The sequence below is a fragment of the Podarcis melisellensis genome, assembly GCF_964234715.1.
Source record: "Podarcis melisellensis genome assembly, chromosome: 3".
NCBI lineage: Eukaryota > Metazoa > Chordata > Lepidosauria > Squamata > Lacertidae > Podarcis > Podarcis melisellensis.
In genome coordinates, this window is record NC_138530.1 from 84,809,479 (window position 1) to 84,881,567 (window position 72,089).

Here is a 72,089-nt window from a genome sequence, read left to right on the forward strand (position 1 = left end):
GATGGAAGGGATGGCAATGAGATAAAAACGTCCTAGGAAAATAACTGCAAGGAGTGGCTCTCTCTCTCTTGAGTGAATGGCACCAAAGAGAAAGTAGACTAAATGGCAGTTATTACGGTGCCAGTACATCATTTGAATGGCTACAGCCATAAAAGAATGAAACACAAGCCTTTTAAGTGAAATGAGAAGCCAGAAAACTCTTAAGCAATGAACTTATTATTTCCTGCTGGCCTTGGTCCAGTTCTAGCTATACATAGTTGCATAATACCACGTGGAAAGGAAATAGCGGGGCTGCAAACCTCTAGTGGAAGAATTGCAGAACAAGCTATAACACTGGGGCTAGATAAGGTACAGATGGAACAATTAAACGCGCACAGAAATTAATTGTGACCACAAGGCAACTATGTGATAGTGATCCTTATTGTCAAGTAAATCTACCCTTCTCTGCAGATGCATTAGTAGTATCTTTTGTACTCTTAAATGAACTGAAAAAGGAAACAGGAGCCTAAAGCAGACTTAACAGTATCAGTAAACAAGTATTCTTGTATCAGTAAACAACTTTGCTATCAGTAGCAAAATGGTGATGGAGATAGCTTATTTATTATTTACTGCTTTTAGCAAGAAAAAAAGACAAAATTTTACAAGCATGGTTTTCTTATAGGAGAAAATCTCAGCTTGCGCATCCTAGAAAGCAATATTGTTAAAACTCAGCAAAGGTATTAAAATGGGATCGTGTTACTCTGTCTTCTGTAATAAAAGCAGCTGCCTCAAGCCAGTGGGAAATATCCAGGCAAAGGACTAATGTATACTTGGATCACAATGTTATCAAGCCCCCACTAAACTGCCGATTGTATCTGTTTACAATGATGTACAATTAGAGTTTGATCAGGGCCAATCTGAACAAATGTTGGGGCTTGTATCTTCTACCACAGCCCAAGGCCTGCTGTTGAATCTCTGCCTTAGTCGTCCATATACAGAATGAGAATAAGAGTGAACTACAGAGTTGTGAAGGTAAGTAAAAAGAGTATATATGTGGATGCAAACGTTTGAAGTAGTACCACCATATTACTTTCAAATACAGTGGTACCTCGGGTTAAGTACTTAATTCGTTCCGGAGGTCCGTTCTTAACCTGAAGCACCACTTTAGCTAATGGGGCCTCCTGCTGCCGCCGCGCTGCCAGAGCCCGATTTCTGTTCTTATCCTGAAGCACTATTTCTGGGTTAGCGGAGTCTGTAACCTGAAGTGTATGTAACCTGAGGTACCACTGTACATTAAATTATGGCTGTATGCCTGCTAATACTCCAAACCACAGAGATCACAAAGAGACTGAAAAGATCAAACATGCAATGAATCCTATCTTCCACTACAGTTGCACACACTGCACTAGTAAATGTACTATTTGCAATCACAGACCAGGAGCAGGACCAATGCAGACCCAGGCTCTCAGCAGCAGCATTTCTGCCACATACTGGGACAGTGATGAGGTTCACCAGCAGAGTCAATCTGGCATTCCCACAGGTACACCTACACTGCACTGCCCTTGCTACCATCCTGCTCTGGCATACAGCCACAATGCTGCTGCTGGGAGGCCAGGTTCCCTGTCAGCAGCTGCTGCTACAAACAATGTTCACAGTGCAGTACTAAGTTGTTGAGCATCAGCCAATAATGGGTTGTATCTATCTAGGTCATACTCAGAGCTGACCCACTGAAATAAATGAACTTAATAGTTAGCTGTGACTAACCGGAGTCCAATGATGTCTACTTCTGATTATGTCTTAGTTGAACACAACCTTAGAGTTACAGATAGGTAGCCGTGTTGGTCTGCCATAGTCAAAACAAAACAAAAATTCCTTCCAGTAGCACCTTAAAGACCAACTAAGTTAGTTCTTGGTATGAGCTTTCGTGTGCATGCACACTTCTTCAGATACACAGTCTCATGCATATTTATATGTGTATCTGAAGAAGTGTGCATGCACACGAAAGCTCATACCAAGAACTAACTTACCGTATTTTTCGCACCATAGGGCGCACCGGACCATAGGGCGCACCCATTTTTTTGGGGGGAAATAAAGGGGGAAAAATTATTTTCCCCCCCCAGGCGCGGGGCTGGGGCGGGGGAAGCTCGAGCTTCCCCCGACCCCAGCCCGCAAACAGGCAGCTCTCTGCAAGCCGTGGGAGCACTCCCGCTGCTTGTGGAGAGGTCCGTGAAGCCTGGGCGCGCTGAGCTCAGCGCGCGCAGGCTTCGCCATGCTGGCAACTGTCCGCAAGGAGCCGGAGCGCTCCGGCTCCTTGCGGAGAGGTCCGCGAAGCCTGGGCGCGCTGAGCTCAGCGCGCGCAGGCTTCGCCATGCTGGCAACTGTCCGCAAGGAGCCGGAGCGCTCCGGCTCCTTGCGGAGAGGTCCGCGAAGCCTGGGCGCGCTGAGCTCAGCGCGCGCAGGCTTCGGCATGCTGGCAACTCTCCGCAAGGAGCCGGAGTGGTCCCGCTCCTTGCGAAGAGGTCCGCGAAGCCTGGAGAGCGTGAGGGGTCGGTGCGCACCGACCCCTCTCACTCTCCAGGCTTCAGCGAAAGCCTGCATTCGCACCATAGGACGCACACACATTTCCCCTTCATTTTTGGAGGGGAAAAAGTGCGTCCTATGGTGCGAAAAATACGGTAGTTGGTCTTTAAGGTGCTACTGGAAGGAATTTTTTTTTTGTTTTGACAACCTCAGAGGTTAGAGATTTCTCGTGTGCAGAACACAGCAGTATGAAAAAATTAAGTCCCAGAAATTAAACCTAAAAGTGGAAGAGGGGAATGGAGAATCCACAAGCACGTTCATGTACAGCCTGCTGCTTCTAGCAGACATCCCCCACCCTTAAGTATCATCTTAGGCTTAAGTCTAAGTTGCCTACACTTAGCATGAGAATTGTGGTGCATTACTTCCCAAGAAGCCAACAATGGAAAAAATGCACTCTTAGAACCATTCATTTAATGCACATACAAGGAGCCATATATTTTTGTGAATCAATATGCATAAGTACGCATAGCCATCATAACTGGTAATAGATAATGGTGCATTCCTATGCACACTAATTCAAGAGTAACTCCTTCTGAACTCAGTGGGATTTACTTCTGAGGAAATATGCATGAGATTGGGTTATTAGTGCAACAGGTAAAATGAACAAGCAGCAATGTCTATTAAAAAGACATCTCTTGTAAAAATAAAAAATAAAATAAAAAGTGCAGCTAACAATTGTAGATTAGTCCACAAAATTAGAAACAAATACCACATATAGAACAATTCACTGCTGGACATTTTGCAAATGTTTGAACGACACAGAAAAACAAAAGTTTCAACAGAGCCATTCAAAAACAACAGAGTTGAAGGTATATAAAAGCTGAGTGGAGTGTTTGCAATGTTAAGTATAAGCAACAAACTGTGACCTTGCTTACTAGAAACTATATATATTCCTCAGCACTTTGAAAAAAGCAAAACATTGCTTTCTCTCTGCATCTATTAGAAGTTTGCTCAATTTATTAACACCAGATGCAATACCACAATGCTAAAAAATAAACATGCACTAGATATACAACAAATTTATAATTTCAGAAAATCTGTTCCTTACAGTTAGTGAATACATGAGACCTTGGGTAAAATCCAGTGCTGCCATTTTACTCATAAAATCACTTTTGATCCACAGGAGGCATCTGCCGATGTAAGAAGGGGCGGGGATTCCCTTTCCTGCTGCACCCTCCTGTATGCTCCTTCCCCCAAGAAAAATGTTTCAGAGGGTTGAGACGCTGTACAGAACAGCATGGAAGGTGGTGGTGGGCTGCAACAGGGAGGGGGGTTATCCCTCCTCCTATTGCATCAGTGGATGCTTCCACTGGATCTATGTGAGCAGCACAGCACTACTGAATTTCACCCCTTTTCTTCACCTTTAAGTGCATTACCATGTGAAACAGGTAAAAAAGAATGAAGAATATTGATCTCAATGCTGTTCAGCACCAATAAAAATTCAATAGACCTTTAACATTCCTGTATATTAAAAACATTTATCAGTATCACTAAAGTTTATCATTTTGTTCTGTTTCAAGATGCAACTGATTTCTATTTACAGCAGTTTGTTATCAATAAAACTTAATATTTAAAAATCTATATTCATAAAAGTATTGCAGAAATTTATAACCTTTGCTTTTTAAAAATGTACATACAAGGAAGTCCCGTGTAAAAGGTTCACTGAAGAACTGAACCGACAGAAGAACAATTTTATTAAACTTTGCAAAACTCCATTTGAAGGCAGCTCACATTTCAACATTCAAAAATCCTTAATTGCTGCTTGCTTATGAAAACTAAAGTTCCAGTAGTAAAGGTGAAAATGTAAACCATCATGCTATTGAGATCAGTAGAAAATGTAGTTTCTACAGGCATAGCATGTTCAGTAATGATTCTGTAGAAAACAGTTAGAATGTAGTGATATAACAAACAGGCGACTCAAGAGTGGTCTTGAACAGACCTACAGTTATTGTAGCTATTTTAGCAGCCAACAGTTGCTTTTTCCAGTTCAGCTTTCTCCAATCCCAAACAGGACAACCAAATTTAATACCTTCTTAGACTTGTTCAAATTTGGACTTGGTTTGGCATCCAAAGACTCATAAAAACATTGACCCTTTGCAGTCTAAGAACCTGTAAATCCACCAACTTTACATACTGTGCTTAAATCTCAGTTCTGAAATAATTAGGTACCCAAAATAAGAAAAATAGAAAAAAGTAGAAATGAACATTAAAAAAAAATATTGCACAGCCACATTACCTAGAAAGAAAAGTTGATGTTAAAAAAGCTCCTCACATGGACGATATAAATTACCTTCCATATAAAAAAGTATAAATATCTCTTAGAATGCAGCAGCAGCTACAGTTTAATATCACACATTATTTGATTCATCTGTTAATGAGGTAATAGCCAAGTCTGTGACAATGTGTTTATTCCTACTGGAAATATTTTAGGGCAGCAACAAGAAAAAACTTTTCTAAAAATATGTCCGAGTCCAGAACAGCAATGTGTGCAGCTCTTCCAATGAGGGAATCGGCTGTGTTTGGCAATGCACAATGCACATTATAACGAACCAAATTGCATTCCTTGTTTTGAAGAACAGGCAGAAGCAGATTCTGGATCATTTCAGCATATATTGGTCCTGTATATTTAAAAATAAAAAGTTGCATTATTGATTTATTCTGCTGAAACCTTCATATTCCTGCTTCCTATCAAACCCTAAGAATTAAAAAACTTCAGCGTAAAACAATCCATGAACACAAAACCTTAGCCACCCAGAGCAAACCCTCCTCCCAGCAAATCAATATTTCAAAATTGTAAACCACCTTGTCAAAGCCAGTATATGCATGCAACAAATGAACAAAAAAAAATCCAGTGAGTTTAGCCCAAAGGCCTGCTTAAAAAGCCAGGTTTTGGCTATCTTACACAATTGTAAGCAACAGATGGGCCAACTGGCCCTTTAGGGAGGGCATTCCACAGAGCAGCCTTTACTCGAATCCAGTGTCCTCCAGATGTTTTTGGACTTCCCATCATCCCTGGACACTGGTCAAGCTGGCTGATGATGATGGGACTTGAAGTCCAAAACATTTGGCGGGGACCAGCTGGGAAAGGATGCCACAGTTAAAAAAACATAATGTGCCTACACCTGACATACTTCAGTATTACATTTCTATACCACTTTTATCTTCCAAAGATCTCAAGGTGGTATACATGGTTCTCGCCCCCCCCCCATTTCATCCGCACAACAATCCTGTGAGGAGGGTAGACTAAGAGATGGTGACTGGCCCGAGGTCACCCAATGAATTTCATGGCTGAATGGGGATCCAAACCCTGCTCTCCCAGGTCCTACCTAGTCAAACACTCTAACCATTACACCACAATGGCTTATACAGTAGTACCTCGGGTTACAGACGCTTCAGGTTACAGACGCTTCAGGTTACAGACTCCGCTAATGCAGAAATAGTACCTCGGGTTAAGAACTTTGCTTCAGGATGAGAACAGAAATCATGCAGCAATGGCGCGGCAGCAGCAGGAGGCCCCATTAGCTAAAGTGGTGCTTCAGGTTAAGAACAGTTTCAGGTTAAGAACAGACCTCCAGAACAAATTAAGTTCTTAACCCGAGGTACCACTGTATAATGGAAAGACAAGCAGCAGGGCTTTTAAGCTAAATAAACCACACAAATTGAGTCATGTAGGAATATTCTCTTCAATGTTGTCTAAGGAATAAACGCCAAATTGCTTCACAGATGTCTATGTACTGGCCATTACCTGTCTGTTTATCCTTCAAAGCTGTTTTACACATCTCAATACGAGCAGAATGATAAGGGACATAACGATCTTGTAGAGATCCTACTAATACTATGTTTTTGAAATACTGCAGACCTGGGGGAAGACACAAAAAAAAAAAGGTAAATCTAAAGCAATATACAGTATAACTAACACATACAGTTTTCATTCCAAAATGTATGTAAGTAGCACTGAGCTTCCTGGGGGGTACAACATAAAACAGGTGTTGTATGTAAACCAACTTTCTTCTACTTGAGATTCCAAGCTTTCTATCAGTGCCATAAATTACTGCATTAAAAGACTGGTATCACACCTCATTATTAGAAGACATAGGCAAACTTTAGAACACCTGCTTTAATTGAAAATCAGTGACTGCATAGGTACAAGAAAAAGGAATTTTATGGTCATGACTATCCAAGTTGTTTCAAGTTATCACACGAATGTATAATTCAAAGTACATTACTAATTAAAAGCAACAAAATATTCTTAAAGATTTCGATATTGCTTACCTGCCTTTTTACTAAGTTTGTACAAGAAAGTTTGCCGGGGGTCTGAATGATCTCGACAGGTCAACTGCAATAAAGACCCTGACTTTTTCCACTTCTGCATAAACCAGAGACCTGTATATTTATGTACAGTACATGTGAGGATATACAGCAGAATCATAACAATATTTACTCAAATACTTAATGTGATATGTTACTAGTAGCCTAGCCCCCAATTTATGTTCATTCCACACATCATCACAAGGATGTTTCATGCATTTCACAATTCACATCCTTTTAATGTTATCAGTGTCTACAGCAGCCCACTGGAAGAATTAGCTGAAAGGTGCTAAAGGAATTTCATAAACAGAAACATACATACATACAAAAATTCCTGCATTGGACCTGCAGGATTATTTTGGTTCCCTTATATATCTCAAAATATTCAATTTGTTGACCTTAGAGTTGTTTATTGTTCAACACTTCTAAAAATATTTTAGAATATTTATAAAGTGAGGCATATCTATAAGAGAATTTACTATGCAGGGTTTAAAATGGAAAATGCAAATATTCACACTTCTGATCATTTGGAGGAGAAAGTGTGTGTATATATATATATGTGTGTGTGTGTGTGTGTGTGTGTGTGTGTACACACCCACACACACACCCACACCCCTTCTCATATTCATGAGAAGACCTGTTTTAAGAAAAGAAAGCAAGGAGCCTTATATCTACCCTTTCCATCAATATACAGAAGGGAAGACCATCTATCATTGTTTAATCCTGGCTGCTCTATCTAGATACAGATTCTCTACCCATATATGCTGAACAGTCTTGCTTATGTAGAGTTGGCGTTTCAATTACAGAAAGGAAATTTTGATTGGCATGTCAGAACACTAATTTATTAACATTTCATTTTTGGAATGAAATAGTTCTCTGGGCTAAAGAACTCCATTTAAGAACTTTAATTTCTGAAATTAACAATGCCTGCTTATCTAGTAAGATTCTTGGTCTTATACCTTGTAGATCACTATTGAACGCCAACCACTAAATTTATACCAAGAGCTTAAATTTAAAACTTCTTTGAAAATTATCTGCCAAGCTCTTTTTAAAAATCCCAAACATCCAGGTGTTTGTAGAAGATGCATTTCACCCTGTCTTCCCCATTCATTTCCATGAGAGAGAGAGGCAAGCATAACATATGTATTCACACACAAACATCCATTGAACTTTCAACATGAAACAAATTTACTATTTTACCTGTATTAACAAGAGCACTGCTGTTGTAGAGTGTACCAAGATGTGGTCCAGACAGAGACAGGAAGGTGTAAAGTTTGCTGAGGTAAAATCTAAACCTAGGTCTTGTGAGCACTGAACGGATTATTAGGTTACCCAACGAATGCCCAATAAAACTGTAGAAGACAGGAAGTTGGGGGGGGGAGAGGGTGATTTATTTATGTTTTAAGTTTGCAAATGAAAACTGGTGCAAACAATGACCTATAAACAGCAACAAATAATACACATTTCCTGCAGATGCCTCTAAATCGGTGGTAAGGAGAATCCAGCCTGCAGGCCTTATTAAGCCCATCTCCCCTTTGGGTTCTCAAGGCCATTTTGGCTAAGCCATGGCCCCTGCCAATCATCCGACATCATGTGAAGGCAGGTAAAATTACAGATGCAAACAGCATTGAAATCTGGCCGCATTCCTTTGTAGCTGCAATACAGATGAATCTTAAGATGAACAGTTAAGATGGGTCGCCATAAACTTTATTATATCTCATGAATATATGAATACATACACACACACTAATAACATAAGACAGCAAAAACACATACATATAATAAATACTTGCATTATAATTGCTATACTTAATAGTTTACCACATAGAAAAACTATTATATTCATCCACATTTATGCTATACTTATTTGTCATAAATTCAGTAAGAGGATTCAATTTATCCTGATTTTATCTTTCTTGTCTTCCTTCTCTCAATCTGATCAATTCCACTAGCTTGTTCATTGTGGCTACCTTCCCAGTTTTTGTAAACCATTTTTTCACTGCTGGTAGTGTCACCTATTTTTCAATTTCTGTGCAACAACCATTCGAGCAGGCTACTATTACTATCTTAACTCTTTGTGGTTTATTTGCGGATCTAAATACCTTAACAAAATTATTAGGGGGTCCAATGACAAAGCGTAAAATGTTATTAATGATACTATCTTTATAACCTCTCTCCAGAAGATTTTAATTATTCAGCAGGTCCACCAGATATGTTCCGTATCTGCCTTTAAGCGTTTGTGTCTCAAACACTTTTGGTCACTGAAATTTTTACTCGTTTCGTGTGGAGTCATATACCATTGATATAGCAGTTTGTAATGATTTCCTTGGATGTTAACACAAACAGACTGTGTTGGTTCCTAAGCAAAATGTTTTCCTTATTCTTGTTCAGAATTTCATCTATTATTGTTACCCATTCCCCCATAAATTTGTACCCAGATTTCAAAGTACTCAGAACCCTTTTTCAGCTTTCCCTTGTTGTGATTTCTCCCCTGAAAACTTGAGAGTTAATACAGTGAGGTTAGGAAATAATGTAATTTGCCTCTATCGATCTAAGAAGTAAACGCCTGTACTGTACTATTATTAGCTATCAGGACTAATAGCCACTTGCAGATGGGACATAAAACAATGATTTTGACATGTACCCTCACATTTTAAGCAAGGGTGCTCTTGTTTAAGGTCCCAGCCATACCTTTGCTCATGATTTCCATTCCATGCCCAGACCTCAGTTTTTGGTTTATTTTCTGATACTTAATATTACATGATGATGGCTGAGTGTGTTCTCATTTTGTTGTTGTTTTTCCTCCTCTTAATTTTTTTAAAAAATATTTTGCACTTCTGCAAACCTCTTGATTCCCTCAAGCATGTTGATACCTCTCTTTTATTTCTCAGTGGCCCCATTTTGGCTCCATTTCTGTCAGGACTCACCACTTGAATGTGATATTAAAGAGAGTGAGAGACCTATTTTCAATGAATTTCTCTCAATTCTTTTTTTTTAAAAAAAGATTAGACGCCTATTTCATGCGATAGTGAATTTCAGTATTTTGAGGTGCAATCCTGTCTCCTGAACCCACTATCAAAAAACTTCATTAAGTGACTCCATTGGTCGAAGGACCAGGACATTTCCCTCAAATTTCCATCACCTCTTGTAACAATAGAACTCTACTACATATCTCACTTAATCCTAAACCGCTTGACAAAGATTGAAGTACAAGAAGCTTTTTCTTTGAAGGATAGGTGCTCCAATACTTCTAATTAATTTAGTTGCCTCTTTTTCAGCAGTATTATCCTTTTTGACATGTGACTAGAACTCTCTCAGTATGGCATCACCATAAATTTATATAATGGCATTATGGTATTATATGGCCCGGGTTTCACTGACTCACTTCAGTACTTATTTAAGGACGTTGCCATTTAAATCTCCCAGAGCTGCTGCAGCTAGTTTCCTGCTTTTGGTGCATTTTAAAACAATGGCTCAGATCCTGAGTTGCCTTTCTGCACTGGAGCAGATTTTTTCAGTTAGAGTTCTGCTCATGGAAACGAGCAATCACAGCTTTCCAATTTATAAGAGAGAGATGTGCATGAATGTAACAGTATATGTTCTGATTCTTAAATTTATGTACAAAAAACTGTAATACGTGAATCAAGTGTGAGGAGATACAGCTTAGTAGTTTCTTCAAAATGTGTGCTTTACTTAAAACCCAAGACCATGGCTACAAGTTGCAGCTGTCTTTTCCGGAAAAACTAATAAAACACAAAATGGATCAATTACCTGATCTTTGAAATTGTTAGGCTGTAAATTTGAATGTATTGTATTATTTCATCCAGAAGGCGATCTGTCATTGAATCAAAATCAGCAAATGTATCATTCTGTGGGGGAAAAGTTCAGTGATCTAAATGAAGTCATTTTGCGATAAAACAAATTCTTAGTCATTTGCTCTGACATCACAGATAAGAACTATCAAAGATAATAAATAGTAATCCCATGAAAGAATTTTTTTTTTTGGAGGGGGAGCTACTTTTTGTACAGAGGATAGTTTTCTCACAGAGGATAGTTTGCTTTAAATGTCTCAAAACAGCCACGTTTCATATACAAAGGTAAAACTATACTATACTATTTCCTTAAGAGGCTCTGTTTCCAAGACTAAGGCAAAATATCTTAGAAGTATGACTATGTGCAACAGCAAAGTAAGGTTTATAAAATAAAATTCCAAATTCTACAGCAGGCTTCCTCAACCTCGGCCCTCCAGATGTTCTTGGCCTACTACTCCCATGATCCCTAGCTAGCAGGACCAGTGGTCAGGGATGATGAGAACTGTAGTCTCAAAACATCTGGAGGGCCGAGGTTGAGGAAGCCTGTTCTACAGCTTTTAACAGGAAAACCACTCAAGCACAATGAAATTTTCACTTATTAGCATACAGTGAGAGAACTCTAGCAGAACACCACAGAATGTTCTGTGAAGAGTAAAAACAGAGTTATTTCTATGGTACAATCTTATGCATGCCTACTCATAAGTAAGTCCCACTGAGTTAATTGAGATGGACTCAAAGGTACAGGATTGTAGTGGCAGCTGCAAGATTAACTTTGCAACCTACGAAGAGATTAGTAATTAGATATAAATCAGTTTATATGAACTAACCATAGGGTGTTGCATTAGAAATAATAACAATAAATCATTTCAGCACTTGCAAATACCTGATTTCTCTCAGACATCAGAAAATCTATACGGCTTCCAGGAAGGCCAAGTTCAATGTAAGTCTTTACTAGTCTTAAGTCTGCACTATTACCTAAAATAAAGAAGTGAAGATCAGGTGTTTGAAATGCTTACTTTCAAAAAATGTTAAGTTAAAATGCTTATGCGTAACATTGTACATGTGCCAATTGTATTCTTTTGGTTTGAGACTTGCACTAAAATCAAAGATCTGCTAACTGCAATATAAACATTGTTTTTGCTTCCAAATATAGAATATAGTGGGAAGCAGGTTTCATGGGTTATATTAGAATAATGGCTCAACTGATTACTTTCAATCTTGGCAGTGTGAGGATGGTCTGTGCCAAATTTGGGTTAAAAAGGGTAAGAAATGGCTTGTTTTGAATGTTAAAAGTGGAGATATTCCACCATGTTAACAAGTTCTGTGCATTTTTCTTCCATTGACTGTACTGGGTTGTTTTTCCAGAAAGATTCTGCCATTTGTGCTGAATGTTTCAGGAAATCTGCTGCTTGTTTTAGGTTAATGGGAATGTCTAGTACAGTGGCACCTTGGGTTTATGAACTTAATCTGTTCCGGAAGTCCCTTCTTAAACCAAAGCATTCTTAAACCAAGGCGTGCTTTCCCATAGCAGCGGGGGACTCAATTTACACTCAAAAGGAAGTGCAACATGTTCCGCTTCCAAGGCAAAGTGCACAAACCAAAACACCTACTTCTAGGTTTGCAGCGTTCTTAATCCAAGTTGTTCATAAACTAAGCTGTTCTTAAACCAAGGTACCACTGTATAAGCTTTTACCCTTGAGTTGTGCAATATACTTTTAGTTTATATATTAAAAAGTCAACAGTTTCTGACTAGTCTTAGCCCCTGGGAGTTTAGAACCTTTTTGTTACTAGACAAGATCCTCACAGACCAGAGTTTACATTTCAAATACGTCACGACGTTAGAAGTTAGGTGTAAATGAGATGGAAAAAGGAATGACAGGAGAGAAGTCAAAACTGTTTGAAAAGCATTTTGGGGGCATGGTGATATCTTTAAGGTGCACAGCAGCTGGATTTCTGATGGGCAGCTTTTGAAGGCACAGGACAGCTTTCAGGAAAAAGGAGGGACATTTAGGAGCAACTGTGAGACTATGCTTTATTTGCTAAATTTCCTCCCCCCCCCCATTGTAATTTTTAAAGGTTAAGCTTGACAAATGACTTAAAACCATTACCTTTAACAATCATACCATTTGCAGAAATCTGATGGTGTGATTGTGGGGCCTGAGAAACAAGATGACCCCTGCTTATGTTACTTAACTAACCATTTGTTGAGAAGCAGCAAAAGCCAGTAAAAGTTGACAACTCCATTAGTCACCAGAGCCTGGTTCTAAACTTATTCCATTTAAAATATTAAGTCACTTAATAGGCATATTAAATTGCATGTGAAATCATTCTTGTGTGATTTCTTATTAATAAGTGCATTCCTTCCTTTTTCCCATTGCATTTCTCATTTTCAATTATGCCTGATCAGAGAGTTGTAGGAAAAGCCTTCTCAAAATGTTATCAAATTCAATTAAGAAAAAATCTTTTAGTTTTAACATGCTGTGCTAAAGGCTTTCCATGTGGTCGCACTGAGTGCAGGGGGAGCTACAATAATGTTGTAGAATGGTGTTTGAGAGATGTGGGAAAGCAAATTTTAGCATTACATTGGGCACCACTGAAATGTGAGAGCCCAAAGACTGCCACTGATAGCCTGTGGCATAAAGGGGATTTTTAAAAAATAAATTTTAAAAGCATGTTTTCATTATTCCTAAATGTACAAATCACCTAGGTTTCTTGCAACAGTGGCCTTCACAAAGATTTGTTAAGAACATAGTTCTCTTGACACCGGGTCTACAAAGCTATAAATGCTACCTGCTGAGGCCGGGATATACAGGTAGCATACCTATGCTTAAATAAACCTGTTTTTCTTCAGTAATATTTAAAGCAGGGGTAGCCAGTGTGGTACCTCTCCAGATGTGATGGACTACAACTCCCATCATCCATGACCATTGGTTATATGGGATGATGCGAGCTGTAGCCCAAAACAGCTGGCATCACATTGGCTACTTCTGGTTTAGTGCAAATTCTCAATCTAAACCAAAACTTTATCGGAAGCCTAAAGTATTTTCTAATCCATTATCAGCTGCTAGAACATACCATCTAGGCCATGAACACAAACTATGAGATGAATGCCATCATCTGAACTTTCCTCCTCTTCTGTGCTGAAATAAGGTACTGAAGATGCCAGTCTGGGAACATCACTATACATAAATCCAGGGAGCTGAAGTAGTTTCAGTTCCTCTTTAGCATGAAGGAATCTAAAACAAGCAGAATTTATTTAACTCAGTTTGGTAAATGCAAGTACGTTACATTCATTTGATTTGTTTAACTTGCTGTTCATCTATATTTAAAATAATAGCCCACTGCAAATCCAGTATCTCTGATCAGAAAGCCTTGAGAGTATGTGCTCATTACCAAATTACTTAAGGCCAACACATTCCCCACCCAAAATACGGCTTTTGCAATATAGCTACAGCCTAGCCCTTTGCAAGGTACTGCAATCCCATTTGCTATGCTGAAAAATCAATTAGTTACAACACCATACCACTCGCAGCAGTTCACAGCATTAGTGACAGATAATTCCTCATGGCAAAAATGCTTTAAAAAGGCGATAATCTCCATACCACCTTCAATTTGAATCCTCTAGCTGCCGTTTCTATTCCAGAAGCAGCACAGGCAATATCTCTGTCACATTCAGCAACAAGGCTGCAGACCTTTGCACAACCATCTTGGTTTGCAGCGTTTCATGTGACCATGTTGTATTGGTATTGTGCTATGCTGTGACAACTATTTCACTTGCAGAATAACCCAGGAGACTGAGACTTTAATAAGCTACTTAGAATTTAAAAGTAATTCCTGATGCTCCAATTCATGTCTTATTTAGCAATCAGGATGCAATTCACGACCAAAAGCAACACCCAGCAAACCATCTCGGCAGAAATGGACCCCATACTGAAAATGCTGAAGCTGGGGGCCAAACTAGTTGTGAAGGTTGTAACATGGTTTGGCACTGCACAGTTGGGTTTTAGAAAACAAAAAAAAATAGCCAGCACCAGGGAAGCTGGATTGCTCATGGCAAGATGGGGGCTTTAACCTTTTGCCCCTACCATGGTCCCAACCAGAATTGGACCATCCCCTGCACTTGCTATTGGTATTAGTGGGAATCTTCCTCCCATATGGAATTGCAAGCTGCAGTGTGTATGTATAGTGTGCTGCTAGAGCTTTTAAAAAAATTTCGTGGTGAAACAAAAGTCAAAAACATATCTATGGTGGATTATACTTTCATTCTAGCAGCAAGTCCGCTCAATTCAACTCTGTTCAAAATAATCTTCCTCACCCTTCCCAGGTGGATCACAGTCCTGGTCATTATGCACGTACCTCAAAACTTTCATATATTTTAATGTGGAAATAACCTGGAATTCTAGGTGTAGCAAAATGAAGAAAACAGTAGCAAACAACAACCAAACCCAAAAAATAAAATGCAAATGAAGTTTGTATATTTTCCTTTTAAACTGGGTTTTAAAAACAATTGTTTTAAACCATAGCACTTACGCTAGCTTTTGTGGCTTGGGAGAATACTCATACCAGGAGACAGAAGAAGCTGTACTGCAGGACATGCTGCAGGGCTGCTTGAGAACTGCATTCGATTTGTCTTTCGAAGACCATAACACACCACACGGATAGCCTTTCAATGCAGTGGGAGCAGCCAAACTACCTGGAGCACACAGTGGAGCCACGTCTGTAGCCTCCTCAAAAAAATCACTATTCAATATTTCTGTTATAAAAGGTCCCACAAATGATAGGTCAAGATCCTCCTCAGCATCATTTGTGGCTCCATACAAATTACTATCATCTGCTTCCTCGAAATAACCATTTTCAACCATGTCTTGATCTTGCTCCTCCTCTTCCTCCTCCTCTTCTGTTGAAATGGAACAGATTGTTCCCCTCTGCGGGCTAACTGTACTGCTATTGTCAGCAGAATGTATTTTGGAAATATCTGTACTGCTTTGATTGCCAAAGTAGTTTTCTACAAGTCCTTGCTTCAGCATATCATTACCTCCTTCCAAGGATACGATGTTCGTGCTTGTGAGATTTTCATCTTTTGCAGCTGACAACTGATCAGATAGTTGTTTTTGCTCTAAAGAATCACTACATTTTCTTTCACTTGGTTGCTTCACACTGCCCTCTGGATAACTAGACACTGAACCTGAAACAACACAGGACTTGCCCAGATAAACAACTCCTGAAGGAATTTCACTTGTTTTTTCCACACTGTGCAAGTTTTTATCAAGTCTTTGAGAATCATTACAAATTGCACCAATATTCAGTTGCAGGTTGTGAGAGTTCACATCCTCAGATGTACTTTCATCAAGTTGTAGTGGACATTTTTTATCTGAGGATGAGGAAGGCAGAAATGTCGCTTCGTTGCCTGAATACCCTACATACTGCTGTGGCAAAACCTTTGTTTCTTCACTGTCATCACATGTTGTCAACTCAATTGCTCCCAGGTCCAAAACAGTTTTGCTATCACTTAATTGGCATTCAGGTACATCGGATATCTTTGAGTTTTCATCAGGGGACAGATCATCATCAGAAGGCAGAGAGTTTATTGATGTCAGGGAGGACTGTATTTCACTAACAGCACTCGTACTTTCAGTGCAATGACTCTCTACTGGGTTTTTAATATTATTATCTGGTTTAAGCAATAGTTGAGGAAATATTCTTTCATTGTTGCATGCACTTTGCCCTTGAGGAGTTTCAAGAGCCGCATCTGTACTTGGGTGCATTGCAAAAGAACTAGGTTCACTTTCTACACCAGAATCAGAGAACCTAGATGATGCATAGGTAATACTAACATCAGGCAACTTAAGTACGTCTCCACCTAAAACTGCAACAGAAGTTTCTTTTGTAGATTGAATGGGCAGGTTGGTGCCAGCCCTTGTGAAGGAATCCTCAGTATGCTGGAAGTTTGTTTCTTGTACAACTTCCTTTTCAAGCTGCGGTTCTTCTGATTTAGGTTTTCTTTCGCATTCTGAACTTTCAAAGGTGGGCTCCTGCAAATTCTCTCTTCGTGAGTCTTCTGTCCGTAATCCAATACGAACAAAAACTTTATCTCCTCCACAAATATTTCTACAATATGGTTTTACTTCTATTTTTGTAACCCCCGGTGAACCAAAAGAGTCTTCAACAGTACTTCTGGGGGTCAAGCTGCTGCCCCCATGAGTACCCCCAATGCCTGCTTGGAGGGTATCATTTTTACCCAAAAGGACTGAATTTGCACAATGAGAGATGATAGAACTGGGATGGCTTTCCTCATTCCCTTCCAGTTTGGCAGTTCTTTGTTCAGTTCTACATGGTAAACTTCTAAACTCTTTCTGGCTGATTTGCCTCATTAAGTTCTTTGCATCGGAAGCATGGCCACCAACTGGAGAATCCAGCCCTTCTTTCTGGTCCAATGAAGGCATACCTTCAAAGCACTTTGAGATGTCCTCAGGTACTGCACTTTTCAAGCATTTGTAGCCTACAAGGACTACAGAGTCCTTAGAGTTTTGTTTTACTAATTTTTTGGGATTTTCAGGTTTCATTGTTTTCATCAATTTAGTAACCTTAACTTTGGATTTGTTTGCCTCTTGACATTGCGCTTTTGCAGACTTTGTGAATTGTTTTTCACTTTCTGAGTGCCAAGCATGGGAGGCAACTGAAGGTCTGTTTTTCAAATCCGGGCTAGCCATAAAACTTTCTTCAGAATCTGGTTTATCTGGCTTCTTGGAGTCAGACTTCTGATGAGCTGTCAGCCAGGGTACATCCATCTCTTATTTAAAACAAAAAGGCAAGACAATGTAACTTATTACACACCTGAAACTTTTACTAAATTGCATAGATTTAAAATATGAGTAAGTGAATAATGTGAAAAATATGAGTAAGTGAATAATGTGTTTCAAGAGCATTCATTTATCTCTAGATAAATAGGAAACCGCATTATATTGAATCAGAACATTATTGTCTACACTGACTGGTAGCACAGGGATTTCCCAGCTCTACCTGCAGGTACCAGGGACTGAACCTGGGAACTTTTGCATATAAAACATGTGCACTTGGCCATTCTCCAGACTCTCATCAACCAATAAATAAAGCAGACAATTTATGCATTTTTAAATATTAATTAGTATTTAAATATGCTGAGTTCTAGGGGAAGGTGGTGAACTTTTCACATTTGCAATAGGTTTTTTGAGACTTCCCTTGTAACTGTCGTACCATGTAGTATCATATACAACCTGAGAAGATTCTCTCAAAAATCAGGTTATGCCCCCAATGCAGCAAAAGGACTGGCAGCGAGAAATGGAAGCCACAAAAGCTTCAGTGCACACCCCCTTAAGATTCTGGCTATAGTATGTTTCAATGTGTAAAAGCAAGGGTAGCCAACATGATGCCATCAATATGTTGTAGGACTATCATCCTTGTCCATTGGCCATGCCGGCTGGCTGATGGGAGCTGGAATTACACAACATCTGGAGGGCACCATGCTCATATTTTTTTCAGGACAGAAAATTTCTAAACTTTTATTTCAAACCCCCCCCCCCAAGACAAAACCCAATGATTTACCTTCAGTAACAGAATCTAGATACCGATCTTCAAAGATTATAGGCAAGGAGTTCAGATCACCATCTAATTCACTGCATTCAGTAGGGAGAGGTGGCAGAGAACTACAGAAGGAGGTGCTTTTTATGGCAGTACACATCTGAAGATAACTTTGCGCACTGAAAGATACAATCTTATGTTAAAATATTTGTAAAAAAAGTTAACATCGACAATAAGCTGTAACTGAAAATACAACTGCATTTTAATAAGGTACAATTAAAACATGAACACTAATGGAAGTTCAAGTCTTAATAATGCAAATTACATTCAGTACACCTAAATTAGATTTGATTAAAGAAAAACCTTTATGTATTTACCAGCAGAAGTGATAGCACTTTGGACCAGTGCCATCCAGGCACTGTTCTAATTGCAAAGCAGGGCTATAAATGTGTAGTAAAAATGAAGGATATATTGGATCTATAGGAAGTTACATGACAGTAGGTAAAAAGGGCTAAAGAACAGGCTAGGATCCATGGAATAATAAAAAGAGAACATTTGTGGATAAAAGTGTTTTACATTGGTCAATGAAAACTGTTCATGTCTGAAGAACGACCACTCTTACGTCTGGAAACACTTCAGCTTCTTAAGCTTTTTTTGTGCTAGAGGCTGAATCAATAAAATCCTCTCAGCCATTCAGTGCTACAGTCTGAATATAGTTCCACTGGTAGAACTGGCCAACATTAAGAGTCAACTGGCCAATATCAATGAAGAACCTGTCCCACTCCAAAAAGTGTTTGGACTCCAATTCCCATTAGTGCCAGTATGGTCAACAGTTAGAGATAATGGGAGCTTCAATCCGGCAACATCTTGACGGTGACTGATTCCCCATGCTAATGTATATGAAAGGCCATCTCACACCTCACATGTTTGGGGAAAGTGTCAGATGCAAGTTTTTTTTATACATACAACCATAAGAATGTATTTATTTAAAATATAAATAGCTTAATGCTTTTTTAAAAATCCACATGATGTACAACATAAAAACAAACAAAAATAGAACATCTCCTGAAGATCTCTGCACCCTGCATTTCATGCAAGACTGCTGGTGCTTGAAACATCATTTTTCAGAAGCCAGAATGGCAGCAAGATTCATGCATGGGGAGGGAAAAGCAGGAAGATTCCCAGCTTTTCTCCTCCCCAGGTCTAGGGTTTGAATAGAGGGCTGAGCTGCTATCAACATTCTCAAATAGTTTCCCACCATTGGTTTGGATTCTTGCAAAACACATTGGATTATTAACCCCTTTCTTCTCTACCCTTGTTTTTAGCTTCTGCTTCTAGTGGGCTTCTTAACACCAACTCATGCTTACTAAGAGATAATAAAAAATCCAGTAGCAAAACTCTGAATGGAAAAGCCTGACGATCCCTGATGGGGAAGGGGATGAGCAAAAAGGAGGCAACCTGTGGCAAGCAATCCTATGTCCCATATTCACCAGACTTGTCTTTGCCAGATTCATCTTTGCGATGGCCCAGTTGATGGGATCTCTCCCACTAAACTCAGGGCCTTGCCCAGAAGCTGGGCCAAGTGCTGACAAAGAGACAGAGCCACTGCCACAGGCTCCACTAACCAAGCCCAGGTTAAGGTCTTCCTCCTGCTGAAGTCACTCCAACGTGTCTCCAATGAATTCTCCAGTGAGTCAATGACGAGTGCAAGGCTGGACTCTCTGTTGCTGCTGGGAAACATTGCAGGAGCAACCTTCTAGATGCTTCTGATCTCACTCTCTTCCTACCATTTTTTTTCTTTTTTCTTAAAAAAAAAATCCATTCCAGCCAGAGACAGACAAAAAGGAAACAGAGCAGAGGTTGCCAGATCCTAAAATTGGTACAGCTCTGCCAATGCCCTGTCAATAGGATCTGGGTAGGATTGGAACTAGGGAAGGGAGACTCTGTCTCACCAGCAGGCATGCGATTTCTGTTATGTATATCCATGGCCTGGGACGCTGATAAGAGGCTCAAGAAACCTAAGGATCTCTTCTTCCAGGTTAATAGTTATTTGCTTTTCTCCCAATCTAAATGCTATCCTTCCATTTATAGAGGCTTCTCTGATCCAGCAAAGATTTCTCTCAATGAAAGGGGGGGGGGCTAAGAAGATTTTTGTCAATTTCTCCTTTCACCTGCAGCCCAGCATACTACCTGCTACACTATTCTGGAGGTCCCACAATCTTTTGGAATTGGATTTTTGGGGAGAGTAGGGGGGCTACAGGAGAAAGAATGAACTGGTAAAAAACTGCCTGCTCTGTTCACAGAAATCTCAACTGAAACAAACTTAATGTAGGATATTGTAGGTTGTAGTCAACTAGCTTTTACTCAACAGCACATGCACTGACATTAATGGTCAACTTAGTTGCATTAATTTCAGTGGGTCTACTCTGGGTGAAAGCTAGTTGACTACAACCCACAATATCCTACATTAAGTTTTAATTAATTTTGTAACAAAATAAGCTTAGTGAGCTACGGCTTAATATTTTCAATTTAAAGGTACTTACTGTAGCTCTTGGTATGCAAGCGCTGCTTCCCTTGGATGTTCAAGACAAAAAAAAGCTTCAGAAAACCTGCGTACCTAAAATGTTTCAAAGTAATAAAACAAAAGGTTCACACTGAAATAAAACTTTCATCACTCTCTTTTCTTATAAAAAAACCACACACATAACACATCTATACTATTAAGTCACAGTAAAAGTGTACGTTCATTAATCTTTAAAACACACACATTCACAAAAAACATTGGCATGAAATAGCAAATTAAGCTGGGTCAAGTATTGCAGCAAACCTTTCAAAATAATAACTCATTTTTTAATCCATTTAAGTGGTTGTATATTTTAATGAGAAATATGTTGCAATCTGGTGGGTAGGTTTTTTTATAGAAAACATTTAGTAAGATAAGCAGAATTACATTGTGGTTGCATACACACCATACATTTAAAGCACTTTACTTCCTCCAAAGAATCCTAGGAATTGTAGTTTCTCTCTCAGAGAGCTACAATTCTCAACACCCTTAAGATACAGTCTCCAGGATTATTGGGGGGAAATAATGTGTTTAAATGTATGCTGCGCACGCAGACTGTGTTTCAGGTTATGTCTCCTTTTTTCAGATGCCCGTGTAGAAACAAGTAAAAAGGGAACATTCAAAGTGTTTCAACAACTCAAAAGGTTCTCAGACTTGTCCAACTGAATGACACACTCTTTCCACCTACTAATATGAATTTGGCTTCCATGAATGCTCAACTACGTTTTCTCGTGTCATTGGTGTATACTATGCCCATTCTAACAGCCCATTTAGAGGACTAATATTGAGGAATAAGGTTGCAGACATGTCACACCTATCACAAACTCATGTATCTAGGTCTCTAATGCTCAGATGGCCCTTCCACACACTTAATGGATATCCCATTTGTTACCCAAGTCTTTTCCAAGGGATTGCTTCCTACTTCCTCAATAGGATGTCCTCCAAGCCAAGGAATCAGTTTTCCACAGCAATTAGTGAGACATCCCTATAATACCCTTGAAAGTGTTGTCTGGGTACTACAAATCTGAGCCAATTCACGTTTACTGGAAGCAGCATGCAAGTGCCTCCCTGCGCTTTCTTCCCATGTCACTCTGGTAATACAAATATGAAGGGTTTACCTATTATCTACGAATATTCTCAGGACCAGTGGTGTTGCTCCTTCCTACGTGAATGTTGCCTTCCCAGGAATTACTTATTGCTTCACTAAACTCAGTGGGACTTACTTCAGAGTAGTCATGTACTGAGCTGCACTGTTATAACCTTCAGGGTTGTTTGGTGCATGAGGTGGGGCACCACTGCTGCACCACCCTCCCAGTACTGGTGGCACAGCTGGTTGCCATGAAAGGCCACAGTAAGGAAGTGCTGAGGCGGGCATTGCCCCAGCAAGCAGCAGCAGCACAGCTGGGAGGGTAGCACAGCAGCCCTCCATCTCACACACTATAGCTGTTTTTTGGACAGAAAGACCCCTAGTTTTAAGAGCTAAACCAGCCACATTGTTTTAGAAATTAGTTTCGTGGATGGCACACTCCTGTGCTTAAAAGTTGTATCACGACAGAATGAATACATACACGCATTGTATGATGCTCTCGTGCTAGCAATGCAGTGATATCCTCTTGGAAGTTAACAGCCTCGAGAAATTGTCCCCATAAAGCCATCAGAAGTGAACAGAGCTGTGCAAGATGCATGTTTATAAGTTCTGCCAGTTCATCAGGATTCTCCATTTTCTGCACCAACAGAGAAAACAAACAAGCTTGTATTCTTAGAAGTAGAAACTCTAGTACTTTGAGAAAGTCATAAAAAAATTCTTCTCCTTAAAAGCATCTTTAAAGATTAAAAGCATTTTAAGTTTTTTAAAAATGGAAAGGGATTCAAAGTCATCTATCCATTAGCCTTCCTTTGAGTAACGGCATTGACTGTTTAATAATTGGTAATCAACCTTAAGCTTAAAAATGGCACTACAGTCTGTATTCAAACTTTAGAACTTCAAAGCCTCTGGTATATAAATGTGTTTATACTGGCCCTTTTATTTTCAGTTATTTTCTTTATAATCCTTAGAATGTGATTTGCCTTTTCCACAGCTGCTATTGATTTCTGCACTGAGTTGCTTACAATCCACCCCATGGTCTCCTGGATAGCCACCACACGTCCAATCTTATCACTGTACATATACATTTATAAGGTAGCTTTTGCCCCAAAGTGCATCAGTTTATACTGTACTGGCTTATTCACATGGCATTTGTAGCAATTTGGATTTTTCACTATCCTACAGAATTTGGCGTCATCTGTCTCACTTCTCATACTTCCATATCATTTATGAATTACAGTATTTACATGTCTAACATACAGTACTATAAGCCCCAAACAAATCCTTAGGTGAGACCAGTGCTTATTTCCTTCCACCATAAGAACTACTTGTTCCTACTCTTAGCCTTTTTAACTAGTTCAGTTTGTAAGAAGACCTCTTTTCTTATCCCATGACTGCTGAGCTTGCATAGGAGCCTTTGTAGAAATACTCTGTCAAAAGCTCATTAGGCAAAGTATGTCAACCAGAGTACTCATATCCACATATCTATGAAATAATGCAAATAAAAATTAATTCTTTAGAACCACAGTTAGCTATTTAAAACAGTATCTAACATCTGAAAAACTCCTGAAATGAAAGCAAGCAAGCAAGCAAGCTGTGATTTAAGATTTACATGGATCAGAGAAAAAATACCTTTATTTCTTCACAGAGTTCTGACAGGCGTGCTTCTACATCTATATTCTCTGAAAAGATTAGAGTGTATGGAAAATGAATATTCCTAAATTTTTAAGCTACATTTTATTAATTGCAGAGGGAGACCCCATTTAAATCAGTTCAATTTTTAAAACAAAGCTTTTTGGTTGTCTTGAAGTTCCTTAAATACTATAGCCAATGTGAAATCCAGTAAATTTCTCAACTGAGAGTTCAACTAGGAACAAAATCCTTCTGGTTTTGCAAGCAAGTTCTCATAACCACATTTATTCAAACACTATTTTAAATGTTACCAGACCATAGCATAAGGTGCATGAATGTACACTTGCACCTCTTTTGATTGTATATTTCAGAAAGACTTCCAAAAAGCAACACAATGAAACTGAACGCACAAACAAAATTTAGACCAGTTCCAATTTACCATGAAAATCTTGCTGGAGAAAGCAAACTTGAAAGAATTCCGATAATCCATATTAGGGCAATACCCTAATCAGGCCTACCCAAAAGTCACAAAATAGAATACAGAATGCAAGATTTTTAGTTTTACAGAATCCTTCATCAAGTTAAATGGTAAAAAAAGCAAGGCAAAAGGGAGAGAAATATATTGTTTCCTGGTGGTATTCAATCCATTCAAGTACATCTGGTAAGAATCTTAAGGTGGAGTGTGAGAGGAAGCAGACGTTCAGATAAGGTCCTTTTTAGATGCCATGCAGGTATCATATTGCACTGCAGCTTCCTTGGAAGGAAAAATACTAACAGCAGAGTCCCCATCTCTGAAAATAAAGCAGCCAATTTTATAACAATAAAGGTATGGCCATGATATGGATTTTTTTCTTAATGGCCAATACGGCTAAAACCTTTTGTGTGACGTGAAATCACCAAATTTAAACATACAAAAACTAGAGGAAGAGGATTTTATATATCTGAATATAAGGCTTTATTGTCTGAGGAAACATTCCCTCAGTCAGCTTGGTAAATCTATTGTTCTGTTGACCATCTTTTTATCTCACACACCAGCTGAGATAAATCTATATCCCTATTAATGTAAAGGACTACCTAGTTTCTTTAAGCCTGTTCTCCACCTAAGAAAGAACCTGGGTGTTTCATCTAAGGATGGAAAGGGAACCAAGCAACAGTTCAGCCAAACCCCCCTCCTTCTTTCCTCCATGCACCTCTTTTTTTAAACATCTAATGTGATGAAGAGTTCTGTAGAACACCAAAGGTTGTTTACTATTTTGTAACATTTTGGGCAACCCAATAAAGGTTCCCTGATTTTGTATTTTTCCTTTTGAGTCAAGACCTTTACTGGGTGATCTGGAAAATTTAGATATTGCATTTAAAATAAAAAAGGGTTCACATTTAAATATGCTGAAATATTGGGATGGGTGATTTTAGGATGTATAGTAAAAGTCAAGTGGAGGCATTATTATTACACTTTGGATTGGATCGTACGTTCCTAAGAGTAGAGCAATTTTCATGACACTCCCACTAGGGGGAGGGAAGGAGAAAACACTGATTTTTCCTTCCTACCAACAATTTTCACTAATTCCCACTAATCTTCCACACTGTTTGAGAAGGTCCCCTAACCTTCTTGAACAAAGGAGGTCAGGGAACCTTCTCAAACAGTGTGGAAGGTAGTGGGAATTAGTGAAAACAGCTTCTCACACTTCTGCTCACATGAGTTTCTGCTGAATCAGTCCCTTCCATTTGCAGTAGGGCAAGTCAGGATTCACAACATTACATTTAAGCTGATTTTAAAAATAATATTAATAATAAAAATTCTGATTTTAAGTGCAGTATAGATAATCACAATTATGGCAGAGTGTCTGTGTACACAGGCAACATGAATTTCCTAGGTTTTTTCCTAAATTAATGAAAAGGCATGAAATAAAGAACGTGGTCTGTGTTAAATTAAATATGAAAAAGGAGCTTTGCAGATTAGTTATAGCATTAAGTACTATTTGTTTAAAAATTAATTTACTATAGCTTTAAATCACCACCCCTCTTCTGGCCCAAAGTTCTCCCATTCAATTTGTTTTTAAAAACTGAACAAACAACACTGACCATCCTTTGAGAAATGTATCAGTCTAGTCAAATGTTACTCTTCTCTTGGAGAGTAAAAAAAAAAAAGACAGCTTAGCTTTTCATTCAATTTTTGTATTCCAATATAGATTGTGTCATTTTTGTTCCACTTTCCCTATCTGAGTATTCTTTCCTGAGTATTTTTCCACCTAGAAATAAACTCCTGAAAAATGAATCTTAACTAAAGTAACTGTTAGTTAAAACTATTTTGGATACAAGTGTTTAATAAGAAACATATTCTGAAAAGAATTTCAATGAAAGATTCACATGGGTCAATATCAAAAGCCTGTGAAAAAAGGCAAGCCCTTACCTGGTGTCAAAAAGATGTTAACAAAGGAACATTTGCTGGGAAGAGCATTCCATAAATATGGACCCACAACTGAAGACCCTCTCCCTTGTTACCACCCACCTAACTTCTCTTAGAGGGGGAACCTGGAGAAAGGCCTCAGTTTCTCATTATGAGACTGATGTGAGATTCTAGTCTGGACTGCAGAATGTTAACACACACTACAGTTTCCCTAAGTGCCACATTTACCGTATTTTTCGCTCTATAGGACGCACTTTTTCCCCTTCAAAAATGAAGGGGAAATGTGTGTGCGTCCTATGGAGCGAAGACACCATAGCCCCGCGACCCTCTCCCGGTTGGAGAGGTGACGCGCGGCTCAGGCAGGTGCCTCCATAGCCGCGCGTCACCTCTCCAGCCGGGAGAGCGCCCGCGGAGCTAAAGCAGCCCCCCGCGACCCTCTCTCGGCTGGAGAGGCGACGCGCGGCTCTGGCAGGAGCCTCCATAACCGCGCGTCACCTCTCCAGCCCGGAGAGCGCGCGCGGAGCTAAAGCAGCCCCTCGCGACCCTCTCCCGGCTGGAGAGGTGACGCGCGGCTATGGCAGGAGCCTCCATAGCCGCGCGTCACCTCTCCAGCCCGGAGAGCGCGCGCGGAGCTAAAACAGCCCCTCGCGACCCTCTCCCGGCTGGAGAGGCGACGCGCGGCTCTGGCAGGAGCCTCCATAGCCGCGCGTCACCTCTCCAGCCGGGAGAGCGCGCGCGGAGCTAAAGCAGCCCCCCGCGACCCTCTCCCGGCTGGAGAGGCGACGCGCGGCTATGGCAGGAGCCTCCATAGCCGCGCGTCAGCTCTCCAGCCCGGAGAGCGCGCGCGGAGCTAAAGCAGCCCCTCGCGACCCTCTCCCAGCTGGAGAGGTGACGCGTGGCTCTGGCAGGAGCCTCCATAACCGCGCGTCACCTCTCCAGCCGGGAGAGCGCGTGCGGAGCTAAAGCAGCCCCCCGCGACCCTCTCTCGGCTGGAGAGGCGACGCACGGCTCTGGCAGGAGCCTCCATAACCGCGCCGTCACCTCTCCAGCCGGGAGAGCGCGCGCGGCGCTAAAACAGCCCCTCGCGACCCTCTCCCGGCTGGAGAGGCGACGCGCGGCTCTGGCAGGAGCCTCCATAGCCGCGCGTCACCTCTCCAGCCGGGAGAGCGCACGCGGAGCTAAAGCAGCCCCTCGCGACCCTCTCCCGGCTGGAGAGGTGACGCGCGGCTATGGCAGGAGCCTCCATAGCCGCGCGTCACCTCTCCAGCCAGGAGAGCGCGCACGGAGCTAAAGCAGCCCCTCGCGACCCTCTCCCGGCTGGAGAGGTGACGCGCGGCTCTGGCAGGAGCCTCCATAGCCGCGCGTCACCTCTCCAGCCGGGAGAGCGCGCGCGGAGCTAAAGCAGCCCCTCGCGACCCTCTCCCGGCTGGAGAGGTGACGCGTGGCTCTGGCAGGAGCCTCCATAACCGCGCGTCACCTCTCCAGCCCGGAGAGCGCGCGCGGAGCTAAAACAGCCCCTCGCGACCCTCTCCCGGCTGGAGAGGCGACGCGCGGCTCTGGCAGGAGCCTCCATAGCCGCGCGTCACCTCTCCAGCCGGGAGAGCGCGCGCGGAGCTAAAGCAGCCCCCCGCGACCCTCTCCCGGCTGGAGAGGCGACGCGCGGCTATGGCAGGAGCCTCCATAGCCGCGCGTCAGCTCTCCAGCCCGGAGAGCGCGCGCGGAGCTAAAGCAGCCCCTCGCGACCCTCTCCCAGCTGGAGAGGTGACGCGTGGCTCTGGCAGGAGCCTCCATAACCGCGCGTCACCTCTCCAGCCGGGAGAGCGCGTGCGGAGCTAAAGCAGCCCCCCGCGACCCTCTCTCGGCTGGAGAGGCGACGCACGGCTCTGGCAGGAGCCTCCATAACCGCGCCGTCACCTCTCCAGCCGGGAGAGCGCGCGCGGCGCTAAAACAGCCCCTCGCGACCCTCTCCCGGCTGGAGAGGCGACGCGCGGCTCTGGCAGGAGCCTCCATAGCCGCGCGTCACCTCTCCAGCCGGGAGAGCGCACGCGGAGCTAAAGCAGCCCCTCGCGACCCTCTCCCGGCTGGAGAGGTGACGCGCGGCTATGGCAGGAGCCTCCATAGCCGCGCGTCACCTCTCCAGCCAGGAGAGCGCGCACGGAGCTAAAGCAGCCCCTCGCGACCCTCTCCCGGCTGGAGAGGTGACGCGCGGCTCTGGCAGGAGCCTCCATAGCCGCGCGTCACCTCTCCAGCCGGGAGAGCGCGCGCGGAGCTAAAGCAGCCCCCCGCGACCCTCTCCCGGCTGGAGAGGCGACGCGCGGCTATGGCAGGAGCCTCCATAACCGCGCGTCACCTCTCCAGCCCGGAGAGCGCGCGCGGAGCTAAAGCAGCCCCTCGCGACCCTCTCCTGGCTGGAGAGGTGACGCGCGGCTATGGCAGCAGCCTCCATAGCCGCGCATCACCTCTCCTGCCGGGAGAGCGCGCGTGGGACTAAAGCAGCCCCTCGCGACCCTCTCCCGGCTGGAGAGGTGACGCGCGGCTATGGCAGGAGCCTCAATAGCCGTGCGTCACCTCTCCAGCCGGGAGAGCGCGGACGGGGATAAAGAAGCCATAGCCCCGCGACCCTCTCCCAGCTGGAGAAGTGACGCGTGACTATGGCAGCAGCCTCTCCGCTGTGCCTTTCCGCTGCTCCCAGACCTGGTCTTTGGGGCTGGTGGTGGGCTTCCCCCCGCCAGCCCCAAAGAGCAGGTCGAAAGGAACCTGAAGCCAGGAGAGCGAGAGGGGTCGGTGCGCACTGACCCCTCTAGCTCTCCAGGCTTCCAAGGTAGCCACCTGAACGCACCTTAAATGGCACCTTGTTTTAGAGCGGGAAAACAAGAGGGGGGAAATTCTCCCACTCTCTGCGCAGCGCTTCCTGCCGCTTTGCTGAAGGGGCACTGGTCAGAGAGCGGAAGAATTTTTTTCCCTTGTTCTCCCCCCTCTAAAACAAGGTGCGTCCTATTGTCCGGTGCGTCCTATGGTGCGAAAAATACGGTAGTTCTTCTAGCCTGAGACATGTGGGACTAGGGCGATATACAAATTTAATAAATAATAATAATTATTATACAAGGAGCAACTTAGGCATAACTAGGAGCTTGCATCTGCCCAGTGGGATGGATCCAAAGCTCCCACCCTCCACTGGAAAACTTCTTCAGTCAAAATGAAACCTTAAGATCCAACCCAATTGCACCATTTTTCTTCTGGAACACTAACCAGCATTTCATATCAAAGTCTCCTTAGCATTTTAAAGTCCCCCCACCCTTTATGGGTGGTTTTCAACTAGGAGGACAGAATTTAAATATTCTTAAACAAATGTGTGGTTTTTCATGAAGGATGTTATGTCTTCCACAGGTACACTCCCTTCTATGTGCGCACACACATTCCTTTAGGCCAGAAGCGGGGAATCTCAGGTCTGGGGGCCAAATCTCTCTGTTTGGCCCTTGGAACTTTCTGTAAGTCACACTCCTCACCAGTGCTGCACCATGCCATTCTCAACTGCTTTTGCCTGACTTGAACAATGTCAATGCCTCTTGCTTGCCTGCATGGAGGATAGAAGTGTGTGTTTGTGTGCGTATGTATGTAGGTATCTCTGACTTTTGCTTGGCAGAAATTTAGCCTTCCGAACAAAGTTAAGAGCTATATCTGCTGTTCCACCAGATTTTGCCTTTGGTCCTACCCAACACTGCCATCCAAGCCCCACAACACTATTCATGAAGAATGTGGTCCTTCTGTATGCTACTAACATGGCATTGATTCATTTAAAAACAACACATGGCTTTTAAATATTTGTATAGATTTTGTAATAAATCGTATTATTTTCTAAAATATCATTCCATGTACATATAACCCATGAAAGAATTCTGTAGTTTACAGTTCAACATACAGCCATACAAATTCAGTTAATTAAGAAAACAATTAGTGCCACTCCATGTTTATACCTGACATACCTTTACATCAAAGTATATGGGCAAGTGATTTCACCCTCCAGCTAAAAAAAATATTCTTCAAAAAATATGCAATAAAGACATGATACTCCTGGGGTAGATCAGTTCCCATCATAAAAAAAAAATCAATTACCTAATCACATAGCTATAGAATTCATCTGGTGGTAGTTCCTTTGTGCAGAATCTTTTGATTATTATTATTTAAACAAAGAAGACACCATGGGCACCAACTGGGTTTGCATGAGTTGAGCTTGCCACTAAGGTCCAATACAGCCATCCTTTGTCCTTGTAAATTATGTTCACACATTGCATCATCCACTACCCAGAAAGGTTGCTCTGTTTGCTTTCCATTGCTCAGGTAGTTTGCTTTCCATTTGCTCATTCAGGTCTTTAAATGTCTGAACTCATTTAAACACCTGACCACTGCTAGATTGAGAGAGAGGAACACACACTAGGCTCTCATTCTGGCTAAAGGCCAACACTTACAGACTATTCTGTTAGACCCCATGACAATCCCTGTGCTCAGGCCCCTGCAGAGCTTGTCTTAGGCCTGGGGCAGGAGTCCTGTTAGAATAAAGTTATAAACTAAAAAAGCAGTCAGTTCCTGGTGGGGTTCCCTGGCCAGTTTAGCCCTCCAAAGCCTGGCTACCCCTGCCCTACATGGGCCTGCCTCTACTCATATGAAGAGAGATATTACTCTAAAATACAACTATATTCACAGATTGTAAAACCACTATAAATAATTCTAAAAATATGTTTCTTTTTGTGATTTAACTAATCAACAGCAGCTACCACATCTTCTTGCTAATTAAGGCGTTTATAGGCATGATGATGTTCAATTATAAAGATAGTAGCAAAATACAAGCTTTCATCAAAGGCTACCTAAGAGATAGGGGGAGCGAGAATATGAGGCCCAATATATTTTTCTTCCAAAACAGAAACCAGGTATTAAATATTAGCTCTTAGAACTTAAATCTATGCTATTATGTTACTACACAACTGAATATATCACACTATGCAATCATTTTTGGTTTATTAACAAGAGGCAAACTGAACTACCAGTGAAATGAGCTCATTTCATCAGCACTTCAAAGGCCAGATAGAACTGTACACAACCTTAATTTGATTAAAGTTAAGAGCCCTTTTACACAAGGTGTGGATGGCATCTTTAGGTTCATTGATCCTGTTTAAACATGAATTATAAGGAATTATTTACAAACAAAAAGCTATGATGTTTTATTATAACAAATCCTAATTGGTTAAGCCGCTTAATAAAACAACATACCTATATAGGCGTCTCCCTGGATTCGTAGATATTTTCTTCTGAGGAGGCGTTCATAAAGGACCTGCATGCTGGGCTTGGCTAGTTATAAGGATTGTACACATGACTAGTTACTACACTCCTTTTTCCATCTGTGTTTTATTATTATTATCCTTAAAGTTAGTAAGAAAGTTTTATCACTCACCTAGTAATTAGTGCAATTAGATAAGAAAAATTAAAGAAGAGACTTTAGGAAAGTTCTAGATAAGGAGTTCTGGATGATGTACATTATGAATTTATTGGATTCTTATCACCTGTTTGGGTTTTCGTTTGTTAAATCATGATTGCCCAAATGCTAACAATTTCTGTTATGTGTGAGGCATATTTTATTTAAAAATTATTTTAAAAGTCAATTTTGAAATAAAAATGTACATCAAATAAGTAAATGGAAGGCAAAAGGAAAGACAGAGAATATAAGGCAAGTCAAAAGAAAAGAAAAGCAAGGGTTTTTCCTGAAATTTAAATAGGATTTCAGAATTTCAGGATTATTTTCCCCAAGAATCCCATTTGAATCTCATTATTTTGAAAGCTATTTTTTCCAAGAGAAGATTCTATATAGCTTATAACTAATAAATGCAATAGTTAGATCATCTTGCAAAAGTCATTCATAAGATTATTTTTAGTGACTACAAAGCTGTGCAGTTGCATGTGAGTATGCCCCAATGACTTCATTCAGACTTACACAGATGCAACATTACTGGATGCAATTTCATAGTTTTAAAAACATATTAGCTTAGAATCATATTAGTAGTATTAGCACATGTAACTAAGGCATTAAACACTTTTGTAAAATACATAGGCCAAATTAAAATATTCAATAACAAAAATTCACAAATAGAATTTTAAAAACAGAAACTGTCAGCAATAGAAGCATACATTGAAAGCTACTCCCTTTCTACTTTGAAGTTCCCTTTTTCAAAACAGTTGAGTAATTTCCTAATGCAACATGTGGGCTTGATTAAATTCTTACAGAGAAGCATTGTTTGAATAGTTTTTTGTATATCTGCTGTTGGTGAAACACACTTTTTAGTCTAATATAGACTAAATTCTAATATAGACAAAATTCACAAGCACAATCAGGGCATGTAAACCACTATTGTGCAAGAGGTGCAGAAACCTGGCTTACTATGCAGCAGGCAAGAGACCAATATGGTAGCACATGAATAACAGGGGTCATTACCCCACAGAAAGTAACATCCTGGTTTGCATACTAAACACTACATTTTGAGATGTGCAGCAGCGCTAGAGCAGCTGGACTGAAATTAGGCCAGTCTGCATAGTTTGCACAGGTGTAAACAGGGACGGTGTATTAAAAGAATAGTGGGGAATGTAATAACCAATAAAATCTTGTAATTTCTTTTGTCACCCCTCGAGTCAAAGTCTTTTTAAATTTTGCATTATTATTTTAATCAAATCCTTGGGTGAAGCTGTATGTTCGATCAAGTGATAAGGGCTTAGAAGCATCTCTATGTCCTTTTGATGATGGAATTAAACTCCCATGGACTATAATATGCAACATAACTTTGTAGGTTTCAGCGTATTGATAAAGAATGACTAAACTTTTGATTATTTTAATTAAAGCCAAAGGTATCTGAGCTCATACTGGATGTGTGTGTGAGATATAGCAACAATTATTTTGAGCTGTTGAAGAACCAGGAGAACCCAATATAAAGCCATCACTTCTCTGCAGGTAAGTAATATTATAAGCACACCTATGGGTTTCTCTTTTTTCAAACTGAACCACAAGACACTTTTTCATCCTCTCCAAGTTTAAAGTGGAGCCTATTTGTCTTGTTTGGTAAGGGTAGGCGGTGGCTAAAAGCAGAGAAAGGGGAAGGAATTCTTGTGCAATACAATAATGTTTTATGGTCAAAGTTTAGCTGTTAACTTTGGAGCAACGTTCTTCTTGGCTTACTTCAAGTCCTCTCAAAACCCATTTTCAAAATGATAGTTGTACAAGCTATTGTGTTAAGAAACTGCAAAAATAAATTGGGTTTCTCATATGTCGTATCTATTCCAGTGCTACCCAAAATGCGGGTCCACAGACCTGTTTGGCCATTGGTCCCACTAACTCCATCACAGCCTTGGTTGAGTGGGATGCATCAGGTACCAAATATGGTACCAGCCCCTGACACTTGCAGGAGGAAGGGGGGGGGGGAGATGCCAGTCCACCATATCAGATAGCTTGAAAAACACTGGTCTACTGTACAATAAATACTGTAGTGGGGAGTATTTAGACTTAAACCAATGTATCAAAAAACCACATAGTTCTTTTTAAATTTATGAATCTTTGGCAGAGCCCTGAGTAAGGACTTCCACTTGCTCAACAGGGCTTACACCCCTCTCTTCCTCCTGAATCCACCAACAGTGGTTAGGGTGGGGGACTTGGGAGAACCCTCAGAACAGCATGTGGTGGGAAGAGAGGGGGCATTCTTCCATCTGGCAAGCTGCAACGCTTGCACAGACAGAACATCCATCATAGCCCAATGTTGAATTCCACTTTTAGTTTGTATTAAAGCCTTAACTTCCCCCACTCATAATTTTTGATAAATATGTACAGAACAGCCAGCATGTTTTTTTCTTTTTTGTCTTGTAATTCTTAACTAAAGATTCACCCTTGTGGTCTCAAACCAGCATCGACAGCACAGTGCTTTATAAGTGAGCATAGCTAATATTAATTATAGATAATGGTTGTGTTTACACATAACGCTAAGCCATGGCTTGTTTTAATCATGATTTTTTTCAGAAAGTCATGACCCATTTCAAGAGATAAGGCAACAAACAATGAATTGATTCTCCAAAACGTAAGTTTGTTTTTCAGCTGCTTTTGCCTTGTGCTTCTGCAGCCTGACAAGCATCTAGAGTGGAATATCAAAATAAACCATGGTTAAGAAAGGCTGCTGCATTTTTACATCACTCCAAACCATAGGTAAAACAAACCACAGTTTGCAAACCAACAAGAAACAATAGTCTGCAGGGCAAATTTCAGATGTTCAGACAAACCACGGCTTAGTGTTATGTGCAAACCAGAACACTAAGTACAGCTATAGATCTACCATTCAACACAACTGTTTTAACCTTTTATTATAGCACATTGCACTTTAGGTAATTTGTTCTTAAAGGTAAAAGAAACAGGGCAAATCTTAAGTCAAGAAGAACAAAATAAAAGACAACCTGTGCAATATATTAAATCTGAGGGCAGAAAACAGAGTTCATGTTTATTCTATCTGCTGAACTAATACCAGATATGCTGCAGACATCTAGTACAGTGGTACCTCGCAAGACGAATGCCTCGCAAGACAAAAAACTCGCTAGACGAAAGGTTTTTCCGTTTTCGATTTGCCTCGCAAGACGAATTTCCCCTATGGGCTTGCTTCGCAAGACGAAAACGTCTCGCGACGTCTAAAAACAAAGACATGTCTTGTTTATAAAGTTAATTTATTTTCCCTTCAGTTTTTGAACTGCTCTTTACAGTATGTGTGACTTTAAAGAGCAGTTAATAAACTGTTGTTGTACCAAATTTGGCTTTGTTTAGACCTTTTTTGACCATAGGAACGCATTAATTGATTTTCAATGCATTCCTATGGGATTTCGTGCTTCGCAAGACGAAAAATTCGCTAGACGACAAAAATTGCGGAACGAATTAATTTCGTCTTGCGGGGCACCACTGTACTATAAAAAGTGCTTGCTGATACATATAGAAGCAAATAAAGTATTTATTTCACATACCTGCGTCTAGTTTCAGACAGGAAGGCAGCTCTTTTGATAAAGTGGTGAAATAGCTATGTAATCCTTTGAATGCAATCAGCAAACTGGCACAAAGTGTACGGTGGAGATTGTAAGCATGATTCAAGAAAGTCTCTGCTATTATAAAACTGCAGCCCTAAAAATAGATTTGTAAAGTTATCAATTCAGCACTAACAGTTACAGCAAAATTACATTTAAAGATTAAGGACAGGTCACAAAAAGGTGTGTCTAAACATAGCATTTAGCTCCCACTTCTGGTGGTAGCCCTCCATGCCTGTCTACAAGAAGCTTTCCTAAGATTGGGGCATTTTCACCTACAGAGCAACAGCTATGAGGAACTGTTATTGGACCAAGAATAAGAAAACTAATGACATTTCCATGCACATACAGGACATTCAGGACTGAAGGCTGCAATCCTGTACCATACTACTTTTTCAATAGGACTTTTGAGTAAATATTTAAAGGAAAAACCTCAGTGTATTTAAGAAAACAATACTGTGGCACTGTAAAACCGTCTCTATTATGCAGTATCACTGAAAAGTAGTCAACACTTCAAGAAATGTTCTAAAATGCCCAATTCTTGACTAACACATTTTGTGCAACTGCACTGAGATACAAACGCTTTGTGTGTTAAAAATAATGTTGTTAAATATTTATCATTTCTTTCAGCAATTAAAAAAATAAATAAAAACAACAATTACAATCTTACATCAGCTGATAATTGTTTGGTGTAATTGCTGCCAAAAACAACACTTTCAAGAGAAGGAATCACAGAATCCCTGTTCTGTGCGGGTGCATTTCTGTTTAGCCAAGTATTTTTGACAGGACGAGGAAAGCTAAAAAAAAAGGGGGGGAGAAAGAAAGAAAAAGAAATGTGTGAGAGGGACGGAGGAGAAAATAAAATTCAGAACAGAAATGCAAATTAGAGACACACGGGCGAAGAATACACAGCATCATTTTAAGCTAAAACCCAACATATTCTTTTAGGTGTCTGCTGCAACTGGAGGTACATGCCAGTGTACCTCCTAGAATCTAGAAGGCGGATTCTGATAAGAAATGTAGAAAGTTTGCAAGTATAATTTCGCAGGTGAACGAACGGAAAACACTGGCTGGAATCTAAAAACCTATGTAAGTGATATCGGTTACCGATGATCACTTGGGGTTACAGCAGCACCCATACCACAAGGTAAACCATTTTTGAAATTAATGTGGCTTTCTAAAGCAGTTTTTAATATGGTAAGGGGTGTATGTGTATATAAGCAGTGGGTCTGCAACTTATGCTCACTTTACATACATGAGTGTAACTGTTTATGGGGGCAGGAATAAATAAATAGTGGGGGAAACCCATTGTTCTCTACTCTCCATTTATTTATTTCCCCATAACCCGTGCATCCAGCTGGTTTTCCTTGTTTATTGGGCTCTGGGAAGGTCCTGGGATGCTCCCAGAACCCTCACACTTTCTTTCCAAAGCCCAGTAAGCAAGACAGCGTCTTCCTAGAGCTCTTGTGAAACCTTTCCAGAGCCTGGTAAGCAGCCATTAGCTGTGGGGAAAGGGGCTGTTGGAAGACATTTAAGAAAAAAAATCACACTCAAATATATATGTCTAATTTTAGATTTAGTTAAAAAATGCATCACATGTGAGAAGATGCAGAGTCTTATTTACATGTACTATCTAAAATTTACAACTTCTAAATAAAGCACTGTGCATAAAGAATCTCGTATGGTGCCATCCAGGACTTGCAGAGAAATAAAGTATCACTTATCCTTCCTTTTGCTTATAGATCAAACAGTTCCAACCATTTCTGGTTGCATTTTGTTAAGACAAAAACAAGAACTTAAGCAATTTTAAGACAATTGGAAGATAACCAGAACTGCAGTAAGGGTACAACAGTGCACTCCAATTATACCATATATGCTAAGTTAAATTAACATAATGGGCTAGAGTAGCAATAAGGAAGCACAGCTATGGACATTAGGTTCCCACACAGTCAGTGAAAGAAACTTTTACCCCCAGCTTAGGATCTGAAGGGAAAGTTGTGCAGTGAGAATGTGCAAGCTGTAGCAGCAAATACAGCCCAATCAACGTCTCTGCACCATCTCCCTGTTTGTCCATTACACTCATACATTACTAGTCTAACCCAGGAGTAGTCACACATTTTGTTGCCTGTGTGGGATTGCGACTTTGGTAGACTCCAAATCCACACTCCTTCTACTGCAAGACCTTTCATGCGATGCTCGATCAACACATTCAGTGTAAGAGAAGTGCACTGTATATGTGAAGAATGATCAGGGAAGAATACCATCACTATTATTTGTTTCCCTTCCACCACCTTTAGCAAGCAGAACATTTTAACTGAGTTAGGACTACTTCCAAAGAAGCCATAAAATCAGAGGAAGACATTATTGCCACCATAACAGAAGAACCTCAACAGATTGACAGACCTTTGCCAAGAATAGAAATGGCAATAGACAGCAAAAGCACTAACACCATCCAGGAAAGGCAACTCATCTTCTCCATTTGCCACTAACCATAGCCAACAGCTAATCCTTCTAGATTCCAATTCTGGATAAGAAGATTCTTCTTCCAGCAATCCACCATGCCTTTCTCCTACTAATCTGTGGCACAAATGGCTGTGTTACAAAAGGAAACACACAAACTGTATTCTAAAAGGGCAGGGGGAAATCCTTTGTGAAGAGTTAAAGCAGCCTTCTCTGAGCTGTCACTCTCCAATCATTTTGGACAACGCGCATCAGCCACAGCCAGTGCTGTACTGGATGAGACTGATAAAGAGTTGATAGTCCAAAACATCTGGAGAGGGTGTCAGGTTGCTGAAGGCTGAGCTAAGGTGTTTACAGTAATTTTCATTTTGCCTCTTTCACTGCTGGTATTTTCTTATGCTAAACATGAAGCATGTTTTAGCATGTATGTTTTAAACTAGAGGTTATGCCCTTGCTTACTCTGCTTGCCAACCCCCCACTCCACATTAACCCCCTAGAGCAGAGGTTTTCAACCTTTTTGGGTCCATGGCTACCTTAACCAACCACATTCTTTCTGTGGCACCGCTGTGGGGCTCAAGAGCCCAGTTATGTCACCCCTTCCCTGCAGAGCTGGCAGTCCCTCGCCCCTTTTTGAAGCCTCCCTTGTGGAGTGTTCCCTCAGTCTCCTCTCTTCTCCCCTCTCCTTGGGAGTCCTCTGGGCAGCTGCAGCTCCGCCCCCCCGTCCCCAAAGAGAGGTTCTTCCTCACACTGCCGCACAGGGGCCTGGGAAGCAACTCCTGGCGAGCCCAGAGATACCATTCGCCTGGGGAGCTTGTAGCCAGGGCTGCTGCAACAAACCTTTGGGAGCCTTTGGGAGGCAGAAACGTGAGAGGGCATCAGAGAAGGGAGGGAAGGAAAGAGAGGCAGAGGCCAGTTCATCCAGTTCTGGGGCTTTTTACATGCTGCTACCAGTAAAGATCCCACTAGTGGCATTTCCACCTACTCTCAGGTTTGGTGGGAGGCAAGTATGGCTGGGCAAAGAGATGTCTCCTTTCAATCCAACATCACCCAACAGACTGGCAGAAAGGTGGCTAAGGACCTTGCCCCTAACAGAATTTCCCAGAGAAAGAGATAAACCAGAACACTGCACAATTCCTGTACTAAAAGCACTAAAAGCAAGATTATCATAGCCTAGGCCACCAAAGTAAACAAGCCAATCTAAATTCCATTAAAATAATCATGAACTGCATCACTTCATTACTTGATTAAAACTAGGGCAGAGGTTTTTCTAGCAGTTATGATTGTGCGGTTTATCATTCAGTAGCTCCTGGGCTTCCCATCTCCTTTCTATTCCAACAAAAAACTGAATCAGAAATTTCAATTAAATTGAACTGATATTTATAATACTCAGGGTTTACATTGAACTAGTCACTGGTATGTATAATACATATTTCAAATAATTACCACTCCAACTAAATTACTATCACTTTAATGACCAAACCAACAAGCAATTAATTATTTCATTTTATTAAATGATTAATTTAAACAAGTATAAAATCAGTATTAAATTACCTTATTAATGGTTGGTGAAGTGCTACTAAAGAGGCATGGACTATAACAGAGATGACAGAAAGGTGAAAGTAATCAAACATAACATTGACATAGTGATGAAGGCCTCGGTTTAAGGTAAAGTGCAACTTTAGTGTTCTGCTGCTAATTAGCTGCAATGTGCTCAGGTCATCTGGCCTAAAAGAAAAAGAGTATAATCATAACCAACATTTTGAAAGTAATTTAATACTACAATAATGCAAATCAATGCTTCAAATCTCCTGTACCATAGTTACTATAAAACAAATCCATCAAGATCTAACTCTTTTTTTATATATATGCAGGACCTGCAATGAAATAGTGGTGCTCTGTCCAGTGAAATAACTGAAGTCTCCCTTATGCATCTCAATATTTTTGTATACAGAGGATTTTGCACATAACTACCCATGATTAAATCACAATGAAGTCAACATAATCTACATATGTGTAACTGCACAAATTTGACTATCATTTTTAATATAAATATCTGATGGAAAAATCTGTTAAGATGGAAACAAAATATAATATATAATAAATAAAGTAGAGGCATCTATCTCTGGAAAACCTCTCAAAGAATTAGTCCCCCACCCACCCACAACTTCAATAATTTATAGAAAGTGCATGCCTAATTCAAGGGCTGTTTTGCTTGCAGGAATTTCAGTACATCCATGGACTTCACAATCCCAGTTTCCCATTACTTTAACATTAGGGGGAACGCTACATGAAAATGTGGTTCAGTTTCCACCAACACTGAAACAAATAATTCCTTGATGCACAAAGAACTTTGAGCAAAAACCATTTCTCTAAAAGTAGGAATAGCAAGAATATGAATGTTTAGTTTTAAACTTACGAATAATCTGTATCTGTAAAGTGTAGATCTAAAGAGAGCAGGAAATTCATTTCATTCAGAGACTCTTCAATCTAGACAGGCATTTCAGAAGAAGAATTATATATTATTGTTATTAATACAAACTATAGTTTTACTATACAATCCTATCCAGACATTAACTTTTTTAAAAAAAATATTATATCCTACCCATCTTGCTGGGTTTCCCCAGCCACTCTGGGTGGCTTACAACATATATAAAAACACAACAAAGCATCAAACATTAAAAAACCAAATATCCTATACGAGCAACAAACAATCCAATAAATCAATAGAAACCAATAACAACAATAGCAATAATAAACGGTTTACTGCTATAACCAAATTAAAATAACCACCAACCCTAACTAAACATTTGACCAACATCATCCCGACAAAAACAGAAGAGAGGAACCAAAATTAGAACCATTTAAAATATTTTAAAACATTTTAGCTAGTTGCCCCAACACAAGAGGTGTTTTAGCAATGTCTCTCTGGCATCCCGGGAGCCTCTTTTAGGAAGGACACAAAGTGGCTTCAAATCAGTGTGAAGGTAACTACAAATATACATGCATGAATATAGGGGCATAATCAAAAAATGAAATGAAATCAACAGCGACAATGTAAATAAATAAAAATGTACTGTGTATTTTGGGTCTATGGACCGCAATAAAGTTGTATGTGTAAACAAACAAACAAACACACACCGTGCCATGCATTCCAAATTCACTAAAATTTACTAAAAAGTATTAAGATACCACCCTTAATTTCTCATCAATTCCAGAGTGGGGCATAATAAGTTGAACTATAGTAATAAAAGATCTTACAAAAGAACAGCAGATAGAGCAGTTAACTGCAATTATTATTATTCGTGAAAACTAATCAAGTTTTAAAACACCTGGATGACTAAGAGAATCCTAGATCTTGTCCTGGATACTGATCATATAGTATGGTCCTATTTTAATGCTATGCTCCCATGTCTGCAAGGCAGAGAGGGAATCACTGCTAAATCTTCTTGTATTGGTTGAGGGCAAAACCACATTGGAATAGGGAATTCATGTTGTCATAACCTTTTGAATGGCAACAAGAATCTGCAGTGGACCAACCATGATAAAGGGAAGAACTGGGCATATTGGGGGCATACTGAAAGGAAAGTGGAAGTTAGTCAGAATTCTGACCTGACTCAGGGTCAATCCAACCTTCAACAATGGCATAATGTGCTAAAAGTGCTAAGTTAATGCACTACCAACTGAAATCAATGAAGAGCTCTACATGCTTCCAACTCAATGGGGCTATAGGAGACTGTACTGTCCTCTATTCCTGGGAGTTTTCTTGTGTCTTGTTGAAGGAGTGTGTTTGTAATGGGCAGGAGAATGTCATGGCATTATTCTGCTGCTGCATGTTTACTGGCTGCCTTCCTTGAATGGGCAATATTGGTGTGCAATGCTGTAGCACCCAGGGATGCTGGGGAGTATGTCTACATCTACTGTTGTTGTTCCTAGTGCACACAGGATTTTTTAACAGTTAAATATATGCTATTACCTTTCTTTCATCCAACAGCATTTTGATTTTGAAGATCATAACATCATCCACAGACACTTCCTCATTTTTATAAAGAATTTGAAAGGTTTTACTGCAGACTACATTGTCATGGACTGAAGCTGGAAAGGCAAGATCAGCACCTAAAGAATATGGATAAGAGGCAATCAAGGCTCAAAATATCCTGATTCAAATACATACAGAATGACAACTGTACCATGTTTTGGCTTCATTTTAAGAAATGGTTATTTGTAATAATTAGTTTTGTCATTCATATAGTGTATTCTAAAAAGACTGTCCATTCAAACACTTGAAAGCTGGTTTGACAGCAAGTAAGGAAGGGCATTCATAGTTTCTTTAATAGATAACAGTAACATTTACAAACCAGTTCCCAGCGCCAGTGTAAATTTACAGGCAATGTATAAAAGCAGTGATGGAAGTAATGAATAAGCTGCAGGTTAATGAAAAGTAAATCTAAGAGAACCTAGAACACAGTATAAAACTACTTTTACACTTCAACTTTTTTTTTGCCTTTTCAAATGATCCACTAAATTGTCAATAACCACTTAATTATTTTGTTAAATACAGCCGTGTTAGCATTTCCAGTTTGAGAAAGAAGGCTCTTAAGATTTCTCAAAGGGTAATGTTTTTTGTCAAGACCCAAGTACTCATTTTAAGCAGCCCTCCAACAGGCAACAATATATGCACAAATGGCCCTAAAGTTCACAACCACTGTCAGAAGTATTCACGTGACGCAAACTGGTAATTTTTGCTTATCTGATGGACAGCCCTTTGGGAAAGGGAGAGGATGTGGTCCTGCAAATTCATCTTTTATCCCGTAGACAGCTCTCCACCACCAAGCATATTCTAGAGCAGATGGGAGCCACAGAGGTAAGGTGAAATAAGCAAAAATTGTATTCTTCCTCGGTTAACCTAGCGTTTGCTGGAACAAAGAGTCTTCCATCATGGGAAGGACACAACTAGATTACATTTCTCCAAGATCTTTAAAACCAAGTGTTTTCACCTATCAAGCTTAATTAATCAAGTAATCAAAAAGTACATGATTAATTAACTAACACATCTTTAATCATTTTGGAGTTCTCCTTTATTAAATAGTAATTAATTATTCACTCAAATAGTAATGAAAAGATGTTTACTTACTGGTTGCACGTAACAGACTTGCTTCAATTTTGTGTGGAATTCTTGGAGGAATCTTCATTGATACACGAATCTGGTAAAAGCTACAGTAAACAAAATTATTTTCAAACTAATACTGTTTTAACATAACCTCCTATGTATATATTTTAAATATTTCTACCCTATTTCCCCATCAAGCGTGGTCTTCAAAGAGGGCCATAAAAAACACTTAATGAAATCAGTTACAAAAGCATTTTATACACTACTGTTAATCGTAATTAAAATAATTCAATACCAATTAGCCAGAGGAGAAAGAGAAGCATAAGGTCAAAGTAAAAAACAGTTAAACATATTACCATAACTCCACTAGCCAGGTTTGCATTTCTTAATTACAGTAGGCTTCTTATACAGCTTACATTCCTACTCAGATGTGCAGAGAAGCCACTGATCCAATTTGGGGCCAGGATTTTTTCTGAAAATCTCTATGTTGAGATTGCACACAAGGACTTCTGATTTCTGTCACACTTCATTATCTTATTGAGAACTAATTTTTGTTTTTGTTTTTATTGGTTCCATTATAAAGAGGAACAATTATTGTATATGCTATGTTATGTTATTCTATGATATTATATCATATGTTATCATATGACAACATATGCTATTCTATGATGTTATTCCATGCTATTACCACAAAATTTTCATAAAATGTTTATTACTACTTATTACAATAAATCAAGCTGAAGTATTTGATCAATGATATTACTGATCAGATTTCCAATCTATTTTGCTTACTTAATGGGTTCTTTAGTATGCAGCCAAACAAATGTTTTTCTTATTACAACTTAATTAAGTGGGTTTGCATGTGAGCATCTGAAGTTAGGTTGTGAAAATGCTTCATTTATTTTTCAGTTTTTCTTTCACTACAAATCCCTCGCTCTGGAAAAAACCTTAAATCTCACATGATCAACATAATCCACATTTTACTACATGAGCAATACAAAAACAGGTGGCTTCAGACACAATGAAGATTCTACTTTATGATAGAAAATAGTTTCCAATAACAAATATTTACTTGCTAATCCAAATATATTAATCTCACCAGGGTCAACTCAGGCAAAGTATGCCAACAGGTTAAAATTCAATTCCTGACCTCCAAAATTCAAATCCTGACCTCTGAAATAATAGCCTAACTACAAGTCATAAAGTATATTAAACTATGCTTCAATATTTTAAGAGAACAGCTTTAGATAGGGATGCGGATTTTAACATCAATATAATTGATTAATTAAAATAATTGTTAAATCAACTGATGCTTTAATCCCATAATAAGTACTTAAATGAATACAGACTACACTGGAGGCACACATATTCCAGCTCCCTAATACTTCGGTCAAAATTAAAGTTTAAAAAAGACCCTCCTGGTTTCTGCCCAAAAGATAGCAGGTATTTTGATTTCAGGCTAAAGATATTACGTTTCCTCCTAGCAAGATAAAAAATCAGCAATTAGGACAATTAATGTTCAACTGAGGCCCACTGTGAAGAACACTTTTCAAATCATCATACAGATGGGATTTAAGGCCTCCTACATCTGAAGTCATTCTGCTTTTTTTAATATATATATATATATATATATATATATATATATATATATATATATATATATATATATATATGCTTTCGTAGATTTTCACGGGTACAGGAATGCAGGTTTTGGTGTACTCGGGTGTCTTCCCGTGTAAAAGTTGGGGTGTCTAGGCGACGTTTCGACGAGGTCTCACTCGTCATCTTCAGGCTGGTGCTTTCGGCTTCTTGTTACTGGAACAGAGCAGGATCTCAGTGTTTGAGTTCCTATAAATACTGTTGAGGGGGTGTGGTGTATAGCCTCCAATGTTCTGGGCAGAGAGGAAGTTCCCAGGCTAGTGTGCCTTTTCTTCTTTTGTTCCTTAATTACTTGAGGGATATCCTGAGTGATTTCTTGAGTGATATCCTGAGTACCACTTAGGTGGGTCATTAGGTGTGGATTAGTTGCTAAAGTCTTTGTGTCTTGACCTCTTGAACTTTGTGAAGAGTTTTTCTGAGAAGATGGCTGTACTGCACTTAGTTGTGCTCTGGCTTGGCTTCGTGTATAGGGGCGAGCTGTGGTTTTGTGGCTTGTGTCACAAAACCACAGCTCGCCCCTATACACGAAGCCAAGCCAGAGCACAACTAAGTGCAGTACAGCCATCTTCTCAGAAAAACTCTTCACAAAGTTCAAGAGGTCAAGACACAAAGACTTTAGCAACTAATCCACACCTAATGACCCACCTAAGTGGTACTCAGGATATCACTCAAGAAATCACTCAGGATATCCCTCAAGTAATTAAGGAACAAAAGAAGAAAAGGCACACTAGCCTGGGAACTTCCTCTCTGCCCAGAACATTGGAGGCTATACACCACACCCCCTCAACAGTATTTATAGGAACTCAAACACTGAGATCCTGCTCTGTTCCAGTAACAAGAAGCCGAAAGCACCAGCCTGAAGATGACGAGTGAGACCTCGTCGAAACGTCGCCTAGACACCCCAACTTTTACACGGGAAGACACCCGAGGACACCAAAACCTGCATATATATATATATATATATATATATATATATATATATGCTGTAACAGGAAATATTCAAGACTTGTAAGACATTAGAAGCGTCCTTTCTTCAAACAATAAATGGTAGATTTGTTGAAGAAATGAGTTCTTCCAGATCAGGCACACTATGCCCTTCCTTTCATAGTCCCATAAAGTATCTAAACACTTAAATTCACAAAGTAGGGTTTAGAGGCGGTTTGAAAGAAAACAGGGGACCATGTGTTCTCAGCAGAAGGCTTACAGCAAGAATAGCCTATGTCACACCTTCCACATGTGGACTACAACTCCCATCAGCACCTGCCAGCAGTGCTTTTTCTTTCTTTCTAGAAAAATAGGTGTCGGTACTCACTGTGAAGCTGTTACAGCAGGCATAGGCAAACTTGGCCCTCCAGGTGTTTCAGGACTACAACTCCCATCATTCCTAGCTAACAGGACCAGTGGTCAGGGTTGGTGGGAATGGTAGTCTCAAAACATCTGGAGGGCCGAGTTTGCCTATGCCTGTTGTTACAGTATGTGCCACACTTTTTAACAACAAAAAGAGGTGTTGGTAGTGCGTTCCCTTGAGTACCCCCTGAAAAAAAAGGCTGACGACTTGTAACCTACAACATCTGGAGTATACCACATCAGTTTCCCCTGACTTAACCAAGCAACAAGCAGAATATTGTATAATATATGCCCCAATGAAGGGTATAGCTGCTGTTTTTGAAATACTGAAGTCAACTGCCTCTAAAACCACATTTTGCATATTTGCTGTCAGTTTGGGTAAGTAGGCCACCCCCTGGCCTAACCTAATCATCTTTACTAGGTAAATTAATGTGTTGTATTTCCAACCCTCAATTAAAATAATTTACTTGTTATACCACCCTCAATTACTATGCATGCAATGCAAAACTTTGCAGAACTTATCAACGCAATATTGAATTTGCACTCAGTTGGAAATTTTTCAGCTCAAATTATACTACCTTCCAGAGGTAGCATTTCATTTGCTCTCACTAGTTCCAGATAGCTCTCTTAGTACTACTATATCAACATTCCATATGGTGGCTTGCAGGAATAGCCAGAGGATATCTCTCAGCTGTCTGAAGCAGCAAAGAAACTGCCAAGGCAGCTGAGGACACCAGTTGGCAAATACCAAAAACAAGGCAGATATAGCATGTTCTGCTCTTTCATAATAGATGGGCAAATGTCAGTGCTTTTCAGAACTGAAACATCTAACAAACATTTTATATTCAGAGCATGACATGCATAGTTTGTATGCAATTAATTCAAGGAAATAAATCAACAAGACAGAAAGATGTGATAAATACAGACAACTCCCCATTTATGTGGGGGTTACATTCCAGACCTCTGCAGGCATCGGTGAAACAAGCGTAAATGGGAAGCACACTGGGGAGTGGCTTGTGAGGAGATGCATCCCAGAACCCAAAGAGGACATCCTCTTCAAGCTCTGGGGAGGGTCTCCACGAAAGCTGAAGGGGCAGCGAGGCACGCTCAGCTGACACCCAAGGAAGTGGTGGTGGCAGCTGATAGATAGGGAGGCTGAGCAACCTCAAGAAAGCCCCGCTGTCCCTCCAGCTCATGAGGTGACCCTCCCCGGAGCCCAAACAGAATGTCCTCTTCATGTTCTGGGTCTCTTTTCACAAGCCAGGAGGTCTCTGTAGGGTACTTTCCATTTCCGGGTGCCATGCACTTTGCGTGTGCAAGGACATGTACAAATAGATCATGTGTAAATGGGGATTTGCACATATGTCTAATTCTGTCCTCTTTTTTTTTTAAAAGGAATAGAAAGTATGATCCCAAAGAAAGCCCAATACCCAGGGCATAACCCCAAAAGGGTGACTGTTGTAGAAAGAAAAATATCTGAATCAGATTTGGTAGCAAACAATATATTGATTCCAGAGGACAACTGCATTATAAAAAATGGAACCAGAATTTTATCTGAATGAATTGTGGCCACCTTCAATATCAACATGCTGTCATTTTACAAATATCAAATATGGACATTTTATTTAACTCAATATTCTACAATACTGAAAGGATGGAATCTAGTAGTTAAGACTGTAATTTTTTACACACGTATACTTGAATTTCTGAGTAGGTATAGAATGCAGTTCTATGCACACTTACTCAGCAATTAGCCCTACTTTCCTCAATGAGACTTACTTCTGAATAATGCATAGGATTGTGCTGCAAAACACTTCTGACTCAATTTAAGTCATACAATGACTGCATTTGCACATCACAGTAGTTGGGGAACCTTTTCTGGGTGGCATGCCTGATCTTTATCTCCCAACCCCTAGATGGCTAAATTAACAGGTGGGTGGGCCTGTGCACATGTCAGTCATCTGAACACAAACCTGAATACAAACTACTGCCCACTGGATACGTCTTCAATACTTGGCAACCAATAAAAATAAGATTACCATCCAAGCACCACAAACACAATCAGGGTGTTCTCTTGACTATATAATTACATTGCAGTCACTCCATCTTCCAGTTGGCAATGGACCACAGCACAAAATGAGTAAGTAGACGTGTGAGCAAGGATCTAACCCTAACCCTACCAATCATTTTCATAAAAATACACAGCTGCTTTCACCCCCTAGAGCACCCCATTTTCCATAGATAAACAAAAAGGCTTATACTGCCCCGGCTCAGTGTTCTGAATGCTCCCACCGACACCACCTGAAAATAGAGAACTTTTATCCATGCATATGAGAGAACATGTAAACCAAGCTTAAGTTGTCTTATAATTTTATTCATGATTGATGCTACACAGATTAGTGGATTTTGATTCCTGACCGTCTCTAAGACCCGATTTAAAGTAAAATATATAAATATCCAGTTACAAGAGCTACATACACCTTTTCTCAGGATTTGCAGGCATTCATTAATCTTCCATACAAATGTCTCAGGAATTAACACCATCAGAACATGTAATATTTGTTGTATGTTACCTACCCTCTTTGAAACAAATCCACGTTATAAAACTTGTGGAGCTCCACGGAGAATTCTACCATTGCCTGTACTTCACTCATTTTTGTGTAGATGCAGAAATCCAAGAACTGTTGTCGGCACCTTATTTACTGCAGAGATGGAACACAAGATGTGTGAGATGTGCTTACAGCTGATTACTCCATGACCTAACCCTGGAATGAACTATGAACAAGTTTCCTGCTTCATACGTATGCTTAATGAATAAATGTTACATAACCCTTTCTGTTTTGCTTATCTGCTTCCCCATACAATAGCAACAGAAACAGATGCTCCAGCTTGACCTCCACCTTCAAAACCAACAGTACCTTTTCAATGCAGAACTAGTTGTATACAATACAAGGGAAATGAAATAAATAAATTTGTTTACCTAAGGTGGAAATCCTAAGCACACCTGATACGAAATAAGTCCCATCAAATTCAATGGGAGTGCCTCCAACTAAAATATGTTTAGGATTGGGCTGCAAAGCAAATTTTCATTCTTCAATTACTCTTAGAGCCGCAAAGCACCCCTTATACATATTTGGGTAATGAAGGGATAAATAAAACTGCCTCAATTTGTATCGGTGGAAAAATACACAAACCTTAATTTTGTGTCTTAACTATGGAGCAACAAAAGATGCTCATTTTGAACAGCAACAATAAACTATGGTTTAGTACAGGGGTCAGCAAGGTTTACCTCGCCTGAGCCGGATCACTCCAGCGGAGATCCCTCCGTGGGCTGGATTGTGCATGCGCATGAGTGCGCGTGCCTGCAATTTCCAGCGTCTGCACAGCCGCAATTTCTGGCATCTGTGCAGATGCGATTTCCGGCACCGCGGAAGTGAGTCCCTGCACCACACCGGTTTCGTGCAGCACACGGGGACCCGCCAAGTGGGCGGCTCGGATCGGGGGCGGCTCATGGGCCGGTTAAACGAGCCCTGTGGGCCACTTGTGGCCCATGGGCCTTAGGTTGCTGACCCCTAGTTTAGTATGGTATGCATGAGCATCAAAGAGTTGTGGGCTCCCTTTCTTCCTCTGGAATGGCAGTGAGAAGTTTGAAAACATTTGCTTCACTGAATCCAAGCTCTAGGGAATTCAGGTTAGGTCAAAGAATTCCAACCAACCAACCATACATGCAGTATGTTGTTTTTTTAAAAAAGTAACATACATGAAGAATATTTTTTTTTAAAAAAACAACAACTCAAGGGTACAGCTGCCCCAACAAGCTCAATGAGTAGTGAACGTGCTCAGTCACCTTCAGTTACCACAGAATGATTAGCAAGAAAAGAAGATTAGGAACAGCTGGGTGATAGGAAAGGGGCACACATTGCAACATACTGTTGCATAACCCACATATCAAGTGCATGTTATCAGTTTCTATTGTAATCATCTACATTTCATTCACCACAAGTAACATACAAATTAGCTCTGCTGGTGCCATGGGACTTTCTTTCCCTCTCCCCTCCCCATATTTGCCCTCAAAATCCACTAAGGAGAGGAAGTTCCACTGGACACAGAAGGCTGTTGTGCCAGTTGAGTTGCAGCACTGGATACAGCCCTAAATTTCTAACATTAGACTGAACATTATTTCTCCTGAATAGGACTGCCACTTCAGTAGGGAAAACTTAAAATTTAAAGTGGAATATCCTCTCCTCATTGATATAATGTAATACTAAAGATGTAATGGGAGTTATACAGGCATGTTACAGAACTGGACACAATATTAAAAAATATATATTCCTTTTTACCTCTAGTAATAAATAATCCATTTTGATTAAAGCTAATACGCAGTCTTCCAGTTCCTAATTTCTGCAGTCAAGTGCATACTGCTTGCTCTGCAAGAAAAAGAAATCAGATGATTGTACACCTGAATGCAAGCCATCTACACAGAAATTGGTGCTCTTATTTTCTTTAATTCCTAATTACCCAGTTCACTAGTGTCATTAAACTATAGTTTAAAGCAAGCTAAGTTTTAATATGAATGAGCAGAATGGTTAATGTGCACTGCTCAAAAGTTCCCAAAGCATTCCTCCCCTGCTTGTGCAGATGCCTGTGTTGCTCAAACTCAGGCTCATGGTTTGTTTTCCCCAAATAAACCAGAAATTGTAACTATGGGTTGCTTGGAGGAAAATGACAAGCTTGTTCTTTCCACAGCAGAAACAGGGAAGGAGAGCCTCTGGAACTTTGAGCAGTACGACTAACATGCTGATCATTCATGTCGACCTGTAGTTTGCTTTAAGCTATGGTTTAATGTGAAGTTCCACTGAGGTCACGAAGTTCACTAAGTTAAAGGAAGCATAAAAAGGGTTGTACTGTATATGGAAAGCAGTTGATATGTCTTTGGAATGGTTTGAAAAAACAACCAGTTAATTCACTGCAATTATATACACAACAAATGTTCAGGTTCTGCAATGTTTACATCCATCTAGCACACCCAATATACAGGAGATTAAAGGCTTTTTTTTTTACTGCTTAAAGGATAAGGGGTGGGGGTGTCCTGTTCCCCATTAATTTTTCACAGCACACCCCCCTACACACTTGTAAGGGGTGCATCAATGTTACTTGTCAGCAAATACTGTAATGCATAATATGCCATGTTTAAGCTAAATGTATTCATTAGCTGTACTGTAGTTAGCTTTTTATCTGAATACCTATACCATGTGTTATGGATTAACCACAAACCAAGATTTCAAACTATGGCTTAAAGTTGGTTTGAAATTAAGGGTTTCCATTAATTGTATTACACTCACACTGTATCACAAGTGCAGTATTACACTGCACTGAACAAACCAGATATAGTTCTCCTACCTCCTCACCTTCACTTGCTGCAAAGTGGCAAGCAGTTTTTACTGGTGTTTCCCAGTGGCCTCATATAGGAAATACAGCTTAATTTGGCAAGCTAAACTAATATTTAACTGTAGATTTGGGATCTGAACTGGCCTGAAGGCACAGGATTATTAGCTCCAGCTATAGCTATGGCTACAAGACCTCTGATAAATGCTTTGTTACAAACAGCATATTATTCTAAGGTATAATTCCATCCCCTTTCCTGTGTCCCATGGAAAGCATACAGCTCAGCAGAAAATAAAATGTAATTTAAAAATCTTGAAATGGCATTTAGATGGCATTTCTGATCCAAGTGGATTATGTTGGCTCCAAATTCCATATCAATACTTGGCTCTGGGAAATAGGCAGACTATATTGCCCATTCTTTCTTCAGACTGCAGCATAATGCCTGTTTAAGATTGTAAAGGTCTATGTGCTGAAAAATCAACCCTAATTGGGAAATCGGGATTTTCTATAGTATTAGTCACTAAAAGTGACAAATTAAGACTAATAAAAGAAAAAGGAGGCAGGAGGACTGCAAAATGCTCCAATAACCATCTGAAAAGAAAGCTGTTTAAGCAGATTTATCCTCAGTTTCATTGAAATGGCACAAATAGCTCCAACCTTCTTGGCTATCTTAATTAAGCTCTTGCACAAAATAATGTGACTCTGCATGACCATTCAAAGATTCTGTTGTGGTTTAACGAAACAGGCAAAGAAGTTAAAGAAGGAATATAAAAGGATATAAAAGCAACTTTATCCCCCATCAAATGACATCTGCAGAAAAAGTGACCATAGTTAGCTAAAGTTTTCCCATGTTGCCTGTAACACACAGTTCTGACCTAATAGTACATGGGGCAGGGAGCCACACACCCTCAAAATCCTCATTTATTTAGTTAGAGAGAGAGAGAGAGGGAGGGAGGGTAGAAAAAACCTCAAAGGGGGTTACAAAAAAGATAAAGCAGTAAGATTATCACTAAAAAATTATAACTGTATTTTAAAAAGAAAGTGAAGGTTAAAAATCTCAATAAATTAGACTAAAACAAGTTGTGTCACTACCAACGTATTCTGTTTCCTACCTATACAAGCACATATCAATTGACTTGTTAAATAGGAAACACAGTGAAGCTGATTAAACTGACCTATTAAAATAGAAGCACACCTGTCATTAAACAGTGGGGTACTGCACTCATGTATTGCTTACAGGTTTCTCATAGGAGTCTGGTTAGTCACTGTAGGAAGCGGGATGGTGGAGTAGATGGCTTTCCTCCAGCAGGGCTTTTTCTTATGTTCTTATGAATAAATTGTTAAAAAGCCCATTCTTCATACTTTACCCTTTCAGCCCATTATAAACTAGAAACAGAACACAGTAGGGTTGTCAGGGTTTTGTTTTGTTTTTTAAAAATCTCCCAAGTAATATAAATGTATTCTGAAAAAATCCTAAAATTTATTAAATTAAATACAAATTGAGTTTCCAAATATACCCTTCTGCACATTTTTAACCTAAGGTTACGCCTCTAGAGAAGTCAACGAGAGCTTTTGCATCAGCTTTCCCTGAAAATATATAGAGTATTCTGATAGGCCAACTCTTTTGTGAACATGGAAGGCGTGGTTTCCAAATATTCTAACTTCAGGGAACCCTTTTCCAAACGCCTTTGCCAAGGAAACCTTGTCACATAACCCCAAAGCACTCAATAGGATTTTGTGTTATGTTTTAGGGAGCACATTCAGTTTCTGCCTATTGTGTTTCACCATTCCCCTTCACAAACTGAGTACACAATTCAGAACACATCCAGCTCTCTTCAGAAGCTATACATTGCAATGGGAATATTGGAAAAGGAGGACACATTGTTTTGCAGAGCAGCTTGTATACTGCTGATTTTGTTTGTTTTGTTTTGTAGGAGAATCCCTGATATGGAATGCCCAGGATTCCATAAATCACAAACTGGAAACCAATTGCTTAAATCAACTAAACTAAAGCTTAAAATTATATTTAAAAACTTTTTAGAAATGGACAGAAAAAGCTTTAAGTACATACTACAGTAATATTCAAGTTGGGAGTTGTGTACAGATCAAGTCCCACCTCACTCAAAGGAATTCTTTTTTTTAAATCATCATCAAAGTATATATATTGCTTGATCGTTAAAAAACTCTATAAACAATTTTAAAACTACCAACAAATTCAAAAATCAAAATAGAAAAGTACATGATTGATATGGAATCATACAATTGTTAAAGGAGAAATATACATTCCTAAAACATTTATAACATATAGCTCATTTTTTTATTTACAATACTTAACCATAGATGTAAAAAAGAAAAGAATCGCCATAGTTTTATCTTTTACCTAGAAAAGGAGCCTTTGAAACTCGTGTTTGACTTATGGGTTTAAATCAAAATATATTCTCTTAAAAGTAAATTATGACCAAAGCCAAAACATGGTTTGTGTCATTTCCCTCTTTCCTCCCCCAATAATTCCAGATGCTATCCCAAACAGTAGACTCTGACAGCAGAACACCCTAAAGTATAGCACATAAATTTGAATATACAGTACCAAACTTTACTATGCTCAAACTATGGTTTGCAAATCAGCCATGATTTCAGGTACTAATCTGGTGGCAATTTGCAAATCAGGTGCACCAAACAGCAAGTTCAGACATAAAAAATATAGCTTGGCTTTATTCCCAGACCATCTCTGTAAATATGGGCATTTGGTTTGCTTGCACTGAGTTCCACTTTCCTTTTAAACCACATTCTATTTTTCAAGAGACACACGAGACACTTCATATACTTAAGCAAACTAACCAGAAGTACCGTATTTTTCGCCCTATAAGACGCACTTTTTCCCCTCCAAAAATGAAGGGGAAATGTGTGTGCATCCTATGGGGCGAATGCAGGCTTTCGCTGAAGCCTGGAGAGCGAGAGGGGTCTCGCTCTCCAGGCTTCAGGAAGCTACCCACAAGCCTTGGGAGCCCGTGGAAGTTCCCGCCGGGCTCCCACGGCTTGCGGAGAGCTGCCTGCATCCCGAAGCATTCCCCCCCCCCAAAAAAACTAGGTGCGCCCTATGGGCCGGTGCACCCTATGGGGTGAAAAATACAGTAATACCCACCTTTACTAAATTAAAAAATTTCCACACTCTGCCTACCCATAAACTTGTGTTTCATTTAATGCTTTGGACAATCTGAATTACAAACCAGACTTTAACTTCTGAGAAATATGGGATGGCCATTGTTCCTTTATCCCAGAATACTATGTGTGTGATCTGATATCTGTAGCACCTCTATAGGTTTTATTTCAGACCGCAATTCCATCTGGGAACTGAGTTTACAAGGTGGCCCCATGGCTACAACATACAGACTACTTTTTGTACTTTTTTCTTTCTTTCCTCAATTCCCTACTCCAATTTGCATAATATCTTGCCTGAGGAAGAGATGCAGAGAACTTAAAAAATTGACAGTTTCATAACGTTTTGGTGGGTTATAATGAATTTATGGTCCAACAGTGGATTCTGGATTTCTGTTCTTATGGACTAGTTCTAGAATAAAATGTCACCTGCTTACAGCCTTAGCCTCTGAGCACTTCCCATCTTTGTTTATCCATGTGCTATATATGGCACATAGGCTAAGGTTACCAGACGTCCCCATTTCCCAGGGAAATCAGTCCCCATATAAAATCCATTGAAGTTGAAAAGTGTCCCCGGATTCATTGAAAACAATCTGGTAACCTTAACATAGGCCACACAAAATAAATAACGCTTTGCACAAGCATTCATTTTGTGCAGCTTATGTGCTAGGGTGGATATATCAATGGTTAAGAAACAATTAAAAAAAAACAAAGGTAGCCATAAAAAACTCCAAAATACAGTTGGATTTTGATTAACATACAGCTACTGTTGCTTATCCAATTGGCACATGTGTACTCTTTAGGAAAACAGGTAATGTATAAAAAGAAAGAGAAAGGGTCAGTAGTAGATCAGTGGTAGAGCGCATACATTGCATGTAGGAGATCCCTGTTTAATTCCTAGCATCTCTAGGTAGGCCCAGGAAAGATGCTTGTCTGAAACCCTGGAGAGCTGCTACCAGGCAGCACAGCTAATACTGAACTAGGGTTGCTTCCAGATGATCTGTTTATTGAGTATTCATTCTGATTTGTTTGCAGGGAGGTTATATGAGTGCTTCAAGCAATTGTTGTTCCACACTTCCCAGGGCATTTCCCCACCACTTACCAATGGATGGGGTGAGTCTGTTGAGCAAGTGTGTCAAATGGATTTTAATGGTACAACCTGGATTTGCTGGTATGCAATTGAATCTCACTTGAAATTAGTGACAGCCTGGAAGCACCAAAGGTCTGACTCAGTACAAAGCAGCTGCCTACAGTACATAGAAATTCTAAAGCAAGATCTACCAGGATGAGTGGGTTAGGATCTAGCAGATCTCTGGCTGAAGTAGGAAGTTCTCAAATCATCATAGCCCTTTGAGAACTTCCTACTTCAGCCAGAGTTCTGCTAGATCCTAACCCACTAAATCAACTCCCCCATCCTTTGCTCAGCAATATTTATGCCAGAGTCCTGGCTCAGCCAGGAACCAGGTGACTGAGCCAAGGCAAGCTTGGCATATCTTAAGCCTGCATAAGCCCTAGAAGAAGGGGTTTTCCAGGCATGGGTCCAAAGTAGGAGGACTGAGGCTGGATCCTATTCCTGTTCAGCTTGGTGCAAGATCTGGCAACATAGTATAGGTCAAACACTATTTCCAAGGCTTATTTTCCCTCTGCCAGTCTTAGGCTGGCTTAGCTAGCAGTAGCTCCATTGCTAAATGGAGTTTGGATCTGGTGTAACTTTACACTGGCTTAAACTTACACCGTCTTCCTTTATGACAGCTTCTTGTGTATGGGATTATTCCATTATGTACTTCATGTTCTAAACTAGAATATGCTTTAGTAGTTAAAACAAGGGGGCCAACTTAATATTATTAAGTACACCCAGGTGAAGTTTTTACAGTCCATTAACTAATGTAGTCCATATGGACTTGGCAAAGACTTCATGTACAGCCCCTAAAAAGCTTTATATACCAGCAAAAAGCTCAACTTATTTTTATGAGGTATTGGGTAGCTTCAAGAGTTAAACCGAGGACACCATATTACATTAGGAATGTTAGGAATTTGCATTGATAGAAAGACATACTTGAGGGCCCTGGAGGGAGGGAAAAGTGGCAGAACAGCATGAAGTGTTATAATCACCGGTAACACTTAGTAAAGTTGTACTTGGCTACAGTACAATGAATGAAGCGGCCATACCTCTCCTACTCCTTTAGATTAATGAACTAATAAAGAAATGTACATCCAAGGTCAAAACGCCTTGGTAATATCACAGAACAAAAACAAGACTAAGGTTTTTTTTTTAATATAAAACGACACAAATGGTTCTCTGTCATGGTTGCCCTGCTGAATTATAGAGAGGTATGTGTAAGTTGAGTCGGACACGACTAAACTACTTAACAACAACAATGTGTAAGTTATTTAAAATAGGACAACTCTCCCCCCCCCCAATAAAAAACACACACACCCAAGGAACACCTTGGTACCCTAGAATTCACGCAGGATGCGTGGGGAACCGGTTAGAGAAATAGGACAAGTTTCCTGGTTTCTCGCGAGGTTTAAAAATAGAGCACAAACAGAAAAAGAGAAAGGTACAACGAAACACACGAATTGCCAGGGTTTACTAGCTGAGGCTTTCAACCAAACTAAAGAGGATTCGATTGGAGTGGGATAAGACTGGATTGGGCCGGACTGACTCCGGAGAGAAAACGAAAACACACACACACTCACTCTTTCACACAGAGACGCTCACTTCTGCTTGGAGTAAAAAGGAAGTGCTTTTTACATTTATTTATTTTTAATGAGGCTTCTAAGCGCTCCACACATCTTTCCCAGCTGCTCCCCTTCCTGTTCACCTTCTAAGAGGCGCAGGAAACCTCCACCTCAGCTCCAACGACGCCCTGCTCCGTCGCAGGTTTTCTCTCCACAAAACATCTAATTCACAAGCCCCGCCGACTCACCTGAGGGAAAGGAGCAGCAGCAGAAGCAACAGCACCGGACACCGGCCTCCGCCAGGGAGAGGCGACTACCTGTCGGTCCTCTCACTGCCGCCGCCACCACCACCTCCTCCCGACTCGACGCTCCTATCCGCTGCCGCCGCCGCTTCTAGAGGAGCCCAGGCCTCAACAGAAGCCCCGGAGTGGCGTAACGCAGGCATCCGACGCCGGCGCCCCGCTCGGCCGGCAGGGCGGCCCGCGTTCCGACCGCGCGCGCCCTCCTCCTCTTCCTCCTGCCGCTGCTATGGCTCTCGCCTGGGAAAAGCGGCTAGGAGCAAGTAGATTCCGCCGGCAGCCACCACCAACGCCGCGACCGCCCGCCGCCGCTTCCTACTCGCAAGCAAGCAAGGCAGCGCGGGCAATGAGAGGAGGAGGCGGCCGCCGCTGGCGAGGGCTGGCAGGGAGCGCCCAAGTTAGGCAGGGAGGAAGGGCGACTGCGGCATCCTCCTTGAGGGCTCCCCTCTGACTGTGGCGGCGCTTGATCTCCGAGATTCCCTACAGCCGCTCCCGCTTTCCTGGAGATCTTAGCTCTAAGATCCTCCTCCTGCTGCTGCGCCTGCCGCTGCTTGCTTGCTTACTAGCTGGCTGCTCCCTTGCCAGCTCGAGCTCCCCCTGCTGCTGCTGTGTGCGAGGCACCGGCTGGGCTACACACAGTGTGGGTCGGCGGGCTGCTGCTGCTCTGCTGCTCCACCCCCCCCCCCACCGGCAGGCGAACAAACAAACAAAAAGCAAAGAAGTGGGAGGGTGGAGAAAACAACAACAAGAAGAGCAAATGCAAGCTGCCCTCGAGGCACATTTGGGGATTGCCGCCACTGCTACTTGTCGCCTTGTCGTTCTCCCTTACTTGGTCTCCGACCAAACAGAAAGCGGAAAGATGATCACCTCTTCGTCTTCCTCCTCCTTCTCCTCCTCCCTTCACCTGCCTGGCCCCCGGGTTTTTCTCATCGGAGGTCTTCCCTGCATGCAAATTTTCCTTGGAAGGACCAGTGAACCTGTGCAGGGGCTTCAAGAGTTCTTGCAAGCAGCCGCAGCGCAGTTAGGCCAAGTCACACCACCTACTGGCTTCTTTTGCAGCGCAAGCCGGCCCTCGAAAAGTCTCTCTGCAAAGTGCCTTCTCAGCAGATACTTTTAATTGCACAAGGCATGAACATTCCCAGAAAGCAAAACCAAAAAAAAAAGGGAGGGCAGTTGAAAGCAGCAAGATCACCGCGTGAGTCACAGGCGCGATATAGGAAGGAGAAGGTAAATTCTCAAAAATATTCTCTAAATGTTCAAAAGGGTCAGGCAGATTAGATACCGCAAGAAAGTAATCTCGGGAGCAAGAGTCCAAGTCACACTTGAAAGGGTTCTCTCCAGCAAGATGTTTTTTTAAGGATTTAGGAATGTTCTCTCCCAACAAACCACACGCAACCAACAATCTACCTTTCCCTTCTAATCAAGATGTAGCACCAGAAAAAAAAGCAAAAACTTGAGAGGCTGATAAGGGTTTCGCCATAAGAATTTTTGCAAATGAGAATGCTTAAGCGCTGCCTTGTCAGAAACAAGTTCTAGCATACATATTCTTAGCCCTACAGGTGGCTTGTAAACACAGAATTTTCCTTCATGGGTGGTTTTGTTGTGCAGACCCATTCTATCTGATGCAAGAGAAGTCAAATAACTAGTTACAATAGAGAATATGGGTAGCTATATTGCACTTTAGAGCAGTGTTTCCCAACCGGTGTTCCGCGGCACACTAGTGTGCCGCGAGACGTTACCTGGTGTGCCGTGGGAGGGAGTCGGGCGGCGAGAGGCCTTAGGCGCCCTGCAGAAAGGCGTCCTCTTTGTGGGTGGGTTCTCCCCCCTCCCTTAGCGCATCGTATTTAGTTGGGGATTCTGGAGAGCGGGGCGGGGGCGCGCTGGCCCCGAGCGGAACAGACGCGCCGTCGTCCCCACCTCCCTCTCCTCAGTAGCTCCGAGCCGACTGACTGAGGGTGGGACGCGGCCAGCGGCGTCCTCTCTCTCTCTCTCCGCCTCCCAGCACCGCTTTTCCCGAGGCGGGCGCGCGCCTAAGGCTGAATGGGAGCAGCCTGGAGGCTTGGCGGCCTCTCAGCGGCTCATGACGGGCGTCCCCGAGGCGGGAGGTGCTGAGCAGGGGCTCTGCGAGAGGGCGCGAGGGATGCGTGGTGGTGCCTGCGCGCGCGTGACTTAAGAGGGCGACCTGCTGCCTCTCCTCTCTCTCCCCTCCCTCCCCTCATGGGCACGGAGTCCCCGGCACAGCTTGGCGCTACAGCTGCTGCTGCTCCTGCTTGGATGAAGGCGGCTGCTTCTTCCTAACGCCCAGCCTCTGAGGGAGCGCAGTCTCCCGCCCTTTTTTTTTTGGCGGGATGCTGAGGTAAAGGATCCCCTCGCGCGCGGGCGGGCATCTCTTTGGGCAGGGCGCGTGTGGAGGCTTAAGGTGGGGAGTGTGGAGGGGTTGCCGCTTGCGAGGGGAGGGTTCATATTGTATTGGGCTGCGGTGTGGGCGACACGGCTCTCCAATGGCCAGCCCGCGGAGGAACACTGAGTTGGAGCATTTCGAGGAGAGGGACAAAAGGCGCACTGAATAAAGTATTTTATAATTTTTCATATTTCTGTTTACTTACTATTTCATAATAAAGTAATTATAAAATACTTTCTTTGTGTTTATTTGATTCCTATTAAAGAGAGTTACTTTATATATAGTCAATATAGGCACAGAGTTAATTTTTTAAACATTTTCTAATGGTGGTGTGCCTCGAGATTTTTTTTCATGAAACAAGTGTGCCTTTGCCCAAAAAAGGTTGGGAAACACTGCTTTAGAGTACTGTATTCAAACCATATCACATACTGTATACTATTCCAGCAATTCTGAAACCCACTGTGTAAAGTAGCTAGATATTATCCCTCAGTATTTACAGATGGAAAAATGAAAGCTAAGAGCTAGTGGCTTGTCTGAGACCCCCTAGTGAATTGTGGCATGAGTGAGTTGTGAAGAATAGGTTGAACAAAAAGAGCAACCCAAGTTGGACTCTGCTCAGACTGAAATAATGTGTGTGAAAAGCTATGGTGGCATGTAGGCCTTTTGTTGAAAATAATTGTCATGGCCAGTGTGAAATAAAACTAGGTATTCTCAACTATAAATAGGTTTTTTTTGGGAGTAATATAACAAAAATAACGCTGAACAATATGGATGGGAGCAGCTTAACAGGATGTCTTTTGTTGATTTTGGGGGGGAAAAGATGGTAAAAGTTAGGGACTTGATGGTAGTGATTCAGTATGGAATGCCTTTGAATGATTCTCATTGTTTTGATTATTTTGTGGTTTTGTCATATTAATACAGTAGCTTCCCCTGTCTTTCAATCCAGCTGTGTTTGATCTTTGTGTTTTATGTGAATACTGTAGTGGCAATTGCTTCTTCTTTTCTAAAATACCTGTGCATATTGTGCCTAGGTATAGTGTTGTATCTAATACGGGGGCGGGGAGGGGAGCTAGAAGTGATGTGAAATTCATTACAGTGGCACCTTGGGTTACATATGCTTCAGGTTACATACGTTTCAGGTTACAGGCTCCACTAACCCAGAAATAGTACCTCGGGTTAAGAACTTTGCTTCAGGATGAGAACAGAAATCGTGCTCCGGCGGCGCAGCGGCAGCAGGAGGCCCCATTAGCTAAAGTGGTGCTTCAGGTTAAGAACAGTTTCAGGTTAAGAATGGACCTCTGGAATGAATTAAGTTCGTAACCAGAGGTACCACTGTATTGCACTTTCAAACAGTAAGACACATGGCTCGGATACACTTTAGGCACTGTGGTAAGTGCTGCCCCTGCAGTAAGTTGCCATCCAGTATGCCCCCCTCAGGTATGCTAGTGGTTTGAATCCAGATTATAAAAGAATGGAACGCCACTCAAGTGGTGGGGCTTTCCTGGCTCCTTTACCCCTACCTCCCCCACAACTACGTCTTCCCAGAGCCGCTCCTGAAGGTTGCTGAACCGTCTGGAACTGTGGGAGATGGGGCACAATGGGCTCCAGCAGGATGGGAGAGTGGGAGGAATTCAGGGTGCTGTCTTGTGGAAGTGCTTTATCATCCGCCTGAGACATCTGTGGATCAAAGCCATAGTATTACAGCTGAGTCACTCACTTGCTGTTGGAAGCATTCCTCCGCTGTATACATTACAGTCCATATGCATTGGTTTGCTTTCTGGCATATCGTTTCCTGTGCTGGATATTCCTCTTCCCTCGCATGGAATGATGCACAGCTATTGCAAACAACCAGGGCTGAGTGTGAGTGCTGGTCATTTGACGACATTTTATTTGAAGACAGTCAAATATTTCATGAAGGCTCAAGAATTGACCTGGTTCCCACTTTAAAAAGTTTTTAAAGATAGCTGTGCTGTTTGTTTAGTCGTTGCTGTCACTTGATTTCTCCCTTTAATATTGCAACTATAGACACTCTTGGATGTTCCAGGATAAATAAATAAATAAATAAAAGGTCAATTACTGTATATAGACTATACAGTCATACCTCTTGTTACGTTCGGTTCAGGTTGAGTCCCGCGGCACAGGTTGAGTCCCGCGGTTCAGGTTGAGTCCTGTGACACAGGCCACAAAACCACAGCTCGCCCCTATACACGAAGCCAAGCCAGAGCACAACTAAGTGCAGTACAGCCATCTTCTCAGAAAAACTCTTCACAAAGTTCAAGAGGTCAAGACACAAAGACTTTAGCAACTAATCCACACCTAATGACCCACCTAAGTGGTACTCAGGATATCACTCAAGAAATCACTCAAGATATCCCTCAAGTAATTAAGGAACAAAAGAAGAAAAGGCACACTAGCCTGGGAACTTCCTCTCTGCCCAGAACATTGGAGGCTATACACCACACCCCCTCAACAGTATTTATAGGAACTCAAACACTGAGATCCTGCTCTGTTCCAGTAACAAGAAGCCGAAAGCACCAGCCTGAAGATGACGAGTGAGACCTCGTCGAAACGTCGCCTAGACACCCCAACTTTTACACGGGAAGACACCCGAGGACACCAAAACCTGCATTCCTGTACCCGTGAAAATCTACGAAAGCAAATATATATATATATATATATATATATATATATATATATATATATATATATATATTAGTACAGTGGTACCTTGGGTTAAGTACTTAATTCGTTCCGGAGGTCCGTTCTTAACCTGAAACTGTTCTTATCCTGAAGCACCACTTTAGCTAATGGGGCCTCCTGCTGCCGCTGCACTGCCGGAACACGATTTCTGTTCTCATCCTGAAGCAAAGTTCTTAACTCGAAGTACTATTTCTGGGTTAGCGGAGTCTGTAACCTGAAGCGTATGTAACCTGAAGCGTATGTAACCCAAGGTACCACTGTAGATTCCTTGTAATGCAATTTTCTCTGGTTTGATTTGTTTGTTCACTCCTGTAAACAACAACAACACAGCATGGTTGAATACTTAAATAAAGTTTAAAAAAATTAGCTGCTCCTTTCTACTCACTACAGCACAGGGAGCTGCAAATGTAAGTTCCTTTAGCTCCAGTTGTCAGCTACCAAATAAAAACAAAACCATGCTGTTTTGAAGTGCCCCCTAACATGCTGTAACAGATTGGGGGTGGGCCCAAGGGGCAAATGTGCAAAGAGGGAATTGGTGAAAGTTAGATATCACCCAGTGTAGGTTAATGTTCTGTAATGTTTTTTAGCAATGAAACAGCTATCAGTTATGTGTACTGATAGCATATAGTCAAAACACATTGGGTTCAGTGGCGGATCATGCCTCCTTTTGTGCCTTTTTAATTTTTTAAATTTTTTGGCCACATGCATAAAGTCGAATGCATGCAAGTTAAATGCACAGAAGTTGTGTGCTTATTGGATTTATATTCAGTTTGTAACACTGGCTATATATTTTTTGCACTTCGCATCATTGTGTGTTTAATCACGTTGCACGTGCTATCTACAGTATTTGGAGAGCCGTTTTTCATAACTGTGACGTATATAGTGGCCCTGCACAGTTGTAATTGACGTCTCTCCCTTCTCTATTTTTTCCTTCCTATTTTGTTTACAAGAGGCCAGTCCTTTGTGCTTTGTGTGTGTGCACATTGTTCCAGGATAAAAGTCAGAGGAAAACTATTCAATATATTATTCACATTTAAAGAAACCTTAAAAATCTGTTGATTTTTAAAAGTTGGTTTTATCATTTTACCGTGAGGCTGTGATCCTAGGAGTTAGCCCCGCTTGCCATAGGAGGAGCAAAGTAGTTACTGTACAGTGGTACCTCAGGTTACATACGCTTCAGGTTACATATGCTTCAGGTTACAGACGCTGCTAACCCAGAAATAGTGCTTCAGGTTAAGAACTTTGCTTCAGGATGAGAACAGAAATCGTGCTCCGGCGGTGTGGCGGCAGCAGGAGGCCCCATTAGCTAAAGTGGTGCTTCAGGTTAAGAACAGTTTCAGGTTAAGACTAGACCTCCGGAACAAATTAAGTACGTAACCTGAGGTACCACTGTATTTACTATTAGAAACTTCAATGTAGTGGTGGCTTTCAGGTTAACTTCAATGCAGTGACCGTCTGGGTTAGGAGTGGGCAGTACCACTTTGTAGTGGTCCCAGTCCTACTTGGAAGGCATCTCCAGATGATGGTGTTTGGTGGTGGTGGGGCATTTAGTCTTGTGGAGCCTTCAGTGTGGGGTGTCCCAGAGTTCGATTTTATCCACCATGTTGTTAAGGTAGATACTGTTCAGCATCTGCATAAAACTACTGAGTGGGGTCACATGGAGCTTAGAAGCACATTGTCAGCCATGTGCTAGTGATAACTAAGCACTTGTATTTGCAGGTGCAGCCGTAATAATGACTTAGTAGTAATGCATGATGAGCAATTTAAACTGAAGCTTAATTCATATAAGACTAAAGGGCTGTTAGTGAATGGTTCCTTGGACTACATGGGTGGGGTTTGGCTGCTCTGGATGAGGTTACAGTGCATCTGAAGTAGCACATCTTGGGGATCCAATATTGTCATTTAAGGCAAAAATGGCCTCGCTGGCATGACCTGCCTTCCAGCCGCTCCAGCCAGTAGCACAGCTGCACCCCTATCTGGGCAAGGATAAGATATTTCTGTTGCTTACACTTTGCATTAATCTATCCTGAAGGTTACCAATGTGTTATATGTGGGGCTGCCTTTGAAAATGGTTTGGAAACTGCAGCTGCTGTGCAATTCAGCATCCAGACACAACCTGCTGTTCAATTCAGCATCCAGGACCTGGGCATATAACATTAATCATGGCAGAGCAGCGCTGGCTAGCAGTTAGTTTCTGGGCTCAATTCCAATGCTGGTTTTGACCTGTAAAGCCTGATGCGACTCAGGACCCCAGAACATCAACAATCACCTCTCCCCACATGAACCAACCCAGACAGTGTTAATCATGTAAGACCCTTCCCCATATGCCCTCTTTGAGGGAGGTGTGGAGTGTGAAGATGCAAGACTAGATCTTTTCAGTGGTGGCTCCCTGGTTATAGAAAAACATTTTGTTACTTAATTGGGAGGGTTATGAATTATGTCTGTGGCCTTTTGTGAGTGTGTGTTTATCCTTTCAACTGGATGGGTAGGATTTGTTCCACTTATATATATTTTTGGATGAGAACTTTAGGTCTTAACTTATTTCTATTTTTATATTTGATTTGATTTTTTTTATTTTATGGTAAGTTGCTTTGAGACATGTTTGTGTATAAATTAAATACAATAAATAATGATAAAGTTGTCAAAAAACGAAAATGTGAATTATTAGAAGTAGATTTCATTCAGCCTGGTCGTGGTTAATACCACTTAAATCTACTGGATAGCTCTTCTCCTCCCTATTACAACATCAGAGCTATTAGACAAAATATCACAATATTGGATAATCATTCTAAAGTCTATACTGTACATAAAGTTGTTGTTTTTATCTAAACAAGAAAGTGAATTTTGTGTGGGAGCTTTGATGTGAGTTGTAGTTGTTCTATTTTTCTGTGTTTAAATTTTTCAAACTTCACTGTTGGGAATCATGCAGGTAAAAAATCTACAATGCCTTTTCGCCACAAGAGTCCTTTCTCATCTGTCTTTCATTATTCTATCCTGGCAGAGCACTTTCTGCATTTAGCAGTAAAACAAAATTAGGATAGTGGAAGGGAAATGGGTAGTATGTGTTCTAGCCTCCAGTATTGCAATACAAAGAACAGCTGATAAAGAGAATGTGAAGTAGGTCAAGTTATTGTGCGAACTATTTTCTCCCATGCTGCAATAAAATCTGCCTTGCCTTCTTGCATTTATTTTCCTTCCAGGGGAGATGGTATACTGACTTACTCTAGCAGAGACAATTCGGGCATATTTTAAATCTATGCTAGTTTATTTAAAGACCTATTGGAGCTTCTTTTTAAATGGGTCATTCAGGTGGTGTGCCAGTTGAGCTGTACGCTATTTGTCAGTTTCAGGAAAGGGACTGGAAGAACCCAGGAATTAAAACCCAACAGTGCAATCCTGCTCTCTTGAATGTAAGTTGTGCTGTGTTCAATGGGGCTTACTCCCTAGTAAGTTTATTCAGGATTTCAGACTATGGCTGCAGCCAATTACATGGTTGTGTATATGTTTTGCATATGAGTGTAGCAAGTAGGTTTGTGGTCTCTCTGTTAGGAATCATGAAAGGAAGGAGCAACGCCCCCCACTGTTCATTTCTGTTACAGCCCCTGATTTCTGGGCTATGGAAGTGTTTCCATGCCCTGCTGCATGCCTGCTCTTTTAATATTGCCTTTGGATGTTCCAATAGCGTGCTTTACCCTCTCCTTCTAGGCTGAATTGGTGTAGGAAACAGTGGCTGTTCTGCCTCTCAGCATAGTTTGTGTATAGGAGCACACTCTCAGTTACATGGGGCTATTGAAAGTTAAGAGTGCAATTTTCGTTCAGCTGGAAAGATATTGCATATGCACAAATCTATATAGTAACTTTTTTATTTTAAAAAAAACCACCATGATTAGGTTGAAATGTCTATTATAGTATTTTTCACATGTAGTGGGAAGAATAAAGCACTGTTTTATATCTATGACTATCTAGGGATTATTATGTGCTAAATAATTTCCCCAGATGAATAGTAAAATCTCATTGGTAATATTTTGTATCAGTTAAAACCAAACTCCCTACTCCTGAGAATGGTTTGTAGTGAAATTGTTTTCTGCTGTTACTCTTAGTACATTCTCAGAAGTTCATGCAATTCTCTTTTCCAGTATTTTACTCCATAGAGTATAGTGTGTATGAACAGGGCCTGCAAAAACATTGATTCCTGGAATTTCTGCCATTTCTAGGCAAACATAATTACCTATCTAGAATAAGTTTAGCTCTTCTCCTTATGCCAAAAATAATGTGACAGCAAGTTTCTCCAAACTTGATAACTTCTCTCAAATCAGGCTGCTGCCATAAACAAAATCACTGCCACCCCCCCAAAAAAACTACTTGCAGAGAAAGAAGGATCATTTTCATTGCAGTATAAACCTTTTTTTAAAAAAGAAAAAAACAGTACAGTTATACAAAAACTGGATGTGACTCTCTTGAGATTTCAGTCAAGGGAATTTGCTGTAAATGAGGTTGTGACAGACATGCCAGAGGCCTAGTGGGAATGCTGAGAAGGCGAAGCCCGTCAAGAAGTGGCCATGGTCCACAACTCATGGACTCTCTGAGGCCTAGCTTCCATGTTTTGTGAAGGATGCTCTGGGGAGATTCTGAATAAATACTTGGTTTGCTTTTCATGGTCTTGAGCTTCCGACAGCAGTGTTTGCTGCTCCAAAACAGTGGCACCCTAGGATCGGTGAAACAAAAGACTGACACAAAACATCTTGAGCTGTAAAGCAGGGCTAGCCAATGTCACACCCTCCTAAAGGCTTGGGACTACAATTTCCATCTGTCCCAAGCATGGATGATGGGAGTTGTAGTCCAAAACATGCGGAGGATAGATATCATATGGGATACCTTGCAGTATATACTATATAAACACATACCCTTATAATCATACACATACCCATCCGATGTTATGGTCGCTTCTCTTTCTTTGAGAAGCAGAAGCAATAAAAAACCCACTCCCAGATCTTTCCCTGCATTTTGATGTTGTATCTGCAAATCCATCACTTTCAATATCCATTAAATATCTACAAAGCATTAACCCCAGTTCTCCCTTTATATTAAAGCTGCTTGCCTAATCTGCATATGCAGCACAAGGAAGCTGTTAAATCCTGAGGTGGCAAGATGATGCAGGTGCAGAAAAGGGAGGGGGCAGCACAGTAGACCAGTCCTGGGTAAGTGAAGACACCCAGTCTGAAATTGTAGAAAGATATACATTTAAAAGGGGGGGGGGGAATCAGAAGTAGAAAAGTGGAAGTACTATTCTTTAATTGCACAGCCACTGTCTTTCTTAACTGTTTTTCTTCATAGGGAAGTTTCCCCATACCTCCAAGCTTTTTTATTTATCACCTCTGAATTGCATCTGTTTTTGCTCGGCTTAGATGTAATCACTACGGGTTTGGTTTTTTTAAAAAACTCTCGCCATGTTACTGACACTGCACAATTTTTCCATCAGTTTGCTCAAGAGAACACAGCAGAAATAGGTCAGTAAATGTTCCAATGGGGAAACAGGATTCTTTTAGCTACTTGTGTTGATAATGTCATTATACCATTTATACCGTTCCATTACACTACTAGATGCAATTTAACACACTTTTATGCAGAAGTTGGGGGAGGGGTTTTTGGTCCCCCCCCAAATATAAACAATATCTTCTAAACTAACTGAGCCAGGTATTCCAACTAATCTAGTTATAGACACTTAGTCACAGTAAGAGTTCACTGTTAAGAGTTACATTTAATCACTCTCCTAACAATTAAGATAAAAATAAAGCTAATGATACACATCACCCCACCAAAGAATTGCATCATTTTGCCTGACAAGTCCGTCAGATCTCTTTAGCAATGATAACTTTACTTACGTTGTGCAAACTTACAAGACTTCTGCACATGTACCTGTGCAGGATTGCAGCCTGATAATCAGGGTTTGCCTTTGTTTCGTTGACATAAATACACCCTGCAGCCAGTTTTTTTTTGCTCTTGCCATTAAATTTCCATGAAAGCTGCCTATTCTAAAACATTCCTAGGCAGTCTGTTGTATCAGTGCAATTTAGGTAGAGCCTCCGTAATGGCACCCAAGATGCTACATAAAACACTGTTATTCAGCCTCATGGAGTCTGGCACTTCTTCATTCCAGTGCCAGAAGAAAGACAAAAGTAACATTTTGTATGTATTCAGTAAGACTATTAAATATTAAATGGATATAAATTTTGAACTATGATCTATAAGTTTGATCTATAAATTCTTAAACATTTTGCTGCCTATCCAAGCAAAGTGACATTACCAGGCCTTTGTGTAACTTGCTTTCAAGGTACTGGTAACAGCAGTTAGACAGGTAGAGAACCACTGATATAAAAGACCACTGAGGGCCTCTCATTAAGAAGATAATATATATATTTTCTCTCATTAAAAAAACAAGAACCCTAAGAAAACAAACTAGAGCCAGGGACTTTTCGGCTGTGGCCCCGGACTGGTGGAATGCTCTCCCACAAGAGACCAGGGCCCTGTGGGATTTGACATCTTTCCACAGGGCCTGCAAGACGGAGCTGTTCTGCCAGGCCTTTGGGCAGGATGCAGTTTGACTTACCTTCCTTTGTATAAGACAAGCCCGAAGGAGGCCCTCAACCCGCTCACAGGTCCTTGTATGATCAGTGGAAACAGTTGGTTCTGGCAAGTATTAACCACTCTCAATTCCAACCTGATAATTGCCACCTGCCCAGATTTTAACTTGTCTGAATTAATTTTAATTAATTGGTGTCTGTTTTTATGCATATTGTGTTGTTTTTATGATGTTACCGGCTCTGAGCCCAGCCTCAGCCAGGGGGAGGGTGGGATACAAATAAAATTATTATTATTATTATTATTATTATTATTATTATTATCTCACCTGGAAAGGTTGCAAACTGGGTTTCAAGTGGTACACATGAAATGTATCCCAGAATGGTTCAGATAATCTGTACATTAGCCAGAAAGGTGATACCTCATAAAATTACCTCAGGGTGGCTTTGACTCTTATGAAAAGACAGCATTTCTGCACTAAGCAATACAAATCACACATGAGGTGGATTGTTGGCTTTCCAGAGTATAAAGTATGATCTCAAACTCGCCCTTTTTTATTATAGAACCTGTGTTCCTAAACACACATCTTTTACCCATTTGTATTTTTTGCTGAAATAAACAAAGCAACATACAAAAACATTTCAGTACTATACTGTAAATAGAACAAGATCTCATTAACTGCATCGCACCCCTTGGCAGTAAAAAAAAGAGGGGGAAAAAGCTTGACCCACCCTAGAAATTAATAAATGGTAGGATTTTGATTATTTGGGATATGAAGAAAAAATACAAGCTGCAGAGGAATTCCTAGGCTAGCCTAAGGGCCATTGGCAATGCAAGAGAACTGTCCTTCCCCGCCACCCTGAGGTGTGAACAGAGACAGGGTATTTGGAAGGTTGTCAAGGTAACTGGGTGTGATGTCACAGGAAGAGTTTGGGGCCTTTGGCAGGATGCTTGGAATAGTTTAGAAAAGGGCAGAACTATCTTGGCAGGCCGGCTGAAGGCAGGCGGGGAGAGATGCCTTGGACTCCATTACTGCACTGTTGTGGAGAACAAAGCCCCTCTTGAGATGACCATGCTGTAAGATCTGGGCTCTCTCCATCTAAATTCAGGCGTAATTATGTGAATAAATCATATTCCTTAAAGCTACAACAACCTCTGTCATTCCTCCAAAGGAGCACAGACCCTGGTTGAGGGCCAAGATGCCTACAATCCCATGCATGGCTTACTCCCAATTAAATTTGTATAACAGGGATGGAGAACCTCAGACCTAAGGGCCCCTTTAGGTCTCTCCATCTTGTTCTTAGGTCTCCCTGCTGTCAGGCTTCGGGAAAGCGGCTTCCTCCCTCCCTTTGGCCATGGATAAGCAGAACAAAGCAAAAATAGTCTCTTACCATTTAAAGAGATTTTAATGATCACAGCAAAAGAACAAAGAGTCCATCTGGGAGTGAAGGTGCTCCCAATTAAGGTTTCCACAAACTTCCCCCCAGTCACCCCATCACTTCCGCATCTTGTAACCTGATCTCGCAACCAGCGTGCTTTTTGTGTAGCCACCTTATCTGCTCTACGTAACCTTAGATTGATAGGATGGACACTTTACAGTGAGAGAGAGAGAGAGAGAGAGAGTCTGTTAGCTCTCTCTCTTCCAGTTCCTCTTCACCTTGCTGTTCACCTTCCAGTTCTTCCCAACTTTTGTCTTCAGAACTATGCCCCTCTGCAAACCACTGTTCCAAATCTATACTGCTCCACTGCTCCTGGGCAGCTTTAGGATCCTGGTCAGGAGCAGGGGGAGAGGGAGGCTCCCACCATTCCTTATCAGAGCAGTAGTCTCTGCCTGGTCTCTGACACCCTCCAGAGCACATCACTTTTGTCCAGCCCACTCTTGAGTGTTTTTGCCTGGCAGGAATTTGTCCTTGAACTCTGGTCGTTCTCTTTCCTTGCCTGTATGGAGGATGGAGAGGGGTATGCAAGTGTGTGTAGAAACCTGCCTGCTGTACAAAGGTGATGTTTACATTGGTTTCTCCATCCTCTTTTGCCTCTGGTCCTGCTCACCACTGTTACACGACTCCTGGAAGGTTTGCAGACCTCAGGTTGAAAAAGGTGCCCTCCCATTGGTGTATGGGATCTCAGCCTAAGTCTTCACTGAACTCTGTGGACTTACTTCTGAGTATGTAGGAACAGGATTGCACTGTAAGCTTTTGTTCCACAAGGCAGCTGTGCAGGAATTCTGGAACTTGTCCTCTTTGTGTCTGAACTTGTCTTTCCAGATACTGCGTAATTGATGGGTAGGTAAAAGTGTGAGGCAATATCTGCAGGAGGATTCAACCTGTAATTATATACGATTTTGATTTATCACACATAGTTTTAAACTTACTTCATAAGAATATATGATGTCAATATTTAGTATCTTATTTCCAGTGCTTGACTGCAAGAAAATTCTTTTTTTTAAAGTTACCATATGTGTTATTTTTTTCATGGCAATTGCCCTTAAACACCCCCCCCCCCCAATTCTGTTCTTAGCTCTGTGTGGGAATTGAGGGGTTCATTCTAATGACTCTCAGTATCCTTAACAAACCACAGACCCCAGGATTGTTGGGGTGAAGCCACAACAGTTTAAATTGGTATGATACTGCTTCAAATGTAAAGTGTAGATGGGGCCATATTCATATGTGAGTCACTGATGATTACTATTAGTATTATTTATACATTTGACAGCTCTCTTGCTATGAACAGTGCATGTCACTGAATATTTATGATACAACACTAAAGTAGGTAATCATTACTCCCATTGAACACAAATGGAATTGGGTATTATGATGACAAATGACCTCTAGCTGAGCTGCATATGAACCTTGGTTTCATATATTTGAACCACATATTATTGCAAAACAAGAAGCCAACTGTACTTTTGGTTTAATTTTTATTCTATATTCTATATTATGATATATAAGATTCTATATAATATAATATAATATAATATAATATAATATATACACACACACACATGTATATAATCACATATATATAAAGTTGATACATTTTAAATAAAATAAACCTAGTTTGCCTTGGTTTTACAACTGCTCCTACCTTTAGCTGAGGAGGCAAGTTCTGTTCAGCAGAGAAAAACAAGTTTTCTTCAACTTTTCATTCAGATTATCAGCAACAAGGGTACAATTTATGAGGGGAAACAAACACATCTGTCAGCCCCTTTTTAGTTTACTGCTAATTGTTATTCAACACTTACATGCAGCTAGAGTCCAGGTATGAGATCTACCATATTTTACATTTTCCCATGCACTAAATGCCTC

General features: G+C 41.0%; 1 protein-coding gene across 3 annotated transcripts; it reads right to left on the reverse strand.

The window, feature by feature from the left end:
• Window positions 1-2,950: 2,950 nt before the first annotated feature.
• Window positions 2,951-58,327, reverse strand: FAM135A (family with sequence similarity 135 member A). Of its 3 annotated transcripts, none has more exons than XM_081905949.1 (22): window positions 57,934-58,327; window positions 49,923-50,009; window positions 48,160-48,284; window positions 42,601-42,680; window positions 41,443-41,582; window positions 39,886-39,956; window positions 39,021-39,194; window positions 35,680-35,806; window positions 34,953-35,106; window positions 31,188-31,265; window positions 23,516-23,565; window positions 22,368-22,523; window positions 20,780-20,853; window positions 18,261-18,415; window positions 15,210-17,469; window positions 13,755-13,915; window positions 11,563-11,654; window positions 10,639-10,736; window positions 8,068-8,219; window positions 6,832-6,942; window positions 6,305-6,418; window positions 2,951-5,177 (listed from the first exon to the last, which is right to left on the reverse strand). In XM_081905949.1, exons 3-22 carry the CDS (start codon window positions 48,234-48,236, stop codon window positions 4,972-4,974), a joined length of 4,530 nt encoding a protein of 1,509 aa, XP_081762075.1. In that variant the 5' UTR covers window positions 48,237-48,284; window positions 49,923-50,009; window positions 57,934-58,327; the 3' UTR covers window positions 2,951-4,971. The 3 variants fall into 3 exon arrangements, with proteins under 3 accessions (XP_081762075.1, XP_081762074.1, XP_081762076.1); XM_081905948.1 differs by having other exon boundaries at window positions 57,054-58,327; XM_081905950.1 differs by lacking the exon at window positions 31,188-31,265 and having other exon boundaries at window positions 57,054-58,327.
• Between the last annotated feature and the right edge of the window lie 13,762 nt (window positions 58,328-72,089).

Excerpts from the sequence above, each read along its gene's own strand:
- FAM135A (XM_081905949.1), bottom strand. The coding sequence starts at position 48,236 with ATGAGTGAAGTACAGGCAATGGTAGAATTCTCCGTGGAGCTCCACAAG. Across the intron at positions 8,220-10,638 it reads CTAACAATTTCAAAGATCAG|TTTTATTGGGCATTCGTTGG; the intron begins GTAATTGATCCA and ends TGTCTTCTACAG. Across the intron at positions 6,943-8,067 it reads CAGTGCTCTTGTTAATACAG|GTCTCTGGTTTATGCAGAAG; the intron begins GTAAAATAGTAA and ends ATAAATATACAG.